Source organism: Nicotiana tomentosiformis, chromosome 3 (assembly GCF_000390325.3).
Source record: "Nicotiana tomentosiformis chromosome 3, ASM39032v3, whole genome shotgun sequence".
Lineage (NCBI taxonomy): Eukaryota > Viridiplantae > Streptophyta > Magnoliopsida > Solanales > Solanaceae > Nicotiana > Nicotiana tomentosiformis.
The window spans coordinates 39,879,984-39,952,072 of record NC_090814.1 but is presented as its reverse complement, the minus strand read 5'-3'; the positions used below and the strand labels follow the sequence as shown (position 1 = coordinate 39,952,072).

General features: G+C 40.7%; 1 long non-coding RNA gene across 2 annotated transcripts; it reads left to right on the top strand.

Annotated features, from left to right (window-relative positions):
- The first annotated feature begins 27,989 nt into the window (after positions 1-27,989).
- On the top strand, positions 27,990-33,786 carry LOC108943513 (uncharacterized). Of its 2 annotated transcripts, XR_011414683.1 has the most exons (3): positions 28,068-29,916; positions 32,565-32,633; positions 33,499-33,786. It is a non-coding gene; the product is annotated as an uncharacterized lncRNA (long non-coding RNA). The 2 variants fall into 2 exon arrangements; XR_011414682.1 differs by lacking the exon at positions 32,565-32,633 and having other exon boundaries at positions 27,990-29,916.
- The last annotated feature ends 38,303 nt before the right edge of the window (positions 33,787-72,089 follow it).

Below are 72,089 nucleotides of genomic sequence, written 5' to 3'. Positions count from 1 at the left end.
GCATGTGAGGCCACAATTGGTATTTTGTTGTGTTATGTTACGTCGTTGGATTATGTATATGTTGTTAGGATATGTTTCTGGGGTTCTCTGGCAGGTGGATAGGCCTAGTTACAAGGGAGACTCTGGAGAAAGTTTTGGAAATTTGGGGAGTTAGACGAATTTTTAAACTACTGGTGTGTGTGAATTAACAATTTAGTTACATTGAATGCTAATGACGGAATTTGACCCTCATTCGAGGATGAATGATCCTAAGTGGGGGAGAATGTAAGGCTCCGTAAAATTTCTCAAAGGAAAAATAATGTTTCGTGGTGCCGAACTGGGCTTTGAGGATTGTATAAATTCTTCGCGGCTCGCAAGCTCGCTGTAGCTCAGACTTTTTGGGTTGAACAATGCAATAGAAAGTAAAGGAAACAAAATTTGGGCAGAAGAAATGCACTTCTACGGCCCACTATGCGGCCGCAGAATCACTCTGCGGACCGCATAATGGTCGCAGAGTGAGACAGTCTTTTGGGCCATTTTTGATGTCATTTTCGTGGCCCATTATGCGACCGCAAACCCATTTTGCAGGCCGCACTCTAATCGCATATTCCACTTTGAGATTTTTCGGAGGGAGATTCTACGGTGCATTATGCGACCGTAGAACAGGTCTCCGGGCCGCATAATGATCGCAGACCGATTCAGATTTGCCCAGTTCTGGAGGGCAATTATGCGGCCTATTCTGCGGACCGCATACCCTGTTTCGGAGCTTTATTTTTGCGTTTTTATAACCCGACCCTACTTTGATTAAATAGACGCAATAGACCATTTTTTAGCTAAAACCTGATATTTTGAGAGTGTGAGAGTGCCCTAGAGTGGGAGAGTGATCTTCAACAATTTGTTTTTCAATTCTTGCTAGAATCTTTGAAGATTAACAAGTACAACTCACTAGGCTTTCATCCTAGAGGTAAGAGTTTACACCCTAGCCCTTAATTTCGAAATTTATCTAAAAATGGGTAATTAGCAAGACAATTCTTGGGTATGGGAGTTGTATATTTTGCATGCATGTGTTATCAAAGGGTGTAGGAAGATTGTGAGCTAAAAATGATAAAGAGTGGGTTGTGGGATGATGGAATCCTCCATAAAAGGACCTTAAAACCTTAATGCACACCTAGTGTTTGATAAAATGCTCAAATGAGCTAGAACCATGATCATCCTCCTAATTTTTGGTTCAATTTGTGATATTTCTAAAATAGATTGAAGTTGCTAAGAATTATGGAACATTTTAGAGTTTAAGGAAGCTAAATTGAGGTATGTTGGCTAAACTCTTCTTTAAGAATTGGAACCCCAATATCCTTGTAAGTTCCAAGATATTTATTACAAGTTGAGTATTCCGAATAAGTTTTGTGACAAAGATGTATGTTTAATTTGTGTTTCAAATGCTCTCATGATATTGTATTATAAATTGAGGATGTGTTCTAAACTATGGATTGTGTATCTATGTGTTATGATTCCAAGTCATGATTTATGTGGAAAACTATTATGCCAAATTATTTAGAGATTGTGATTGGGGTTACACCTCCACCCACATATATTGGGGTGAGGCGGCAGGACCGCTTTGTGTATGATTTTGGTATTGTTGTTTCACCACCACCCATATATATATATATATATATTGTGGTGAGGCGGCATGGCCGCTTTGTGTAGGTATTGGTGTCGTTGATGCATTTCCACCCGCATATATTAGGGTGAGGCGGCAGGGCCTCTTTGTGTATGATTCTGGTATTGTTGTTGTACCACTACCCACATATATATATTGGAGGGAGGCGGCATGGCTGCTTTGTGTAGGTATTGGTATCGTTGATGCATTTCCACCTGCATATATTGGGGTGAGGCGGCGGGGACGCTTTGTGTGAAAATGGGTATTGTGTTTACACCTCCACCCGCGTACATTGGGGTGAGGCGACAGGGCCGCTTGAGTAGAGATTTTCTATTGTGCTTACACCTACACCTGCATACACTGGGGTGAGACGGCAGGGCCGCATTGTGTGAAAATGGTTACAGAGGATCTCATCTTAAATTCTATAAATGTTAATGACAGCTCTTGATAAGCTTGTTTTGGTTTAACCGGCTATCTATGCTATTCTACTATCGCCCTGGTTCATCATGTTCATATTGTATTTCCGAGTTCTTAAATTGGTGTTTGGTTTTCATACTAGTACTATTCGACATGTACTAACGTCCCTTTTGCCGGGGGCACTGCATCTTTAATGGATGCAGGTGGTTCCACAGTGGAGGATATTGACCAGTGATAGCGGTGCTCATTCTTCCCAGCTGACTTGGTGAGCCCCATCTCATTTCAGGGTTGTGCAACTTTTATTTTGTATATGTTATCGTGTTTTGAGGTATAGCCGGAGCCTTGTTAAAGGCACTATCATTGTACTCTTTGGTATTTTAGAGGCTCTGTAGACTAAGTGTGGGTTGTGTATGGGCGTTGGGAATGTTAAACTAGTTGTGTTGTGATTAAATCACTTGTTCCCCTTTGAACCATGAAGGTGTGCGTATGTGTGTTTTGAGACTTATTAATGGAGTAACTGATGGTAATGAATTTGTATTGTAGACATGATCACCTTATTGTATAATTAATGAAAATATGTATTATCCTTATTCATGGATTAGTTTGGCTAGAAGGAAATATAATAAGGCTTGCTCGGCCGGGTTCACTCGGTTGAGCGCCGGTCGCGCTCCACGAGTTTGGGGCGTGACAAACTTGATATCACAGCCTAAGGTTTTAAAGTGTCCTAGGATGTCTCGGAGCCATGTCTAGTAGAGTCCTTCTTATCGGTGTGTTGTCGACCACATCTATAATTAGGATGCTACTTCGGCATTTAGGAATAATACCCTTCTTCATGTTCTCGATCATGCGATAAAGCTGATTGTAAGATTGTTCCTCCTTTAACTCGTGCGTTGCTCTAATTTTTAGTACATGGCACCTAAGAAGAAGGCAAGAACTGGCCAAAGAGCCAATGTCACCCCGGGAGTGGCAGTTGATCCTATATTTGATGATGCGGGTGAGCACCCGAGGGGTGAGGATATTCCCCCAGTTACTACGTTGCCTGATTCTACCATAATTGAACAGACCATACCTGTCCCTACACCTATTGAAGGTGCAACGGTCCCTCCAACTCCTATTCTAGTTCCATCTCTAGCTCCAGCTTCCGATTCAGGGGTTTATGATGTTGATCTTAGGGGAGCCATACAGATGTTGGCACTGATAGTCGCTTCTTAGGCCCAAAGATCGAGTGTTGGGCCTACTTCTTCCAGTCATCCAGGGGAATCTGATAGTTCCAGGGTGATCAAGTTTCTTCTGTTAGATCTTCAAGTGTTTACGGGTACTAATCTCGAGGAGGACCCCCAGCACATTATTGATGAGATGCACAAGACTCTCTGGGTTATGCATGCTACATAGACGGAGGGAGTGGAGTTGGCATCCTACCGCCTGAAAGGGGTGGCCTATTCTTGGTTTAAGTTGTGGGAGGAATCCCGTGAGGAAGGAAGCCCTCCGGCAAGGTATGGTGAGTTCATAGTTGCCTTTATGGATCATTTCTTCCCTGCTAAAACTAAGGCAACCCGTGCCACTATGTTTGAAAGCCTAAAGCAGGGTAGTATGAATGTGTGGGAGTATCATATGGAGTTTGCGCGCCTGTCCAAGTATGCCATTCACATGTTGCCCACTATGGAGGCTAGAGTGCGTCGGTTTGTACAGGGTCTTAGCCCTTTGGTTATTAATGAGGCCTCTACAACTATCTTGAATTCCGATATGAACAATGGTAAGATGGTGGCATTTGCTCAAGCCATAGAGACCCGCAAATTGAAGAATAGAATGAAGCGTCAGAGTAGCAGCAAGGCCCGGTCCGCGGGCAACTTTGGTGGTTCTTCCGGTGGTGGTGGTAGGTCGGCATTCAAGGGAGGGTCATCAAGACCATCTCAATTATTCGCTTAGTCTTCGATGAGTGCACAGCCATCTAGACCTAGTCAGGGCAACAGGGGACCTTACCAGCAGGGTCTTCTCGACAGAAGGTTTCAGCAGTGGAGGCTCCCATGCCCTAAGTATGGGAAGATGCACTTTGGGGCATGCTTCATGGACCTACCTATATGCTATGGGTGCGGTGTGAGGGGTCACATTCAGAGGGATTTCCGCTCGTCCTGCCAAAATATGGGCAGAGGTACAGTGCAACCAGCTAATTCTGAAGCTACTACATCCATAGCACCTCCACCTCGAGGCACCCCAGCACCCGCAGGGCGTGGTGCAGCTAGGGGTGGTGCACAAAATTCGGGAGGACCTAGAAGATTTTATGCTATGCGGAGGGGGAGGCGTCGAGGTTAAGAGGCTTCTCCAGATGTTGTCACAATTATATTGTCCGTCCAATCCCATGATGTATATGCTCTTATTGATCCCGATTCCACTTTGTCATATGTCACTCGTTATGTTGCTATGGAATTTGGGATAGAACCGAAATAGCTTCATGAGCCGTTCCCTGTATCTACTCCAATTTGTGAGTCTATTTTGGCTGCGCGGGTTTATAGGGATTGTGTTGTCATGTTGCGTGGTCCGAACACCATGGCCGATCTTATTGAATTGAGAATGGTCGATTTTGATGTGATAATGGGGATGGATTGTCTTTATTCATGTTTTGCCAAGCTTGATTGCCGAACCAGGACTGTTAGATCGAATTTCCAAACGAGCCAGTTATTGAGTGGTAGGGTGATGATGTAGTGCAGAAGGGTAGGTTTATTTATAACCTTAAAGCCACAAAAATGATCAACAAGGGGGTATTTACCATTTGGTCCGGGTTACGAACACCGATGCTGAATTGCAGGGTGCTAGGTACTTCTCCAAGATCGATTTAAGATCCGGATATCACCAATTGAAGATCAGGGAGCAGGATGTTCTGAAAACAACTTTTAGAACCCGATATGGGCACTTTGAACTTTTGGTAATGTCTTTTGGGCTAACAAATGCCCCAGCAGCTTTCATGGATCTTATGAATCGAGTCTTCAAGCCTTTTCTTGCCTCCTTAGTGATAGTGTTTATTGATGATATCCTTGTATATTCACGCAATCGAGAGGACCATGCCGATCACCTCAGGGAAGTGTTGTAGACTCTGTATCAGCACCGGTTGTATGCAAAATTTTTGAAATGTGAATTTTGGCTCGAATTTGTTACATTCTTGGGTCATGTAGTCTCTAGTGAAGGAATTATGGTTGATCCTCAAAAGGTTGCGGCTGTGAGGAATTGGCCAAGGCCTACAACTCCAACAGAGATTCGTAGTTTCTTAGGCTTAGCTGGGTATTACAAAAAAATTTGGAGGGGTTTTCTACCCTTGCCTATCCATTGACTAAATTGACTCAGAAGGCAGTTAAGTTCCAATGGTCAGATGCTTGTGAAAGGAGTTTTCAGGAGTTGAAATCGAGATTGACTACGACACCAATGTTGATCTTACCAGAGGGTGCAGATGGATTTATGGTATATTGTGATGCTTCAAGAATTGTGCTTGGGTGTGTATTAATGCAACAGGGCAAGGTGATAGCTTATGCTTCTAGGCAACTCAATAATCATGAAAAGAATTATCCAACACATGACTTAGAACTTGCAGTGGTGATATTTGCGTTGATGATTTGGTGTCATTACCTTTATAGGGTCCATGTGGATATATTCACGGACCATAAGAGCCTTCAATATATTTTCAAATAGAAGGAGCTGGATCTGAGGCAGATAAGATGACTTGAGTTACTCAAAGATTACGATATCGATATCTTGGATCACCCAGGAAAGGCTAATGTTGTGGCGGATTCTCTTAGCCGAAAATCTACGGGAAGTTTGGCTCACTTGGAGGCATATCAAAGGCCATTGGCCAAGGAAGTTCACCGATTGGCTAGTTTGGGAGTTCGTCTTGCGGACTCTAGTGAAGGAGGGGTAATTGTGCAAAATAGGACTGAATCATCGCTTGTTGTGGAAGTCAAAGAGAAGCAATACAACGATCCGTTTTTGGTGCAATTGAAGGAGGGGATTCGTAAACATAAGACTATGGCTTTTTTCTCTCGGCTAGGATGATGGCACACTAAGGTACCAAGGGCGTCTATGTATTTCAAATGTAGATGGTATCCGGGAGAGAATCATGACCGAGGCTCACACTTCTAAGTATTTCATGCACCCGCGCTCTACCAAAATGTATCATGATCTTAATAAAGTCTATTGGTGGAATGATACGAAGAGAAATGTAGCAGACTTTGTGGCGAGATATCCAAATTGTCAGCAAGTGAAGGCCAAACTCCAGCGGCCCGATGGGTTGGCCGGAGTGGTAGGATTACCTCGCACTCCGCGCAAGTTTGACTCAATTTGGGTGATCGTGGATCGACTCACTAAATCATCACATTTTTTGTCAGTTAAGGCTACCGACACAGCGGAACAGTATGCTCAGTTGTATATCAAAGAAATAGTCAGGTTGCATGGTACTCCAGTTTCCATCAGATCTGATCGGGGAGCACAATTCATTACTAATTTTTGGAAGAAATTTCAGTAAGGTTTGGGTACTCAGGTGAATCTTAGTACATCCTTTCACTCGAAGACTGACGGGCAGGAAGAGCGGACTATTCATACGCTCGAGGATATGTTGCGTGCTTGTGTTTGTGACTTCAAGGGTAGCTGGGATGATCATCTTCCACTCATAGAATTTGATTACAACAATAGCTATCATGCTAGCATTCAGATGGCATTGTTCGATACTTTATATGGAACGAGATGTAGATCTCCCATTGGGTGGTTCGAGATTGGGGAAGCAGAGTTGATAGGGAGAGACCTCGTGCATCAGCTATGGAAAAAGTTAAGATCATTAAGGAGTGGTTGAAGACTACTAAGAGTTGTCAGAAGTCCTATTCGGATGTTCGTCGTAGGGATTTGAAGTTCAAAGAAGATGATTGGGTATTCTTGAAAATTTTCCCCATGAAAGGTGTAATGCGATTTGGTAAGAAAGAGAAATTTAGTCCGAGGTATGTCAGACCATACAGAATCTTTCCCCATGAAAGGTGTAATGCGATTTGGTAAGAAAGAGAAATTTAGTCCGAGGTATGTCAGACCATACAGAATCATTCAGAGGATCGGTGAGGTGGCGTACAAGCTTGAGCTACCACCTGAGATGTCATTAGTGCACCCGGTATTTCATGTGTCTATGTTGAAGAAAGTATTTGGAGATCCGACACTCATTATTACTCATTGTTCAGCAAGTGAAGGCCGAACACCAACGGCCCGGTGGGTTGGCGCAGAACATAGAAATTCTAATGTGGAAGGGGGAAATGATTAATATGGACTTTGTGGTAGGATTACCTCGCACTCCGCGCAAGTTTGACTCAATTTGGGTGATTGTGGATCAACTCACAAAATCAGCACACTTTTTGCGGTTAAGTCTACCGACATAGCGGAACAGTATGCTCAGTTGTATATCAAAGAAATAGTCAGGTTGCATGGTACTCCGGTTTCCATCATATCTGATCGGGGAGCACAATTCACTGCTAATTTTTGGAAGAAATTTCAGCAAGGTTTGGGTACTCAGGTGAATCTTAGTACGACCTTTCACCCGCAGACTGATGGGCAGGCAGAGAGGACTATTCAGACGCTTGAGGATATGTTGCGTGCTTGTGTTCTTGACTTCAAGGGTATCTGGGATGATCCTCTTCCAATCATAGAATTTTCTTACAATAACATCTATCATGCTAGCATTCAGATGGCATCGTTCGAGGCTTTATATGGAAGGAGATGTAGATCTCCCATTGGGTGGTTCGAGATTGGGGAAGTAGAGTTTATAGGGCTAGACCTCGTGCATCACGCTATGGAAAAAGTTAAGATCAATAGAAGCGGTTGAAGACTGCTCAGAGTCGTTATAAGACCTATTCGAATGTTCGTCGTAGGGATTTGTCGTTCAAAGAAGATGATTGGGTATTCTTGAAAATTTTCCCCATGAAAGGTGTAATGCGATTTGGTAAGAAAGGGAAATTGAGTCCGATGTATGTCAGACTATACAAAATCATTCAGAGAATCGGTGAGGCGGCGTACAAGCTTGAGCTACAACCTGAGATATCATTAGTGCATCCGGTGTTTCATGTGTCTATGTTGAAGAAAGTAGTTAGAGATCCGAAACTCATTGTTCCGGTTGAGACTATTGAGGTTAATGAGGAATTGACGTATGAAGAGATTCCAGTTTCTATTGTTGATCGGCAAGTCCGAAAGTTAAGAAATAAAGAAATTGCCTCCATGAAAGTGCTATGGTGAAACCAACAGGTTGAAGAGTGTACTTGGGAGGCCGAGGAAGAAATGAAGAAAAAGTATCCTTATTTGTTTGAATAGCCATGTATTTATAAAGTTGTGTTGTATGAAAATTCTAAGTGTTACCTTCTATGAATTATGCATCATTTGTACAAATTCACGTTAAGGGTGTTCCTTTCTGGTAATATATTGCATGTGAGGACACAATTGGTATTTTTTTGTGTTATGTTACGTCGTTGGATTATGTATATGTTGTTAGGATATGTTTCTGGGGTTCTCTGGCAGGTGGATAGGCCTAGTTACAAGGGAAACTCTGGCGAAAGTTTTGGAAATTTGGGGAGTTAGCCAAATTTTTAAACTACTAGTTTGTGTGATTTACAATTGAGTTACATTGAATGCTAATGACGGAATTTGACCCTCATTCGAGGACGAATGATCCTAAGTGGGGGAGAATGTAAGGCCCCGTAAAATGTTGCAAAGGAAAAATAATGTTTCGTGATGCCGAACTGGGATTACGTGTTTAAGGATTGTATAAATTCTTCGCGGCTCGGACTTTTTGGGTTGAATAATGCACGGGAAAGTAAAGAAAAAATAATTTGGGTAGAAGAAATGCACTTCTACGGCCCACTATGCGGCCGCAGAATCACTCTGCGGACCGCATAATGGTCGCAGAGTGAGACAGTCTTTTGGGCCATTTTTTATGTCATTTTCGCGGCCCATTATATGACCGCAAAACTATTTCGTGGAACGCACTCTGATCGCATATCCAGCTTTGAGATTTTTCTGAGGAAGGTTTTGCGGTGCATTATGCGACCGCATACCAATTTTGTGGTGCATTATGCGACCGCATAATAGGTCTGCAGTGCGCATAATGACCGCAGACTGAGTCAGATTTGCCCAGTTCTGGAGGGCAATTATGCGGCCTATTCATTTTTGGGTTTTTATAACCCAACCCTACTTCGATTAAATAGACGCAACAGACCATTTTTGAGCTAAAACCTGATATTTTGAGAGTGAGAGAGTGCCCTAGAGTGGGAGAGTGATCTTCAACAATTTGTTCTTCAATTCTTGCTCGAATATTTGAAGATTAACAAGGAACACTCACTAGGTCTTCATCCTAGAGGTAAGATTTTATACCCTAGGCCTTAATTTCGAAATTTATCTAAAAATGGGGTTACATCTCTAGGATTGCAAAGACAATTCTTGGGTATGGGAGTTGTTTATTTTGCATGCATGTGTTATCAAAGGGTGTAGGAAGATTGTGAACTAAAAATGGTAAAGGGTGGGTTGTGGGATGATGGAATCCTCCATAAAAGGACCTTGAAACATTAATGCACACCTAGTGTTTGATAAAATGCTCAAATGAGCTAGAACCATGATCATCCTCCTAATTTTTGGTTCAATTTGTTATATTTCTAAAATAGATTGAAGTTGTTAAGAATTCCGAAATATTTTAGAGTTTAAGGAAGCTAAATTGAGGTATGTTGGATAAACTCTTCTTTAAGAATTGGAACCCCAATATCCTTGTAAGTTCCAAGATATTTATTACAAGTTGAGTATTCCGAATAAGTTTTTTGACAAAGATGTATGTTTAATTTGTGTTTCAAATGCTCTCATGATATTGTATTATAAATTGAGGATGTGTTCCAAATTATTGATTGTGTATCGACTTGTAATGTCTCCAAGTCGTGATTTATGTGGAAAACTATTATGACAAATTGTGTAGAGATTGTGATTGGGGTTACACCTCCACCCGCATATATTGGGGTGAGGCGGCAGGGCCTCTTTGTGTAAGATTTTGGTATTGTTGTTGCACCACCACCCACATATTTATATTGGGGTGAGGCGGCATAGCCGTTTTGTGTAGGTATTGGTATCGTTGATGCATTTCCACCCGCATATATTGGGATGAGGCAGCAGGGCCGCTTTGTGTATGATTCTGGTATTGTTGTTGCACCACCACTCACATATATATATTGGGGTGAGGAGGCATGGCCACTTTGTGTAGGTATTGGTATCGTTGATGCATTTACACCCGCATATATTGGGGTGAGGCAGCGGGGCCACTTTGTGCAAAAATGGGTATTGTGTTTACACCTCCTCCCGCGTACATTGGGGTGAGGCGGCAGGGCCGCTTGAGTAGAGATTTGGTATTGTGCTTACACCTCCATCTGCATACTTTGGGATGAAGCGGAGGGGCCTCTTTGTGTGAAAATTGTTACAGAGGATCTCATCTTAAATTCTATAAATGTTAATGACAGCTCTTGATAAGCGTGTTTTGGTTTAACCTGTGACAACATCTGGAGATGCCTCTGAATTCTGGCGACCCCTCATAGCATAGAAAAGTCTGGATCCTCCCAAACTCTGTGCTCCACCCCTAGCTGCACCACGCCCTGCGGGTATTGGAGTGCCTCGAGTTGGAGGAGGTGCTACGGATGTAGTAGCTGTAGAACTGGCTGGCTGTGCCATGCCCCTGCCCGTACCCTGGCGGGACGAACGACAATCCCTCTAAATGTGACCCCTCAATCCGCATCTGTAGCATATGGGTAAGTCCATGTAGCATATTCCTAGGTGCATCTTTCCACACCTAGGGCATGGGGGCTTACTCTGCTGCTGGAATCTACCACCATGATGACCCTGCTGATTGGATCCCCTGTTGCCTTGACTGGGCCTGAAACGGCTCCACTGCTACTACTGACTAGGCCCTGATGGCGGTGCACTAGTCGAAGACTGAGCAAAGGACTATGATGGACCTGACGACCCTCCTCTAAATGTTGACTTGCCACCACCTGAAGAACCACCAAAGTTGCCCGTAGACCGGGCCTTATTACTACCCTCCCACTCCATTCTATTCCTTAATTTACAGGTCTTTGTGGATTGAGCGAATGCCACCATCTTTCCATAGTTCATATCAGAATTCAAGGCTGCTGTAGCGGCCTCATTAATTACCAAGGGACTAAGGCCCTGTACAAATCGGCGAACTCTAGCCTCCATAGTGGGCAGCATGTAAATAGCATATTTAGACAGGTACGCGAATCTCATATGATAATCCCACACACTCAGGCTACCTTGCCTCAAGTTCTCAAACTCAGTAGCATGGGCTGCCTTAGTCTCAGCAGGCAAGAAATGATCAATGAAGGCATCGACAAACTCACTCCACCTCGCCGGAGAGCTCCCTTCTTCACAGGACTACTCCTATAGTTCAAACCAAGAATATGCCACCTCTTTCAGACGGTAGGAGGCCAATTCTACTTCCTCTGTTTCAGTAGCATGCATAACTCTAAGAGTCTTATGTATCTCATCAATAAAATCCTGGGGATCTTCCTCTGGGTTAGTACTCGTGAACACTGAAGGATCCAACTGGAGAAACATGTTCACCCTTGAACCAGTAGAATCCCCTGGCTGACTGGAAGAAGTGGGTGCATTATTTGACCTCTGGGTCTGGGAAGCCACTATTTGAGCCAACATCTCTATTGCTTTCCTAAGATCAACATCAGAAACACCAGAATCGGAAGCTGGAACTGGAGGTGGAACTGGTATATCAGTTGGAGGAACTGTTGCCTCTTCAGAAGGTGTAGGGATAGGTGCGGTCTGATCAGTTATAGTAGAGTCAGGCAATGTAGTAACTGGAGGAATATTCTCACTCCTTAGGTGCTCACCCGCATCATCAATTATACGATCAACTGTCACTCCTGGGGTGACATTGGCTCTTTGGCCAGTTCTTGCCTTCTTCTTATGTGCCATGTACTGAAAAATAGAGCAACTCATGAGTTAAAGGAGGAACAATCTTACAACAAGCTTTATCACACGATCAAGAACATGAAAGAAGGGTATTATTCCTAAATTCCCATGTAGCATCCTAATTATAGATGTGGTCGACAACACACCGATAATAAGGACTCTACTAGACACGGCTCCGAGACATCCTAGGACACTTTAAAACCTTAGGCTCTGATACCAAGTTTGTCAAGCCCCAAAACCGAGGAGCACGACCGGCACTCAACCGAGTGAACCCGACCGAGCAAGCCTGTTAGATTCTTTCTACCCAAACTCATTCATGAATAAAGAGAATATATGTTTTTCTTAATTAAACAATAAAGTAGTCATGCCTGCAATTACCAATTTCTTACCATAAGTTTCACCATTTTTAAAGTCTCAAATGGACAAGTAATACAACCACAACATAGCATAGTTTGTCTTTCCCATCACCAATACACAACCCACACTATGTCTACGGAGCCTCTATAGATAAAGAAGTGTACAATGATAATGCCGGCAACAAGGCCCCAGCTATACCTCAAACAGAATACACAAAGTACAAAAGATTCATGACCCCAGAATGAAGTGGGGCTCACCAAGTCAGCTGGGAAGAAGGTGCACTGCTATCACTGACCAGTATCGCCTGCTGTTTCCATGAGCATCCATTGAAAGATGTAGCGCCCCCGGCAAAAGGGACGATAGTACTGTCGAATAGCACTAGTATATATAACCAAACACCCTCTCAATAGAATGACAAATAATACAAATAAGATTATCATAATATCAATGAAAGCATTAATTAACATCAAACCTCAATTTAGGATCAAGACAGTGTTCGAATTAATTTCCATATCTCACATTAGGAGATTGTTAGTATCGATACACCATTGTCCACAATACCAGTACCATTATTCACCATACTAATACCACTATTCACAATACCATTATTCACAAAACCATTACCACCGCACTCTTAGCACGGAGTCCGATCACGACCTGATCGTCTAGGCTATCTCAGTAGAGACATCAACTACAATTTCTCTCAATTATAATACCACCGTCTTTAACACGGAGTCCTATCACGACCCGATCGGCTAGGCTATCCATTAGGGACATCGACCACAATCACAATTTTAATTACAATTTCCAGCACAATCACCACCATGTGTGCGGCATGGTGTCCGATCACGACCCGACTGGCTAGGCCGTCTTATTTGAGACATCAACCTTTTTATATCAATCATCGCATTTCATAATACTTTCACATCTTTTCATTTCATTGGCACTAGCGGCCATAATTATAAGATCATTCTTGGCACGTTGGCCATATTTAGTATTTCATGCTCACATTATCAATTTCAAATATCATCCTCATCATCAACAATAAACACAATTCAAATCAAAGTGTGTAGTATACATGTGAGCAATTTAGAGTCTAATGCACATAGAGATATTTCACAAAATTGGGCATAATAGCCTTCATTTGAACTTGACTTAAAGTCGAAAAATTATTAATGCACATCCCATACTTTAACACATCCTCAATTGGTAACATAACATGAATAGAGCATTTGGGATGCTTGTTGAACATATATCTTTCAACCCAATCTTACTCGGAATAGCCAATTTCATAATGAATCACTCGGGACTTGCATAATTTACATGAATATCGTGGGATTCAATTCTAAGAGAAGAGTTTAGCCAACATACCTCACTTAAGCTTCCTTACACTCTAAATGTTCTAGAATTCTTAGCAACTTCAATCTATTGTAGAAATATAACAAATTGAATCAAAATTAGGAAGATGATCATGGTTCGAGCTCATTTGAGCATTTTATCAAACACTAGGTGTGCACAAGGTTTCAAGGTCTTTTTATGGAGGATTCCATCATCCCACAACCCAATCTTTACCATGCTTAGTTCAACAATCTTCCTACACCCCTTGATATCACATGCATGTAAAATAATCAACTCTCATGCCCAAAAATTATCTTGCTAATTACCCATTTTCAGATGATTTCAAAATTAGAGTTTAGGGTGTAGAATCTTACCTCTAGGATAAAGACCTAGTGAGCTTCCCTTCTTAATCTTCCAAAACATGAGCAAGAATTGAAGAAAAATTATTGAAGAACACCTTCTCACTCTAGGGCACTCTCTCTCACTCTAAAATGTCAGATTATATCTCAAAAATGGCCCAAAACATGTATTTAACGAAGTAGGGTCGGGTTTTAAAAACCCAAAAATGAAGCTCTAGAACAGGTTCTGCGGTCGCATATGCGACTGCATAATGGTTATGCGGACCACATATCGGTCGCATAATTGCTGTCCAAAATGACCAAAAAAATTTGCCTGAGTCTGCGGTCCGCATAATTGTTCTGCGGTCGTATAGTGCACCGCATAACAGTTATGCAGTCGCATAGTCGACCGTATAATTTCTTCCAACTGACCCCATAACTGCCTCACTCTGCGACCATTATGCAGTCTGCAAAGTGATTCTACGGTCGCATAATGGTCCGCAGAAATGCACTTTTCTATCAAAAAATTTCCTTTACTTTCCGGTGCATTGTTCAACCCAGAATACTCAACACGTAAAACCAATTCGGCACCACGAAACATTACTTTCTTTTGCAAAATTTTACGGGGCTTTACACTTAAGTACTTCAAAATTTTCCGGGGTGTTACAGTCAATTAGATTTGCGTGCAAAATTTGAGGTCATTCGAAGTTGATTTGATATGGTTCGGCATGAGTTTTGGAAGTTGAAAGTTCATCAGTCCATCAGTCCATCGGGCTTGAATGGAGGTGCGATTCTTGGCTTTGATGTTGTTTTATATGATTTGAGGCCTCGAGTATGTTCGGGTAATGTTTTATGATTAGTTGGTATGTTTGGAAGGGGTCCTGGGGGCCTCGGGGGTCTTTCGGATGGAATTCGGACAATTTGGGGACTTAATCTTATTGCTGAAGCTTTTGGTGCTTTCGCATCTGTGGTGGCATTGGCTGCAGAGGCGAAGCCGCAGATGCAGCCTTTGTTTCACAAGTGTGAGGTTGGCCTGGCCAGGGGAAGTCCGCAGATACGCACAGGATTTTGCAAAACAAATGCGCTTCTGTGGGGAGGGGTTCGCAGAAGCGGAGTTTGGGTGAAGCAGTAAGGATCGTTAATGCAGAAGTATACCCTAGGTGCGGGCGTGCAGGTGCGGGAGTATGACTGCAGAAGCGGGTTTGATGATATTAAGTTGTTTTGGACTAGATTCGAGTCGCTTGGAGGCCGATTCGTTGTCACGACCCAAAATCCAACTAGTCGTGATGGAACCTAACCAAACCCCCTTGGTAAGCCAAATAACAGTTACACAATTATATAATAATGATAAGACTCAAAAATTAAAATAACTGAATTTATACAACACCCTAAGAACTGGTAGTACAAGTCATGATCCACTAAGACTTTAGATTTACAAGGCTAGTATGAAATAATATTTACAAAATCTGATTGAAATATAAATAAACAGAACTCAAATCTAAACTACCAAGAACAAGTGGTTGCTATGTCCGGAAATCATGTACGCTTCCAATGCCGGCTCCCACCATATGAAACAACGTCGACTCCAAGATCTGCACGCAAGGTGCAGAAGTGTAGTATGAGTACAACCGACCCCATGTACACAATAAGTATCATAACTAACATTGGCAATGTATTAGAAGAAAATATTATAAATGATACGCGCTATCACCTGTGCAGTTCATAAGTTCAACAAGTATAGAACATATATATGATCAAATCAGGAAATCTCATGTAAAATCACCTTGATGCTCACAATTCATTATTTTAAAGTGTTATGTTCAATCAACAATCTAGCGTATAAGGAAGATATGCAAGAAAATCAGGTAAACAGTCAAGGAAATTCCAAGAAAAGATGAAATGCAATAACCAAATATCAGCTTGTTGCGGCGCGCAACCCGATCTAAATAACAATGAGCCAATAAGGCCTGTTGCGGCGTGCAACCCGAACTAATTAATAGTAAGCAGCTCTCCCAGAGCTCACATCAACCAGAAACTCGTCGGTTTCTCACAATCCGCATGTACACCATCAAGAGAGAAACATGAAAGGGAGAACCTAGGGGGATGGATCCGTATCCACACACTACACCGATAACTCACGTGCTGCACGAAAAACTCACTTGCTGTACGGACAATTCGCGTGCTAATAATATCAATTCACACAGACAACTCATGTGCTGTAATATCAATATCTGGATCCACATGGATAACTCACATGCTACACGGACAACTCACGTGCTAATAATATCATTCCGCACGAAAAACGCATGTGCAAATATCACAATCTGCCCGGCGTGGTCACAAGCACAATATCATAATCCTCCCGGCGTGGTCACATGAATAACAACAGAATTCGCCCGGCATGGTCACAGGCATAACAAAACAATCCGTCCGACGTGGTCACAGGCATAACAACACAATCTGCCCGGCGTCGTCACAGGCATAACAACACAATCTGCCCTACGTGGTCACAGGCATAACAAAACTATCCGCCCGGTGTGGTCACGGGCATAACAACACAATTTACCCGGCGTGGTCACAGACATAACAACACAATTCGTCCGGTGTGGTCACATGCATCTAATCCAAATCATATCACACAGAAGCAAGTATACAAGATCACATGTATATGATGAATAAATATCAGATTTCATGCTCTTTGACTTGTATAATAATATGCTAAAGTGTAGGCATGTGTAAAGTGTGCTATCATAGCTCAAATCAGAAATCTCATCGCATAATTAGTAATTACCAAGTTTATTCAGGGAATTAGGCTCTTCGTAACCTCAAATAGTTTACAACAATGTTACAAATATGAGAAACATCATAGCTTACAGCTTAAAAGTCAATTCTAAGCATATCATAGCCTAACCACTACCCCGAGCATGGATAAATACCCTGGTGCTCGCACATGGGCTCAAACCCCACACATATGTGCACCTATAGCCCGTAGCTATCACAAATAATTCAGGCAACTAGTGCCTCAACCAAGTTTAGATGAGATACTTACCTCAAGTAAATCAAATCAAATACCGAGCAAACCAACTGATACCCTAGAAATGCCAAACCACACAAATCAACCTCCGAGCACCTAGATACTAGCCAAAAGCAACTCAAAAACATCTAATAATGCCTTAGGAAACAAACCCAAGCGATAAAGGTCGAATCTTTAAATAAATACTCAAAGTCAACCAAAAAGTCAACTCGAGCCCTTATCTCGGAACCCAACAAAACTTACAAATTCCAACAACCCACTCGAATACGAGTTTAACCATATAAGTTTAATCCAAATCCGACCTCAATTTCATGTTCAAAACCCCAAAATTAATTTTCTTAAGTTCAAGTAAAAAAAAACCCCAATTTCTTCTCTTCAAATTCTTTATTTAGGTATAATAATCCATGGAAAAATAAAATATATATTCAAAACAAAGATAAAATTACTTACCCTCATGATTAGGGTGTTTATCTACTCCAAAATCGCCCTACTTTTGCTCCAAGAACTCAAAAAGTGGAGAAAATGAACTCAAAATCCCTAAATAAGATATTTTAATGCATTGCCAGTGGTCCTTCTTTACTTTCACGGTCTCCAACCTCGCGATCGCAATTCAAAAAAATTCCAGCTCAGTTTTTACCCTTCATGGTCGCGGCCATGTCCCCGTGATTGCGATGGACAAATTCCGACAAGCTTGCCCAACTCTTCCAGACAACCTCTAGTATAATGGTCATAACGTTTTTTACAAAACTCCAAATGACAAACGGTCTGATTTTGTGAAAACTAAACATAAAGGACAAAAACTTTCTTTTTTGGATCATCTCCAAATTCCTTATAGATTGCAAGATATAAGCTTCCAAAGTCAGTCCTGTGACAGTAGACATTCCTCTAAGCGATCGTGAGAATAGCTTCCGCGATCGCGATTCACAACGCCCAAACAACAATTTTCTCTTCACGAGCACGACCCAAAGTTCGCGATCGCAATGCACACCCCTATGGCCAAAAACTTGCAACTAAAAAGGACCTAGAAATGGTCTGAAACTCACCTATGACCCTCAGGACCCCGTCTGAACATACCAACAAGTCCCAAAACATATTACGGACCTACTCGAGGCCTTAAATCACACATAATAACATTAAAACCATGAATCGTCGATAAAGAGCAATCTCTTAAGTTCATAAACTTCAAACTTTGAACCAACAGTCTGATTCAAGCCTAACCAATTAGGAATGAATCCAAATTTTGCTTACAAGTTCCAAATGACATATCGAACCTATTCCAACTCCCGAAACAACAATCCGAACCCAATAACATCGAAGTCAACTCCCGGTCAAACTGATGAACTTTTCAAAGCTTCAAATTGCCAATTTTCGCCAAATAGTACCAAAACCTTCTAGGAACATCCAAATGCAAATCCGGGCATACGCCCAAGTCCAAAATCACCATCCGGGCCTAATAGAACCATCAAAGCTCCGATCCGAGGTAAATACACAAAAGTCAAACTTGGTAAACTCTTCCAACTTAAAGCTCCTAAAATGAGAATCATTCTTCCAAATCAATTCTGAATCACCTGAAAATCAAAACTGACGATACACGCAAGTTATAATAAATCATACGAAGCTACTCCTGCCCTCAAACCATCGAACGGAATGCGAATGCTCAAAATGACTGATCGGGTCGTTATATTCTCCCCCACTTAAACATACGTTCATCCTTGAACGTGCCAAGAGTCGTTCCAAAGCCATCAAATCACTATGTAACCATACCATGCACATACCCGGGGGTGATCCCATGTCACCCCACTCCATATAAGATTGTCAACTCAACATAACCGAAGATTCTTCCTTCAACTTTATTCCATAAACCTTTAAACCCAATTTCCAACATCCGAAATTCATTACAAGACCTGAATCTCCCATCTACACGCTGTATAAGTCTAAACAAGCTGTACCAAGCCATAACCATAACCAAAGATGTAATCACATGATATACCACATAACTCAAATACTCATAGCGATAACTTCTGACTACAAAAGTGTCCCAAAAACAAACCCAGTAAAGGTAACAAACCTCGTATCAACTAAAACCTTGTTCCAAACCTTCGTACACTGCCAATGGTGAATGAAACATGCAGAAACTCATAACAACTCATCAGATCAATAAGTCATGGAGCTCACTCTCGTCCGACAAAAACCATAGCCAGATTATAAATCGATTAGTGACATTAACCTTCCAAATATACCATAATCAAATCTAATAGCACCCATTCCAGGTCCAATGACCTCATCCCATCAATTATAGTTGCTCTACTGACATGCTACACTAGTACAGCCTAAAGCCACAAATCGTGCAATCAGTGCACCAATAAGCAACAACCCAAATGTACTCAAATATGGAAAATGACTCAAATGGGCGAATCATCCCGCAAGCTCAACAGGTACCACCATGAGCACAATGATGTAAACCCATCACATAAGGAGAATCAAGACACAAGAAATCAACCCAAAGTATCATAACCCAGCATAACTCCACCTGCAATGCGTGACCCAATTAAAACATTGGTCCACATGAAATACCTCGAGTCATAATGTTCAAAATCAACAACCATACACAAATCAACATCAAATACACAAAGTGCATGATCATAACCATGGAGAAACAAATAACACAATATACCACAACCCGGAAAGACCATAACCAAGGCGTAATCAACCATTCAACGACACAAGAACCATCTCACTCAATTTTTGCCACAAGACCCAGACAGAACGCATCATGTGTGCAAATACCTAACTGATCACAACCCATCGTAGCATAGAAGAGTAACACATAAAACATATCATAATGAGAACAAACTCAACTCTAACCAAATGACACACCCCTAAACAATAGTAGTGCTGAGTCAACAAACCCGACCCGGTATAGAATACACATCCTCATTTGGCCTACAAATGGGCCCCCGAATCAACTCCGAAAATCCTCAAATAGATAAATAACCCTCCAAAAGTACACAATAACCTAACCATAACACATACTCCCAACTGGATAACTTTGGCCATATATGCAAAGTCTGCGACCAAGAAACAATCTGCCTCTGAGACTCCCGATCTCCAAATCACGAGAATACAAAAAATAATCTCCACATCTGATCTTGACTCGATCACTCAAATGACGACACACCTCTCATGCACAATCATCTTATGATAATTACTTCCATAATCCTTCCATGCCACATAGAAGGATCTGAGCATCAGCAGTCGATCAACCAAGCGAGTACCGCAATACCAATGAAACATTCGTAAGTCAAAACATAGTGTGCCTTTTGAAATGCACTCACCTACGGTGATATCAAATAGTACCAGCATTTTTCTAAACATTGAAATTGTGAGGTCTAAAACTAATGACCTTCTTTTCGAATCTGAACCGCAAACTTATACATGAAAATCTAAATCCCACATGATGTACCGCATCTGTCATACCACCATAGAAAAATATGATAACCCCTTTATCGTCTCTGATTTATTAGCAGAATTCATACATAATTAGATAGAAACTTTCCACTAGATCCCATCCATGAGAAAATCATAATACACAACATACTCCTCATGCCGGTAGAAAATATCCATCTCAAGTCATGGCATAAATCAATAATAACACTTTGAAATATATTTGCACATAACCAAGCCTTCAACACTGAATTCCTCTAACTCAACCAACTCACCCAGGTCGCCAATAGTCAAGAATATTGCCATGAAATACCGGTAAAGCCTCACCAGATCATAAGAACCAAAAGAACCGACCATTCCCATTACCATAACGATCTAAACCACTACCAAGCTGATCTATTTAATCAGATTCCTTCCGATCTGCCTTCAAGTTAACATTTCTCCTTGCCAGAACACCACGATCCTCAACCAAAGGTCACCACAAGAGATCCTGGCATAAAACCACATCGTCCTAAAGTCCATAAGCTACCGTATTCCCTTTTAAGCACTCAAAATACCACATCCGAGATACCCACTCTGAAGAGACCTTATGTGAATTTAAAGTTGTTCCTTTTACCTTTCTGATAATGAAATGTAGAATCCATAATGATATAGAAATACCACGAGTCTGCACACTATCCAATGCAAATCTCAGATCTTAGTCATATACAAATTCGGGGTAAATCCTCAAATGCCACGTATGAATCTTGAACTCATTAGAATCATTCTTGAGAGTCATACACCCTATTCTAATCTCAAATGCACCGCCCAAATGAGCCGAACGACTTGTGCCCTATTAGCACACCAACACCCAAAGAAATAACCCTACCTTAACGCAACCGAGTTACTCCCTTTTCTTAGTACTTTACATTCATCACGAAGAGCAACCTAAACCATTCCAAGACTTTCGTATATCCCTAAGGTGTAATAAATCATGCATCCAGAAATTTCCTTACTCAAGTCACCCTCAAAATCAACCTCTTCAATTCATAACCGATCCACGAGCATGTATTAGGCCAAAACTAATTTAACACATAACCATGCAATCCATTTATCGATAGCATACTCCCCCACTTTGGCTCAAAGCCATAGATCACAACATCCGGTAATCCACAATACCCTTTCCCTTACTACTATAATTCTGCACTGCAATTAAATGAAATCCTTCATGAACTCATGTATCACAAATCAAAAAATACCTCAAATCTTCTGCTAAATGCACATTCAATCTTGTGATAGTCAAGTCAACTTCCTCAAGCGATCCAAACTCAAGTTGTAACATATGTAACCCATTGTTAGAAAGAAACTCCCCACCCAAACATCATAAGTATCACACAACCTCAGAACGTTCTACAGGAGATGACCCACCTACTTAGCCTCAAACTACAATCAATCTATGCCCTTTCACGGTAACAACTACTACAAAATCACTTAATCTTCCCAAGTCTGAACTCGTCAACAAGACATACGAATCTATTTCGTCCCATAACTAAACAACATGAAAGATCCCTCAACATGCTCATAACTAGAGACAGTGCAACACATCGAGACAGAAATCAAGCACCCAATAGTCCTTTTTGCACTTCGAGCAACCCTTCCCGTCTCATCAAAGCCGTTTGAACACATCCCACAGTCACATCATACTCATTATATAGCTATCCAACCACTCTGCGAGCCATAAATCCCACTCCCAGGGACACTACCGGACATATAAGTCCGAAAGCACATGCTCATGCAACTGAAACCACCGAGCCCAAGCTACGGTCAAAACCCAGCCTCAAGTCCTCCAGAATGGCCTATCACGAAAACACAAAAAACACATCTCGCACCCCATCCATGGAATGACAAGCCATAGATGCACAGCTGATACCGAGTGCTAACATAACACACGAGTTGATAGAATGAAATCAAAGATATACGCTTCAAGCTGAATCAATACCGCACGATAAAGAAGGAAATAAGGGAAGTTTATCCTAGATGCCATGTAGCCTCTCGAAGAGAGGTATGGACGTCATCATACCGATTCCCAAGACTCTACTGGATACTTGCTCATGACTCGTAGAACCTATGAACCTATAGTTGTGATACCAACTTGACGACCCAAAATCCGACTAGTCGTGATGATACCTAACACAACCCGGTAGGTAAGCCAAATAACAGTAACATAATTTAAAGATAATGATAAGAGTCAAAAAGTAAAATAACTGAATTTATACAACTCCCCAAGGATTGATAGTACAAGTCATGAGCCACTAAGACTTTAGATTTACAAGACTAGTATGAAATAATATTTACAACATCTAATTGAAATATAGATAAACAAAACTCAAATTTAAACTACCAAGAACAAGTGGTAGCTATGTCCAGAAATAAGGTACGCTTCCAATGCCGGCTCCCGCCATATACAGCAACATCAGCCCAAGATCTACACGTAAGGTGCAGAAGTATAGTATGAGTACAACCGACCCCATGTACTCAATAAATATCATAACTAACCTCGGCGAGGTATTTGAAGCAAAAATTATAAGTGATACTCGCTATCACCTGTACAATTCATAATTTCAACAAGTGTGGAATAGATATATGATTAAATCGGGAAATCTTAGGTAAAACCACATTGATGCTCACAATTCTTTTTTTTAAAGTGTTTTGTTCAGTCAACTATCCAACGTATAAGGAAGATATGCAAGTAAATCAGGTAAACAATCAAGAACATTGCAAGTAAAAATGAAATGCAATCACCAAATATCAACCCGTTGCGGCACGCAACCCAATCTAAATAACGATGAGCCAATAAGGCATGTTACGGTGTGCAACCCGATCCAAATATTAGTAACCAGCTCTCCCAAGACTTACATCAACCAGAAACCCACCAGTTTCTCACAATTCGTGTGTACACCATCAAGAGAGAAACATGAGAGGGTGGCCTTAAAGGGATGCCTCCATATCCACATGCAGCACGGTCAACTCACATGCTAATAATATCAATCTGCACGGAAAACCCACGTGTTGCATGGATAATTCACACGCTATAATATCAATATATGGATCCGTACGGACAACTCACATGCTAATAATATCAATCCGCACGGACAACTCACGTGAAAAAATCACAATCCGCCCAGCGTGGTCACATGAACAATATCATAATCCTCCCGGCGTTCATAGGAATAACACCACAATCAGCACGGCGTGGTCAAAGGCATAACAAAACAATCTTCCCAGTGTGGTCACAGGCATAACAACACAATCCGCCCGACGTGGTCACAAGTATAACAAAACAATCCGAACGACTTGGTCACATACACAACAAAACAAGTCGTCCGGCGTGGTCACAGGCATAACAGCACAATCCGCCCAGCAGGGTCACAAGCATAACATCACAATCCGCCCGCCGTGGTCACAAGGATCCAGTCCAAATCATATCACACAGAAGCAAGTATATAAGAACATATGTATATAATGAATAAATATCAGATTTCATGCACTGGACTTGTATAATAACATGATAAAGTGTAGGCATGTGCAAAGTGTGATATCATAGCTCAAATCGGAAATTTTATCACAAAATAAGCAATTACCAAGTTTATTCAGGGAATTATCCTCTTCGTAACCTCAAACATGGCTCAAATAGTTCAATGTTACAAATATGAAAAAAATCATAGCTTAAAGCTTATCAGTCAATTCTAGGCATATCATAGCCTAACCACTACCCTGAGAATGGATAAATACCCTGGTGCTCGTGCATGGGCTCAAACCCCACATATATGCGCACCCATAGACCGTAGCTATCACAAATAATTCAGGCAACTAGTGCCTTAACAATGTTTATATAAGATACTTACCTCACGCAAGTCAAATCAAATACTGAGCAAACCAACCGATACTCTAGAAATTCCAAACCACGCAAATCAACCTTTGAATGGCTCGAAACTAGCCAAAAGCAACTCAAAACATCAAATAATGCCTTAAGAAACAAACCCAGGCGATAAAGGTCGAACCTTTAATCAAATACTCAAAGTCAACAAAAAAGTTAACCCGGGCCCGCATATCAAAACCCGACAAAACTCACAACTTCTGATAACTCATTCAAATACAACTAACCATATATGTTTCATCCAAATCCGACCTCAATTTCTTGTTCAAAACCCCCAAAAATTCATTCGGTTAAGTTCAAGTCAAAAAAACCCCAATTTCTTCTCTTTAAATCCTTGATTTAGGTGTAATAATCAATGAAAAAACAAAATATATAATCAAACAAAGATAAAATTACTTACCCTCATGAATTGGTTGTTTATCTCCTCCAAAATCGCATTACTTGTTCTCCAAGAACTCAAAAAGTGGAGAAAATGAACTCAAAATCTTGAAATTGGATGTTTTAATGCGCTGCCCATGGTCCTTCATCGTGATCGTGGTCTCTAACCTTGCAATCGTGCTTCAAACAAGTTCCAGCTAATTTTTTACCCTTCGCGATCGCGGCGATGTCCCCGAGATCGCGATGAACAAATTCCAACAAGCTTGCCCAACTCTTCTACATAGCCTCCAGTATAGTGGTCATAGGATTTTTTACAAAACTCGAAATGATAAACGGTTTTAGTTTATGAAAATTAAACACAAAGGACTACAACTTTCATTTTTGGATCATTCAATATTCCTTATAGATTGCAAGATATAAGCTTCCAAAGTTAGTCTTGTGACATCAGAAATTCCTCTACGCGATCGCAAGAATGGCTTCCGTGATCGCGATTCACAACGCCCAAACAACAATTTGCTCTTGCGAACGCGACCCAATATCCGCGATCATGATGCACATCCCTGTGGAAAAAATTCAGAAACTAAAAAGGGCTTAGAGATGGTCCGAAACCACCCCGAAACTCACCCAAGCCCTTTCGGGACCCCGTTCGAACATACTAACAAGTTTCAAAACATATTACGGACCTACTCGAGGCCTCAAATCACACATAATGACATCAAGACCACGAATCATTGATCAATATCAATCATCGTTCGAACCTAGTCCAACTCCCGGAACAACAATCCGAACCCGATAATGTCGAAGTCAACTCCTGGTCAAACCTATGAACTTTCCAAAGCTTCAAATTGTCAATTTTTGCCAAATAGTACCGAAACCTTTTAGGAACACCTAAATGAAAATCTAGGCATACGCCCAAGTCCAAAATCACCATCCGGACCTAACGTAACCATCAAAACTCCGATCCGGGATCAAATACACAAAAGTCAAGCTTGGTCAACTCTTCCAACTTAAAGCTTCTAAAATGAGAATCATTCTCCCTAATCAATTCTGAATCACCCAAAAACCACAACCGACGATAAATACAAGTCATAATAAATCATACAAAGCTACTCATGCCCTCGAACCATCGAACAAAATACAAATGCTCAAAACGTCGGTCGGGTCGATACATTCGCGTAGGAATAGTTTTCTAGAGTATTGAATTGCGTGTTTTGAGGTAAGTAACATATCTAAACTAGGATTTGAGGGTAATTAATCCTGGGAACTATGTTATATGAGATGTGTTGGGGTGACTCACATGCTAGGTGACGGGTGTGCATGTGTGCACTAGAGTATTCATGATCCGAGTAGACTTTAGACTATTATCAGACTTGTTTTACTTTCGTGCTTTAATATATCTGTGTTTTCTAAACCTATATGATTATTTGAGTTTTGATTCATGTTAGAAATCATGTCTAGGCTATGTTCTATTTGTTTAAGACATGATAGGGATATTCTTGCTATTTCTTAGCTATTTGCCTTAATTGTACACATACTCTCAATTATGATGCTATATCCGTGAATGATATCTACGTCTCAGTACTTTCTCATTTGATTTTTTACACATTGTTGATGCCTCATATGTGTAGCACTGTTGAATTGAGTATTATGAGTTGTGGTTAACTGAGACTTGAGAGGTTGATGATTGAGCTTGGGCCATAGAGCCGATGTGGTATTGATTTGAGGTGACTCATACGCCAGGCTTATATTGAGCTAGGTGTATCTTTGATTTGGGACGAAGCGTGCACTAGGCCCACTATTGGTCTATGTGATTTTGATTAGCGCTTGGGCCAGAATTCGCCCCTCCGAAGTCTGATATGTTCAGTGAGCGCATGCACATTGATATATATATACACGTGCTTTGGTAAGGGGCATTTATGCCAGGCACCCGTATAGTGCTGAGTGTAGTTGTCTGTGATGGTGAGGGGCCTTGTGTCAGGCACCGTGAGCGTGCTAAGTGTGGTTATTTTTTATGATTTCACTGTGATAATATAGAGTTGACATGTACATTTGACATGTAGGCATAGAAATGTACTTTCCTTATGCTAGCTGGTAAATAAAATATTTTATCCGTGTTGAGCTTTAACTGCTATACTTGGAAAGCATGTCTAAATTCCTGTAATGTGGGAGAGCTAAACATGATATCGTTGAGTTATTTATTTATATTGTTTCCTTTATATCCTGAGTTGTTACTAGTTATTGATAATGGTCACTGACTGTTTCTTCTAAGCTCGTCACTACTTTTAGCCCAAGGTTAGCTTTATTACTTATTTAGTACATGGGGTCGGTTGTACTCATACTATACTCTATACTTTGTGTGCATATCCAGTTACTTCCGGAGGCGGTGATTGCTAGAGTTGTGTTGGTACCAGCTTTTGGGAGACTACGAGGTAGCTGCTATGTCATCCGAAGACCTTGAAGTTCTCTTTCATTTACTTCTATTGTTACTGTTCTATTGTTCAGACAATTGTATAGAGGATTTGGTCTTGTATTTTGACATTCAGTATTGCTCATGTATTCGTTGACACTAGATCATTGGGATGGTTGTACTGGTATTACTATTGTTTCATAGTTATTTCATGATATTTCTGTTGTTGAGTTTATTAAATGCCATTTTATCAAATTTGTTGTTATCACCAAATTGTTGGCTTACCTAGCAAGTAGAGTTAAGGGACGTAGCGGCTCCGATGGGAGTTGGGTCGTGACAGATATGGACATGCTGGGATATAATTCAGTGGTTCATTTGTGGAATGAAGTAGATTCTTATATCTTGTTAAGGAGTGCCGACTCGGGAAGTCTAATGGATTGCATAATGGTGGTGACCGTGGTGAGATCATATGAAGATGTCAATTTTGGGTCAAGCGGGTGGATTATCTCCTACGAGAAGGTTTGAGGTTGTATGATTCTTAGGAGGCTTCTATAAAGAGTTTTCCTTCTAGCCAGTTGAAACAACTCGACCGATCATTTTGAGCTTTATCATTTTTTGGCGGTTTGAGACCTTGAGTAGCTTCACATGATGTATTATGACTATTTTTGACTTTCGAGAAGGTTGCGATTGATTTGGAAGAGTAATTCTCAATTTGGAAGCTTGAAAGAGTCACTACTAGAAATTGGGCCTATGAGAACAGTTTGTTTGCAACAGTTAATATAACTTGTTGCTATAGATGGTCTTTTGCAACGGTTATAACCTTTGCAGTAGGATATGGATCCTATTGGGACATTTTCGTTACTAAACCGTTGTAGTAGTGTTAGAACCGTTCCAATAGTTTTTTTTATTGTTACGGTTTTCAAAACTGTCGTAATAGGTCTATTTGTGGGGATGGTTATAAAAAATAAAATCTATTGGGACGGTTCAGATTCCCTCCTTAATTTTTCCCTTTTATTTTTTGTTCAATCCTAAACTTTTGTGTGAGTTCTTTTTCCTTTTTAATCGCTAATATTTTTAAGCCCCAAGAAAGATAAAGTAGTTCTCTGAGAACTTTTGTTGCCAATCAATCCAAATCGATAGTTGAATCCAAAACATACCACATTGATATACACTCCTAAAAAAGAATCCATCATTTTGAAGTAACCGTGTGGAGGTCTAATTTGCCTATGGAGGTGGTAGATCTGGACTTCTAAAGAACACACCTTTTTCTTCTACAGTTAGGTCCCATCTTGCCGGTGAAGGTCGCCGATCTGAGCTCCCTAAGAACTTATTGTTTTCTTTCATAACTAGGTCTATTATCAAGCAAAGCCAAACCCATTTCACCTTTATTTACTTTCGGTTTAGTGATTTTCATATTTACTGCAGTTTTCTTTTGGGAGTTTTGGGGGTTTTAATTTGTTCAATTTTATCTCATCTAAGCAGTGATTAGACTTACTGGGTTATCTTTGCCTATTGTGTACCAAATTTATTATGTGGGTAAAATAATTTTGAAATACCTAGTTTTTTTGTGAGTGAGTTGTTTGCTTGGTTGTACGCTAAAATTATGCTTACTCAATATGCCATGCACATCTACTGTTCGACGAAATGCCGTCCCATTAGCAGTAGTTACTCAAATTCTATTTTTTTCTTGAATGTATCTCAATTTGCAAATATTCATATGTATGCCTTAATGCAATCTAGATGCTCTGTTCTCTTTATACGTTAATCTATTATGGAGAAGAGATATTGACGAATATTTAGCTTTAGTGACCTTAAATTCTGGGAGTGATTTGTTTCATTCATGGTTAAAGAAATAAGACATCATCAATTCTAGTTCATTGGAGAGTTGTACTATTTTTAGTCTTTGAATTATCTAATTTGTGCCTATATCATATCTTCATTAGAAAAAAGCAAAAGAGTAGTTTTTTGTTGGAAATGGAATATGTCATTAGTGGTCTAGAAATAGAAATTAGAATTGCATATTGCATATACTATTGAAGGTTTAAAAATTTGTCAAAATTGAAGTTTGCTTTGACTATTTTTTAAACTTTGCAAGATTGAAAATCTTACACTTATTATGAGTATATGACAGAGAGAAAAGACGAGGCATTTTTGTCTAGTGGGGTAATGTCTAATGGTTCTAACTTTATTTTTCTCAGATTTGAACATGGAGGCTTGAAATAGTCCTTTTTATCTGTTGGTAGGATCATTTCTTTTGCATCAGACAGAAAACTAATACTTCACTTATTTCGTACTAGGGGTACTGCTAAGAGTTAGATTGGATTAACTCCAAATAAACTTGGTTATGGATACTATCCAATTATTCAGACATTTAACTTCCTAAACAAATTTAGTACTACTTTGTAACTTGGTAACTCTTTTCTGAAGATTAATAATCCAAATTCCACAAAAAGTATGGTAAATTGAAAGTCTTGGTTCCTAACTTGTAATTGTTTTTATATTTTTGTGTACAACATCATAAGCAGCAGTGGAAACAGAAGCTATAGAATTTGTGCTAAGGCTTTTGGATATCAAAAGGGCACAACCAATAGTGCAAGAATTTGCAGCTAAGGGTATTTTGTACCTGATGGCCATTTGCACCGTTTTGGATTCAAGACTATCTCGAAGGTACTATACTGCTAACTCCTTGATTTTTTAAATTCTTTGTCTCTCTCATTGTCCTTTCTTTCGTTGAATTTGTAATTTTTAGTTTCTACTTAAAGTTCAATACTTCTCTTGATTTAATTAATAGATAAATGCTCAAGATCGCTAAGAAAATATTAGTTCTTGAAGAACTAGCTGACTATTTGGTTATAACACAAATGGAATATGTATGTCAATGTGGATCTTAATGTGTTGTTCTCGTTGTGAAGTAAAGGAAATTTATGGTTGCTTGTGTCATTTTCTGTGAACTTTTAGTTGTTCACTAAAAAGTTCAAAACTTTATTCTTTCAGAAACCAATATGCTATATTTTTTTTAGTAATAATAATATAGTATTGAGGTGTAACTTAGCTAAGCTTGAATATTAACTTTGGTGATTTGACTATGTTATATAGGATATTCATGGGTTGGGTAATAGTGATAATAGTTGGATGATTATTTTATTTAGTTTAACTATGTTATTTCATTTAGTTTTCATTATTTTATCATTATTTTAGTTTTCTGGTTGATACATATACATTTGGGATGAGTCTTCAGGAGATGATTACCGGTGAAACATCCTTTTACTATTTTCACTAATAGTGTATCGTAGTTTCTTAGTTATTACTTTATTTGTCACTTCTAACTGTGACATTTTGGAAACGTGTTACTAAAAATAGTGACAAATTGGAAGTGTGTACACACATGCTTATCATCCCATGTGTAAGTGTGTTTTGAGTTGTATGGATCTTCATATCGTAGAACTTTGTTGCTTCTCCCAAGAAACTTGGTTGAACTTAAACTTTGTTTTACTTTTGCTAAGGTTTTTGTTCTTTTCATGGTAGAAGAATCACAAAATTTTAGAGAACAATTGGTTGATTTTTCCATTCAATTGCAATTATGTAGTACTTTCAGACTCATATATATGAAGAATGAAGATCAACAAAGGAAGAGATTGAGTTGCAATTTAACTTGCTGTCAAATCTTCTTCTTTTTTTTGAACTTTTTCTTCTTTTAGAATTTTGAAGTCAAAAAGGAATTCACTAGAGCTTTTTTCCTATTCATAATGTGATTTTGTACATGGTATGATCTCAATCTTCATATTCTTTTGACACTAACCAACTCCTAAAGTATAACTATCAAAGTTGCATACCATGTGCTCAATGTGCTTTCAGCCTTATTTAACGATCCGACCGATCATTTTGAGAGTACTAGCCCCGAACCCCTATTTATTGCTCCCTCTATATTCATTTTTTGGTTTTGTGACATACCGGGAGAATTTGTTTTAGGTTTCAGAGTGAAATGGGACACATAGTCACTAAAATGGAAGTTTAAGTCGTAGGAATTGACCGTAGTTGGATTTGTATGAAGACGACTCTGAAATGGAGTTTCGACTATTCCAATAGCTCTGTAGGGTGATTTTGGTCTTAGGAGTGTGTTCAGATTTTGAATTGGAGGTCCGTAGGTAATATTTGCGTCAATTGGCGAAAGTTGGAAAATTTGACCGGGAGTGGACTTTTTGATATCGGGGTTGGATTCCGATTCCAGAAGTTAGAGTAGGTACATAATATCAATTATCGCTTGTGTGCAAAATTTGAGGTCAATCGGACTTGATTTGATAGGTTTCAGCGTCGGATGTAGAAGTTTGAAGTTTTAAAGTTCATTAGGCTTGAATCGATGTGCAATTCGTAGTTTTAGCGTTGTTTGATGTGATCTCAAGGCTCGTCTTAGTCCGTATGATATTTTAGGACTTGTTAGTACGTTTGATTAAGGTCCCGGGGTCCTCGGGTGGATTCCGTATGGTTAACGGATCAAATTTGAACTTAAGAAAAAAGCTGGGATATTCTGCCTTCTGGTGCAATCGCACCTGCGGAACTATTCTCGTAGGTGCGCAACCGCAGGTGCGGTTGGCAAGGCACAGAAGCGGATTTGGGGCTTGGCCTGGGGCTGTGTCGCAGGTGCGTGAAGGCTTCCGCATCTGCGAGCCCGCAGGTGCGAGCAAGGCTCCGCAGATATGGAGTGAAGGAAGGGTAGCCAGTGTCGCAGAAGCGAATAAGTGACTGCAAAAGCGTGTCCGCAGAAGCGGACCTCTCATCGCAGAAGCGAAGCAAACCGCATAAGCATTTGTGTTTTCCGCACAAGCGGTGCCACAGGTGTGACTTAGTGGACCGCAGAAGTGGAACCCCTGGGCAGTGTTTAAAACCAAAGGGTTTCGTGATTTTTATCATTTTGGACATTTTGAGCTCGGGTTTTGGCGATCTTTGAGAGCATTGTCGAGGGATTTCTTGAGGTAAGTCTCTTGTACTTATTTTTGATCAATAACCTTGTTTTCCCATTGATTTTCCCACCTAGATTGTGTGTGTTTAAGGTAGAATTTGGGAGTTGGAGGCTAGGGATTTGGAGAGTTACATTTGGGGTTTTGAATAGCGACTTGGTGTCGGATTTTGGTAACTTTGGTATGGGTGAACTCGATATCGAATGGGTATTCGTATTTTGTGACTTTTACCCGATTCCGAGACATGGGCTCGGGTCGACCTTTTGGGGCGGTTTTTCGATTCTTTGCTAAAGTCGTAGACTTATGATTTAAAGTAATTTCTTGTAGTTGTATTCATGTTATGTAATTGCTTTTGGCTAGATTTGGGCTATTCTGAGTCGGAAAATCGAGGGAAAGACATCCTTATCGATTGATTGGGCGAGAATTGAGGTAAGTGACTTGTCTAACTTTGTGTGGGGAAAATCCCTTTACGATTTGGTGCTGTTGTAACAATTTGTGATGTGTGAGCGCCGTGTACGCGAGATGACTAGTGCGTACACGGGCTAATTGTGGAAATTTGGATACATGCCGAGTTGTCTTCTTTTAAATTCCTTAACTAAAGTTGCCTTAGCATATGTAGTGATCATGTTTAGCCTAGTATCGCATGTCTACGTGCCTTAACTCTTACTTACAACTTGTACAATATGCTTAGTTGAATTACCTGCTTCCATTGATTTGAATTAAATCTTTAACTGTAAGATTTCTTGAAAAATTCGTTATTCCTTCGATTATCTGTTGCATATTTACTTGGGGACTACGAGGCGGTTCCTCAGGAGATCCTCCTGTACTGCATATTTACTTTGGTACTACGAGGCGGTTCCTCGGGATATTCCCCTCTACTGCATATTTATTTTGCGACTACGAGGCGTTTACTCGGGAGATCTCCCTGTCTTGCATATTTACTTTGGGACTACGAGGCGGTACCTTGGGAGATCCCCCCTGTCTTGCATATTTATTTTGGGACTACGAGGCGGTACCTCGGGAGATTCCCCTGTCTTGCATATTTACATTTGGGACTACTAGGCGGTACCTCGGGAGCGCCCCAGTTGTTTACCTCTAATTGCTAAGTTGTTATTTTCTAAAGTCTCTCGTCGTTTAAATTTTCAGTCATTTCAAATATTATTGCCTTATTTTTCTTTTAAAACCAGTAGGGCCTTGACCTGACCTCGTCACTACTCTACCGAGGTTAGGTTTGGCACTTACTGGGTATCGTTGTGGCGTACTCATACTACACTCTGCACATCTTTTTGTGCAGATCGAGGTTCTTCCTACCAAGCCAAATACTAGTGAGCTGGACTGTACGTGGAGACTTCAAGGTATATCTGCCAGCGTCCGCAGACCTCGGAGTCCCCCTCTATCCTTATTATGTTATTTCCCTTATTCTCTTTAGACTTGATGTATAGAGACACTTAGTATTTTCTCTTAGAAGCTTGTGACTTATTTCTACCGGGTTTTGGGAGTTGTAATTATTGATTTGTAGTCTTATATTTATATATCATGTGTTGAGATTGGAGTTCGGTTTATTATTCATTTATTCCGCAAAGTGTTAAGCTTACCTAGTCTTAGGTGACTATGTTCCATCACGACATCCTACGGAGGGAAAATGGGGTTATGACACCTTCCACGGTAACTTATCATTCCCCTATCTTGTATTGGAGTACAAAAAGTTTTATTTTTTGTACAAACTAGAGCTTACAACAAATTATGCAAATGACAAAATGCAAAAGTTAATGGCTAAAGATGTTATATTTCCTGGTATGTCAAATAAATTGTGTTGGGGAAACTTGGTTTGCTCCGAGAGAAAATCAACAAAATGATAGTATTTACTAGTGTCGATTGAATTAAATGAAATGAAAGGAAAAGTGCATTGTACATATACATTTTTTTCCTATTTCCTCAAACTACAAAAGAAGCTTTATCTACCCAACTTTTATTGAGAATTTTCCTAATGGCAATAAAGAGCACAAATGTATTCCACAAAATATTTTAGAAGTTTTTCATGACTGAAAAAGGAAGTTTCAGATGTATTTTGGAGTTGGTTTCACATGTTTATTGACTGGTTTTAAAGGAGATTTATGGTGGAGAAGGAGAAGTTGTTTATGGAGTCGATTTAAGGGAGTTTTGGCTGCGTTTTGGAGCTGTTTTGGGGTTAATTCCAGTTGGGGTTCGCGATGGTTTTCAACTGAGTTCTCGGCTGGATTTTTCCATGTTTTTGGGCTGGTTTGGGAAGGACTTTGGAAGTGAAGATTGGTGTTAATAGAGGTGGTTTTTTGCGGCTGTTTTGCTGTGTTTTTAGCAGCTTTATAGTTGCATTTTAATGGAGGTTTTTGCTGTTCTTTTTATAATTTCTAAGTTGTTTTTGGGTGGTTTAAGTGAGATTTACATGGCTAAAGTTGTTACAGGTTTATCAGGAAGAAAAGCCTGAAGATTGGTGTTAATAAAGGTGATTTTTGTATCTATTTTGCTGCATTTTTAGCAGTTTTTTCAGCTGCATTTTAGTGGAGCATTTTGCTGATTTGTTTATGGAGTTTCTAATCTATTTTTGGGTGAGTTAAGGGAGTTTTACATGGCTAAAGTTGTGGCTGCTTTATAGGAAATAAATGGTATTTTTGCTTGGGGAAAAAGAAGTAGTTGCGGCTGTTAAGAAGAAGGATCTGCTCGATTTGCCTCCTTTTGTTGCTGCTACTCTTTTCTTTTCGTTCTCAGACACTCTTTCATTTTTTTTGTTTTTTTTTCTATTCATGTAGATATGCTTTTTTGAGAGAAGCAGGATGTTTTGAACCCTCTTCAAATACTTCAAATTCTATACAAAAATTGGAGGAGAAGATACAAAGAATGGAGGAAAGAATTGTGGAATAAAAGGCAACTATCCATCAAGAAGTTGTTGTAGATGTGCTTGCACGACTTCAGCGTTCAGGAATTGATATTGATGCTAACATTATTCTAGCGGCATTGGGGGATAATTCATCAGTAGAAACTTCATCTGCACAGCAAACAACTTTGCAACCAATCTGTCGTCCATCTACTGGTAGCAACAAAGAAGGCCAACTCATTTCGGGTATTAACTCATTGACAATTTAATAGTTTTTGTGAGATCTACTGTCTTAGGTTGGTACTTCATGTGCTGCACTTAATTATTTAAATGAGGTTGCGACTGGAGTGACTGTTACTTGCGCAGGTTGAATAATTGAGTTGTGATGTTGTTTTGTGATGTAATAGTGTTCAAAGATCATTGGTTGAGAGACTAGTTATGTTAAAGATTTTGAGTTTGACCATGGTTAATATCGGGTCAAAACGACATCTTTTCGGTATTTTGATTGCGCGAGCAGGTTCGTTGCGTGGTGTTTGATTGAAATGCATATATGATTTGTGGCCGGGAGGTTTCAAATGAGTTCCGAGCCTTTGAATAAGTTTGAATTAGGTATATGGACTTGTTAGTATGATTGGATGGGGGCTCGGAGGATTCGGGTGTATTTCCGTATGGTTTCAGACCATTTGGGAGTTATTTAGCACTACTGGTACTAGTGCATCGCACATGCAAAGGATTGTGCGCAGGTGAAACAAGCCTACGCAACAATAATCACAACAACCTCCCAAGACTAGGTAATACAGAGTCACGAACTCTAAATGAATACATAGAAATAACTCAAAATATAATATTGTTCGGATAATGATTTAACAGTACAATAAAAAGGGAAAAGGACTCTAAGGGACTGCGACGAGCAAGCAGCTCTACCTTGAATCCTCGCAATTAAAAATCTACTCTACCTGAGTCTGATATCTCCAATACCTAGATCTGCACAAAAATATGCAGAAGTGTAGTATAAGTACACCATGGTCGGTACCCAATAAGTATCAAAACTAACCTCGGTAGAGTAGTGACAAGGTACAAGTCAAGACACCTACTAGTTTTAAAACCTATGCAGTTTATAAGTATAAAGCTAATAAAGGAAGCAAGAATCAATAAATGGCAACAAGGGATAAACATGTGATAAAAATAGTAAAGTAATTAGAACACTGTTAAATACCAATGACGCCAATTAAGGAAAAACAACGATAGCCGAATACTTAAACCGTTCTAAGACAAGTTTCACAACAGAATTACTCCGAGATGCCTCATCTCATAAACACAAGTCATGAGTCTCAAACCACAGATCATATGCTCACGGCACCTTGTGCCCACATTATTAATCACAACCGCACGGAAAATTCACGTGCCAATATCTCAATCTGCCCGTCATGGTCACAGAATCAATATCACATTCTGCTCGGCGTTGTCACAGGCGCAATATCACAATCCGCCTGGCGTGGTCACATGCTCAATATCACAATATGCATGGCGTGGTCACATGCTCAATATCACAATGAAAGCAGATAATACAAGAGTAAATGGACATGATCAATAGATGTCAAGTTTCATACTCCTGAACCGGTGTAAACGGCATGCTACGGTGTATGCTTGTGCGACTGTACTAATACAATCTAAGTCAAAAAGTAATATCAAAGACATCGAGTAGCTTGTTGAATAATACACCCGAATCACTCTGATAGCCACCCGTATCACTCCGCTCTGACAATAATACAATAGCCACCCGTATCGCTCCGCACAATCATCAACAGTGAGATGCCACCCTTATGCTCTGAATAACAACAATCAATCCACACAACAAATTCACATATGCTAATATCAGAACAACACGATATATCAACTCGTATCACAAGTGCCTATAGGCCACAACCTCTTAACAACAGCAATACCAATTTCACCACATCACATAGCCCACGGCTCAAACACGCATGTACAAAATCTCAATGACAACAAATGGACGGGGAAAGTAACTCAACAATGAACAACACCCCATTAAAGAACAACTTCAACTAAAACAGATTAATGATTTTGAATAACTTCAACTTCAATTAATGTAACGACCCAATCGGTCATTTTGAGCAATTGTATTCCGTTCAGTTATTTGAAGTCTTGAGTAGCTTGATATGAGGTATAATGACTTGTGTGAATCATTGGTTTTGGTTTGCAGGTGTTTCAAAATTAGTTGGAAGAATGAATATCATGTTTAAAACATTAAGTTGGAAGAGTTGACCAACTTTGACTTTTGAGTATTTGATCCCGGATCGGAGTTTTAATGGTTCAGCTAGGTCTGGATGGTGATCTTAGACTTGGGCGTATGTCCGGATTTGTATTTGGATATTTCTAGAAGGTTTCAGCACTTATTGGCGAAAGTTGGAAATTTGAAGGTTTGAAATATTCATGAGTTGACCGGGAGTTGACTTTGATGATATCAGGTTCGGATTATGGTTTCGGGAATTGGAATAGCTTCGTTATTTCATTTGGGATTTGTGTGCAAAATTTGACTTCATTTCAGTTTTATATGATATGTTTTGGCAGGGCTTTTGGAAGTTGAAAGTTCAAAGTGCAAAGTTCAAAGTTCAAAGTTCAAAGGTTCATTTAAGTTTGATTTGAGGTGCGATTCATGGATTTGGTGTTGTTATGCGAGATTCGAGGCCTCGAGTAGGTCCGTGTTATATTATGGGACATGTTTGTATGTTCGGACGGGGTCCCGAGTGGTTTGGTGAGTTTCAGATCGCTTTCGGACCATTTTCTGTCTTTTTGAATTGTTGGTTTTACTGATGTCTGCAGTGAATCGTATTCATGTGGGAGCTATCGCGACCGCGAATAAGAAATTGGACTAGGCTATTTTACCTCTTCGTGTTTGTGATTGTTGAGTCGTGTTCGCGGTTTATGTGGGACTTGAGCTACGCGTTCGCATTTGGGGTGGTCGCGTTCGCGATGGGGAGCTAGGAGCTCGCGCACTCTTCTTCCCATCTGCGAGACGTGGTCCGCGTTCACGCTGTGTGGCATTTCTAGGCATTAGGTTCGCGAAGGGTTCGCTTGGTCAGTGCTTATAAGTACTCTATTTCGAAGGTTTCGACCATTTTTTCATATTTGGATCTATGGAGCTCGGATTGAAGCAATTTTGAGTCAAATTTTACCATATGAATTAGGGTAAATGCTCTCTACTCGGGTTTGACTATATTTCATGAATTTCTCTTCATTTTTGGCAATTGGTTGATGATTTCAAAAGAGAAATTGGGAGTTTTTGTCTAATGTTTTATAAAGTGAATTTTTGAGTTTTGAACATCGATTCATAGTCGGATTTGAGTGAAACTAGTATGGTTGGACTCGTAATTGAATGTGTTGTCATATTTTGTGAGTTTTGTCAGGTTTCATGGTGCGGGCCCGGGTTTGACTATTTAGTTGACTTTGGGCTTTTGATTAAAGATTCGACCTTTATCGATTGGATTTGTTTCCTTTGCCATTATTTGATGTCCTTGAGTTTCTTTTGGATCATTTTTATCCGTTCAGAGGTCGGTATGCATGGGATGGCATTTCCAGAGTATTATTTGACTTGCTCAATATTGGATTCGGCTTGTTCGAGGTAAGTAACACTTCTAAACTTGGTGCTGAGGGTATGAAACCCTGAATATACGTGTTGTGTGTTTGGTGTTGAGGTGACACACATGTTAGGTGACGGGTGTATGGGTGTGCACCGTGTGAATTATGACTCGATTGAGTCTGTACTATTGTGTAGTGACCTAATCTTGCTTCTATACATGAAATTTCTACATGCTAGAGTAATTGAGCTGTGATCCATGTTAGAAACCATGTCTAGGCTATATGCTTATCCTGTTGGTACCCACTGAGGTCATTTATGCTATTGAGTTATTTTCTTAAATTGCAATTACATACTCAGTCATACTCATTCGTTTTATATCATATCTTAGTCTCTATTATCATTTGTCTCACTTCCTATTATCATTGTTTGGGTTGATTGGCATGAGATTTGTGAGGCCGAGAGACTGGAGAGGATGATGAGTGGGTGATGCCGAGGGCCTGATTATGAGTGATATTTATGGGACCGGGCTGCCCGACGCAACAGGCTTTATTGATTCATTCCATGATTGGCTCATATTAGCACTTGGGCTGGATCCGACCCTCCGGAGTCTGACATACCACCAGTGAGCGCAGGTACCTACTGAGCGCGAGTGCCGAGTGTGAGTGTCGAGCGCGAGTGCTGAGTGATTGGGAGGATTGAGTGACAGGGAGGACTGAGTGATTGAGCGTGCTGAGTGAGTTTGACTTCTCCGAGAGCATGAGCACATGAGTTTATCACTGTGGTGCATTGCACTTGACATGTATACTTCGCACGTAGGCATAAAGATGCATTTCCTCATGTTGTACGGTATTGTGACATTCATGACTTCACATGCACATTGACATGTAGGCATAGAGATGTGTTTTCCTCATGCCATTTGATAATGAAACATCCTATCTGTTGTTGAAAGTTTTTGGGAAAAAGCACAGTTTTCTGATATACTCACATATTTGTTATTTTGGTGAAATATTTGGGTTTTACTGTTATACCTGAAAAACATGCCGGTTTTTCGTAACTGTGAACAAATTGAGCATCATATCTTTGAGTTATTACTTGTACTGCTTTTATAATATTGTTATGAGTTTTTCTTATCTGTTGGTATTGGACTATGACCGTTGTCCAAGCTCGTCTCTACTTTCATCCTAAGGTTAGGTTTGTTACTTATTGAGTACATGAGGTTGGTTGTACTCATACTTCACTTCCGTACTCATACTTCACTTTTTCGGTCCGGTCTGCGACCGCAGACCCGGCTTCGTAGAGTTTAAGTTTGGAAAATTTGACTCGATCCCATTTTCATAAAAACAACTTGTGGGTTACTTTGTCTGGTCCTAACTGATATTTAGAGATGGGGGAGTGGTCTAGAGTGAGAGGGGAAATTCCTAAGGTTATTGTTCATTGACTCTTGCTCAAAGTTGAATAATTCACAAGAAAAACTCGCTAGGTCTTCATCCTAGAGGTAAGATTCTACTCCCTAGCCCTTAATTCCGGGATTTAATTGGAAATAGGTAATGAAATAAGCAATTCTTGGGTATGGGAGTTGTTCATTATGCATGCATGTACCATCAAGGGTAGTGGAAATATTACTGAGCTCATTTGGGTAAACCTTGGGTAGTGGGATGAAGGGATCCACCATAGGAGGGTCTTGAAACCTTAATGCACACCTAGTGTTTGATAAAATGCTCAAATGAGTTGGAACCATAAACTCCTTCCCAATGAAATTAATGATATATAAAAGATAATGAAATGAATTGTCAATCCTTTAAATAAATAAACACCCTGGAAATATCGTTAGTCACCGAGGAAGGGTAGGTTGAAATAACCTAACCCTGAAACTATATGTGCCGGTGTAGGAGTGAATTGTGATTGTACCCCTTTATTGGGATGAGATTGATGTGCTGAGAATATTCCCCTTTATTGGGATGAGATGATTGCTAGAAAAGGGTGATGTTGATCCATATGACATCGTGGTGAGACGGCCTAGCCGGTCGGGTCGTGATCGGATGCCATGTCGCACGTATGGTGGTGATTGTGCTAGATTATGATTGAAACAATGATTGAGACTGAGATAATGATTGTGATTATGGTTGATGTCTTTTGGTGAGACAACCTAGCCGATCGGGCCGTGATCGGACTCTGTGCTAAAATCCCGGTGGTATATCGGTGCTAAGATCTCCCAATCTAAAATATGGAAATTTACTTGAAAACTTTTCTTGCTCCTAACTTGATGTTTTGGTATTGTTTGAGGCTCAAATTGACTTTATGATTGTCCTTCCTTGTGTTATCATTCGTTCTATTGAGATGGTTTTTAGTCATTCATACTAGTACTATTCCATATGTACTAACGTCCCTTTTGCCAGGGGCACTGCATCTTGAATGGATGTAGGTGATTCCACAGCAGGCGGCTTTGATCATTGACAGCGGTACACCCTCTTCCCAACTGACTTGGTGAGCCCTACTTCATATCGGGGCCGTATATCTTTTGTTCCTTGTGTATTATATTTTGAGGTATAGCCGGGGCCTTGTTGCCAACACTATCACCGTACTCTTTTGTATCTATTAGAGGCTCCGTAGAGATAGTGTGGCTGGTATGTTGGTGTTGGGGAAGTCAAACTAGTAATGTTGTATTTGTATCACACGTTCCACTTTAAACTATGAAAGTGTATGTATTTTGAACTTTATAAATGATGTAACTGATGATAAGGAATCGGTGTTGTTCACATGATCCTCCCCATTATCTAATTAATGAAATGGATCTTTCCTTTATTCATGAGTGAGTTAGGGTAGAAGATATTGTACAGGCTTGCTCGGCCGGGTTATCTCGATTGAGTTCCAGTCGCGCTCCCCGAGGTCGGGGCGTGACAATTTCAAACAGATAATGTATTTATTTCATACCAACTTTGTAAATTTTAAATCTTAGAAGCTCATGATTTGTACCACCAATCATTGGGGATTCATTGAATAAAACTTCAATTGTATTATCATTATTTCTCTTAGTAGATCTCATTTGAATTAGATTATTATTAAATTGGCTTACTGTAACGACCCGGCAGGTCGTTTCGAGAGTTATAGCCACGTTTTTTCCATTTCTTCTTTCTTTTGTGCTTTTCAGCTATATTATAATATATCGGGTTAGTTGGTTCGGGTCCGAAGTGGTTTCGGAGTGAATTGAGACACTTAGTCTCTAAAGTAGAAACTTAAGTTGGAAAAGTTAACCGGACATTGACTTATGCGTCAAAGATCTCGGATTTGAATTTCGATGGTTTTGTTAGCTCCGTTAGGTGATTTTGGACTTAGGATCACGTTCGGAATAAGATTTGGAGGCCCGTGGTAGAATTAGGCTTGAATTGGCGAAAGTTAGAATTTTGGCAAATTTGGTCGGTAGTGAAAATTTTGATATCGGGGTCGAAATGGAATTCCGGAAGTTGGAATAGGTTTGTGGTATTATTTTTTACTTGAGTATAAAATTTGAGGTCATTCGGACGTGGTTTAGCGGGTTTCGGCATCGTTGGTGGAATTCAGAAGTTTAGAAGTCCTTAAGCTTGAATCCGAGTGTAATTTGGTGTTTTGATATTGTTTTGAGTGATTTGATGATTTGTCTAAGTTCGTATGATGTTATGGGATGTGTTGGTATATTTGGTCGAGGTCCCGAGGGCCTCGGGGTGGTTCCGGGTGGTTAACGGGAGGTTTTGAATTTGGAAATGCAACTGAACTGTTGTTGCTGATGTTTTGCCGCACCTGCGGAGAGGGAGCCGCAGATGCGAGGGCACAAAAGCACTTGGGGAAGTCACAGGTGCGGGCAAGGCTAAGGTGGGCTGGAACCGCAGGTGCGAGAAGGCTGTCGCATCTGCGAGCCCGTAGGTGCTAGACCTGGGGCGCATATGCGGAAGGGAGGAATTTGGCTGGCTTCGCAGAAGCGGAGGGAGATGCACAGGTGAGCTTCCGTTGGTGCGAAACTTGGCCGCAGATGCGGAACCTGGGATCTTAAGTGAGTTTCGCACTTGTGATGGAAATTCCGCAGGTGCGGTGTCGCATAAGCGGAAAAATGGGACCGCAGGTGCGGTTTCGCTGGGCAGAATGTATAAATTGAGGACTTCGTGATTTTTGCTCATTTCCACCATTTTTAACTCGGACTTTGGAGCTTTTGGGGTGATTTTTGAAGGGGATTCAAGGGTTTCACAGAGGTAAGTTGCTTGAGCACTAATACTCCTAGATATGGTACTTTCCCGTTGATTTCTCATCTAATTAGTAGGGTTTTGAAGTGAAAATTGGGGGTTAGGGCTTGAGATTTTGGAGAGTGTAATTTGAGGATTTGAGCGACCAAATGATATCGGATTTTGATGAATTTTGTATGGTTAGACTTGTGAGTGAATGGGCTTTCGGGTTTTGTGTCTGTTGTCGGATTTCGAGACATGGGCCCGGGGGTCGGATTTGAGTCAATTTCGGGTTTTGAGTCTAATTTAGTAGTTTTCTTGTGGAATTGATTTCCTTAGCATATATTAATGGTATTGTACTGCTTGTGGCTAGATTCGGGACGCTCGGAGGCCGATTTGAGAGCCAAGGGCATTGCGGAGTAGAGATTTGCTCGGATTGAGGTAAGTAACGGTTGTAAATCTAGTCCTGCGGGTATGAAACCCCGGATTTTTGTGTCATGTGACTATTTGGAGGTGACTCACATGCTAGGTGACGGGCGTGTGGGCATGCACCATTGGGGATTTGTGACTTGGTCCGTTCCATAGCAACTGTAAAGTTGAACAACCTGTTGTAGCTATATGCTCTTTATGTGCTTTAGAAAGATTTACTGTAAATCATGCTAGATACCATGTCTAGGCCTTATGCCAGTATTGTTTAGACCCTTAGAGGTCATTTCTTGCTGTCCTCTCACTGCTTTAGTTGATATCTCGTACTCAGTCATGTTCGTGCATTCTTACATCATAGCTCAGTCTCTGTTATTCTATTTGTTGCATCATGTTAATGTTGTTTGGGCTGATTTCTTTTATTTCTGAGAGCCCGAGAGACTGAAGAAGTTTATGACTGAGTGAGGCCAAGGGCGTGTTTGTGAGGTATTGTACCTTAGCACGTGAGTTGTCCAAGCAAATTCTGATATGATATTATAGCACGTGAGTTGTCGGCCCAGCACGTGAGTTGTCCGTGCAGATTATAGAGCTTGAACTGTAGGAGCCCCTCCGGAGTCTCTACACACACCCCAGTGAGCACATGTACCTACTGAGTGCGAGCCCCGAGTGCTGAGTGATGAGTGATTGGGAGGCATGAGTTATTGGGAGGCATGAGTGATTGTGAGGCTGGAGTGATTGGGTGGTCTGAGTGATGTTTTGCCCGAGTGGCAGTATATGATTTCATCCGATGTGCTCATAGCTGCTTTGAGTCCTTGTTTGAGAACTGTTGAAAGATATTTTTATTGGTTTTACCTGAACTGGATTTAAACAAGCCGATTTGACTTAAACACTGGTTTTTAAAGCATGTTGTACTTTACAGAATTGTTGTGATATGAACTATACTTGCATCTAGCTCGTCACTACTTCTCAGCCTTTATTTACTGCTGTTACTTACCGAGTTGGTGTACTCATGTTACTCCCTACACCTTGTGTGCAGATCTAGGCATTTCTGGTCACGGTAGCGGTTGTTGATATATTCAGTAGCGGATCATCGGAGATAGCAAGGTAGCTGCCTGGCGATCGCTTCCCTGTTTTTCTCCTTCCTTATCTTCCCCTTAGTTGTATTGGTTTTTTTCCTGGACTATGCTAGTCTTGATGTTATCAGATAGTTTGTAGTAGTTGCTCATGACTTAGTGACACCCCGATGTCGGGCTATCTTTTCCGTATTTTATTTTTATTTTGGTTTGAACTCTTTAATGAAGATTCTAGTAAATTAAAGCTTTGACTTATCTTTTAAATGAAATATCGATGTGTTTTGGAAATGTGTCGGCTTGCCTAGTACCACGATAGGCGCCATCACGACGGGTTAGGTTTTGAGTCGTGATAAATTGGTATCAGAGCTTAGGTTACATAGGTCTCACGAGTCATTAGCGGGTTTAGTAGAGTCTTGCGGATCATTATGGAGACGTCTGTACTTATCTTCGAGAGGCTGTAGAACCTTTAGGAAAAATTCCACCTTCTTGAATTCTTGTCGTGCGAATCTGTTGATTCTAGTAACTAAACATCTGTTGTTTTATTCTCTCACAGATGCTGAGGACTCGTACTACCGGACATGATGGACAGTCACCGGTACCACCAACCAGGGCCGCGAGAGGCCGAGGTCGCGGTAGGGGAAGAGGTGCAGCCCGCACAACAGCTGGAGCAGTACCTGCAGAGCCATCAGTTGCCCCAGATCAGGATCAGATCCCAGTTGTTGATGCACCAGATCAGGCACCATCTGTGCCTATTGTGATTCCAGGCCTTCAGGAGGCCCTAGCTTAGATTCTGACAGTGTGTACCAGCCTTGCTCTGGCGGTATCTATCTCAACGGCCGCAACCAATTCTTAGGCCGGGAGAGGCACTCAGACTCCCGCCGCTCACACACCCGAGCAGGTTATTCAGGGACTCCAGACACCGGGGGCACCACCAACCCAGCTGGTTGCAGTTGCTCAGGACTATGTGGTTCCTGCTATGCCTGAGGATGATCAGCGTAGGTTGGAGAGGTTTGGGAGACTCCAGCCCTCCACCTTTCAGTGGCACAGAGAGAGAGGATGCTCAGGACTTTTTAAACAGGTGTCAGAGGATACTCCGTACATCTGGTATTAAGGAGACTTGTGGGGTCTCATTCACTACTTTTCAATTTTCTGGGGCTGCACTCAAGTGGTGAGAGACTTACGAGAGGCGTAGGCCTGTTGACGCAACACCCCTTACTTGGAAGTAGTTCTTTGTGGTCTTTTTGGAGAAGTTCATGCCTCAGTCCCGTAGAGAGGAGCTGTGCAGACAGTTTAAGCAGCTTCGTCACGGTGATATGTCTGTGATGCAGCATGAGATGTGATTCTCAGAGTTGGCCCGTCATGATATCTGGTTGGTTACCACAGACAGGGAGAGGATTAGGAGGTTTATAGATGGCCTCACTTATCAGTTGCGATTGTTTATGACCAGAGAGAGAGTGTCTGGTGCTACTTTTGATGAGGTTGTCGACATTGCTTGGCAGATTGAGATGGTTCGCAGTCAGGAGAGGGTTGAGAGGGAGGCTAAGAAGCCTTGTGGACAGGGTGGATTTAGTGGTACTCCTTCTAGGGGTCAGTTCCAGCATGGTAGAGGTTGTCCATTCAGGCATGCTCAATCAGCCTACCCAATTCACTGTGGTGCATCATCTGGCCATGGTTCTCATCAGCATTAGGGCCACTCATCACTCAGTGCCCTTCTGGTCCAGAGTTCATCCCGTGCTCCATCAGTTCAGGGCTCCTCTATGCCAGGTTCTTCTACCAGTTATCCCAGTGCTAGGGGCTCCCTTCAGTCCCCGCCACCAGCACCAGGGAGTTGTTTTGAGTGTGGGGAGTTTGGGCATATGTGGAGGCAGTTTCCTCATCGTCATGGAGGTCTATCTCAGCAGAGGAGTCAGCCTTTGACTTCAGCACCAGTTACTTCACCACCTGCCCAGTCAGCTCGGGGTGGAGGTTAGTCAGCTAGGGGTCGCCCTAGAAGGGGAGGCAGATCAGGGGGTGGCCAGGCCCGTTTCTATGCCCTCCCTACCAGACCAGATGCTATTGCTTCAGATGCTGTGATTACAAGTATTGTATCAGTTTATAATAGAGATGCCTCAGTATCATTTGACATTGGTTCCACTTATTCATATGTTTTCTCGTATTTTGCCCATTTTCTGGATATGCCTCGTGAGTCTTTAGTTTTGTCTATTCATGTATCTACTCCTGTGGGTGTTACTATTGTTGTGGACCACATCTATCGGTCATGTGTGGTGACTATTGGAGTCTGGAGACCCAAGTAGACCTTTTGCTGCTCAATATGGTTGACTTTTATGTGATATTGGGTATGGATTGGTTATCTCCATGTCATGCTATTCTAGATTGTCACGCTAAGGCTGTGACATTAGCGATACCGGTTCTATAGATTATGTACCTAGTAGCATATTGCTGAGAAATTTGGCGTTTGTGAGGGATGTTAGTACCAGTGGTACGTGATTTTTTGGATGTGTTTCCTGCAGACCTGTCGGGCATGCCGCCTGACAGGGATATTGACTTCGGTATTGATTTGGTGCCGGGCACTCAGCCCATTTCTATTCCACTGTATCGTATGGCACCGGCGGAGTTGAAGGAGTTGAAGTAACAGCTTCAGGAACTCCTTGATAAGGGGTTTATTCGACCTAGTGTGTCACCTTGGGGTGCACCGGTTCTATTTGTAAAGAAGAAGGATGGTTCCATGAGGATGTGCATTGATTACAGGTAGTTGAACAAGGTCACAGTCAAGAAAAAGTATCCTTTGCCTCGTATTGATGATTTATTTGACCAACTTCAGGGAGCGACGGTGTTCTCCAAGATTGATTTGTGGTCCGGGTATCACCAGCTAAAGATTCAGGATTCGGATATTCTTAAGACAGCTTTTAGGACCCGATATGGCCATTATGAGTTCTTAGTGATGTATTTTGGGCTGACTAATGCCCCAGCAGTGTTCATGCATTTGATGAACAGTGTATCCCAGCCCTATTTAGACTCATTCATTATTATATTCATTGATGTTATCCTGGTGTACTCTCGTAGCTAGGAGAAGCATGCTCAGCATCTGAGGATGGTATTACAGAGATTGAGGGAGGAGAAGCTTTATGCAAAGTTCTCCAAGTGTGAGTTTTGGCTCAGTTCAGAAGCATTCTTGGGGCACGTGGTGTCCAGTGAGGGTATTCAAGTGGATCCGAAGAAGATAGAGGCGGTGCAGAGTTGGCCTAGACCGTCCTAAGCCACAGAGATTAGGAGCTTCCTTAGTTTGGCAAGCTATTACCGTCGCTTTATGGAGGGTTTTTCATCTATTGCATCGCCCTTGACCAAATTGACCCAGAAGGGTGCTCTATTCAGGTGGCCGGATGAGTGCGAGGAGAGCTTTCAGAAGCTCAAGACTGCTTTGACCACAACTCTAGTGTTAGTTTGGCCATTAGCTTTAGGTTCTTACACTGTGTATTGTGATGCCTGGAGGGTAGGTATTGGATATGTTCTGATGCAGGAGGGTAGGGTGATTGCCTATGCCTCATGCCAATTGAAGACCCATGAGAAGAACTATCCTGTCCATGATCTTGAGTTAGCAACCATTGTTCACGCCTTGAAGATTTGGTGTCATTATTTGTATGGGGTTCATTGTGAGATCTATACTGATCACCGAAGTTTGCCGTATCTGTTAAAGCAGAAGGATCTTAACTTGCATCAGTGGAGATGGTTGGAGCTTCTTAAGGACTACGATATCACCATTTTGTACCATCCGGGGAAGGCCAATGCGGTGACCGATTCTTTGAGTCGCCGGGCAGAGAGTTTGGGGAGTTTAGCATATATCCCAGCAGCAGAGAGACCCTTGGCATTGGATGTTCAGGCCTTAGCGGGCCATCTTGTTAGATTGGATATTTCAGAGCCGAGTCGGGCTTTGGCTTGTGTGGTCTCCAGGTCTTCTCTTTATGACCGTATCAGGGAGCGTCAGTATGATGACTCCCACTAGCTCGTTCTTCATGGTAGGGTTCAACAAGGTGATGCTAGAGATGTGACTATTGGTGATGATGGTGTGTTGAGGATGCAGGGCTGGATATGTGTGCCCAACGTGGATGGGCTTCGGGAATTGAATCTTGAGGAGGCCCACAACTCGCGGTACTCCATCCATCCGGATGTACCAGGATTTAAGACAACACTATTGGTGGAGGCGGATGAAGAAGGATATAGTTGGGTTTGTGGCTCGGTGTCTCAACTGTCAGCAGGTTAAGTATGAATATCAGAGACCGGGTGGCTTACTTCAGAGGTTAGAGATCCCAGAGTGGAAGTGGGAGTGAATCACCGTGGACTTCGTAGTTGGGCTCCCACAAACTTCGATAAAGTTTGATGCTATTTGGGTGATTGTATATCGGCTGACCAAGTCCGTGCACTTCATTCCAGTTGGTACTACTTACTCTTCAGAACGGTTGGCGGAGATTTACATCCGAGAGATTATTCTCCTGCATGGTGTCCCAGTTTCTATTATTTCAAATAGGGGCACTCAGTTTACATTGCAGTTGTGGAGGGCCGTGCAGCGAGAGTTGGGTACTCAGGTTGAGTTGAACACAACTTTTCACCCTCAGACGGACGGGCAGTCCGAGCGCACTATTCAGATATTGGAGGACATGTTGCGCGCTTGTGTCATTGACTTCGGGGGTTCATGGGATCAGTTTCTGCCGCTCGCAGAGTTTGCATATAACAACAATTATCAGTTGAGCATTCAGATGGCTCCGTACGAGGCTTTATATGGGAGGAGGTGTAGATCTCCAGTAGGATGGTCTGAGCCGGTTGAGGCTACGCTCTTGGTTATAGACTTGGTCTAGGATGCATTAGATAAGGTGAAATTGATTCAGGAGCGGCTTCACATGGCGCAGTCTAGGTAGAAGAGCTACGCGGACAGGAAGGTCTATGATGTGTCTTTTATGGTTGGGGAGAAGGTTTTCCTGAAGCTATCACCCATGAAGGGTGTTATAAGGTTTGGGAAGAGGGGCAAGTTGAGCCCCTGGTTTATTTGGCCTTTTGAGGTGCTTTAGAGGATAGGGGAGATGGCTTATAAGCTTGCCTTGCCACCCAGCTTGTCGAGTGTGCATCCAGTGTTTCATGTTTCCATACTCCGGAAGTATGTTGGCGATCCGTCCCATGTTTTGGACTTCAGCACGGTTCAGTTGGAGGGTGATATGACTTATGATGTGGAGCCGGTGGCCATTTTGGATCGGCAGGTTCGAAAGTTGAGGTCAAAGGACATAGCGTCAGTGAAGATGCAGTTGAGAGGTCAGCCTATGGAGGAGGCTACCTGGGAGACCGAGCGGTAGATGCAGAGCAGGTATCCACACCTATTTGAGACTCCGGGTATGTTTCTAGACCTGTTCGAGGACAAAACAATTTCAAACAGATAATGTATTTATTTCATACCAACTTTGTAAATTTTAAATCTTAGAAGCTCATGATTTGTACCACCAATCATTGGGGATTCATTGAATAAAACTTCAATTGTATTATCATTATTTCTCTTAGTAGATCTCATTTGAATTAGATTATTATTAAATTGGCTTACTGTAACGACCCGGCAGGTCGTTTCGAGAGTTATAGCCTTGTTTTACCCATTTCTACTTCCTTTTGTGCTTTTCAGCTCTATTATGATATATCAGGTTAGTTGGTTCTAGTCCGAAGTGGTTTCGAAGTGAATTGAGGCACTTAGTCTCTAAAGTAGAAGCTTAAGTTGAAAAAGTCAACCGGACGTTGACTTATGTGTAAAAGATCTCAGATTTGAATTTTGATGGTTCTGTTAGTTTTGTTAGGTGATTTTGGACTTGGGAGTGCGTTCAGAAAGAGATTTGGAGGCCCGTGGTAGAATTAGGCTTGAATTGGCGAAAGTTAGAATTTTGGCGATTTTGGTCGGTAGTGAAATTTTGATTTCGGGGTCAGAATGGAATTCCGTAAGTTGGAATAGGTTCGTGGTGTTATTTTTGACTTGCGTGTAAAATTTGAGGTCATTCGGTAGTGGTTTAGTGGGTTTCGGCATCGTTGGTGGCATTCAGAAGTTTAGAAGTCCTTAGGCTTGAATCCGAGTGTAATTTGGTGTCTTGATGTTGTTTTGAGTGATTTGATGATTTATCTAAGTTTGTATGATGTTATGGGATGTGTTGGTATGTTTGGTCGAGTCCCGAGGGCCTCGGGGTGGTTCCGGGTGGTTAACGGGAGGTTTGGAATTTGGAAATGCAACTAAACTACTGCTGCTGGTGTTTTGCCGCACCTGCGGAGAGGGAGCCACAGGTGTGAGGGAGCAGAAGCGCTTGGGGAAGTCGCAAGTGCAGACAAGACTAAGGTGGGCTGGAACCGCAGGTGCGAGAAGGTTGTCGTATCTGCGAGCCCGTAGGTGCAAGTCCTGGGGTGCAGATGCGGAAGGGAGGAATTTGGCTGGCTTCGCAGAATCGGAGGGAGATGCATAAGTGAGCTTCCGCAGGTGCGAAACTTGGCCGCAGATGCGGAACCTGGGATCTTAAGTGAGTTCCGCACCTACAATGGAAATTCTGCAGGTGAGGCGTCGCAGACGCGGAAAAATGGGACCGCAGGTGCGGTTTCGCTGGGCAGAATGTATAGATTGAGGACTTCATGATTTTTGCTCATTTCCACCATTTTTAACTCGGACTTTGGATCTTTTGGGGTGATTTTTGAAGGGGGATTCAAGGGTTTTCACAGAGGTAAGTTGCTTGAGCACTAATACTCCTAGTTATGGTACTTTTCCGCTTATTTCTCATCTAATTAGTGGGGTTCCGAAGTGAAAATTGGGGGTTAGGGCTTGGGATTTTGGAGAGTGTAATTTGAGGAGTTGATGGATCAAATGATGTTGGATTTTGATAAATTTTATATGGTTAGACTCTTGAGTGAATGGGCTTTCGGGTTTTGTAACGTTTGTCAAATTTCGAGATGTGGGTTCGGGGTCAGATTTGAGTTGATTTCAGGTTTTGAGTCTAATTTAGTAGTTTTCTTGTGTAATTGATTCCCTTAGCATATATTAATAATATTGTACTACTTGTAGCTAGATTCGAGAGGCAAGGGCATTGCGGAGTAGATATTTTCTTGGATTGAGGTAAGTAACGGTTGTAAATCTTGTCTTGAGGGTATGAAACCTCGAATTTTTGTGTCATGTGACTATTTAGAGGTGACGCACATGCTAGGTGACGGCGTGTGGGCGTGCACTATTGGGGATTTGTGACTTGGTCCATCCTGTAGCAACTGTAAAGTTGAACAACCTGTTGTAGCTATATGCTCTTTATGTGCTTTAGAAAGATTTACTATAAATCGTGCTAGATACCATGTCTAGGCCTTATGCCAGTATTGTTTGGACCCTTAGAGATCGTTTCTTGCTGTCCTCTCAATGCTTTAGTTGATATCCCGTACTCAGTCATGTTGATGCATTCTTACATCATAGCTCAGTCTCTGTTATTCTATTTGTTGCATCATGTTAATGTCATTTGGGCTGATTTCTTTGATTTCTGAGAGCCCGAGAGACTGGAGAGGTTTATGACTGAGTGAGGCCGTGGGCCTATTTGTGAGGTATTGTACCTTAGCACGTGAGTTGTCCGTGTGGATTCTGATATGATATTATAGCACGTGAGTTGTCCGTGCAGATTATAGCTCTTGGGCTGTAGGAGACCCTCCAGAGTCTGTACATACCCCCAGTGAGCGCAGGTACCTACTGAGTGCGAGTGCTGAGTGATTGGGAGGCATGAGTGATTGGGAGGCATGAGCGATTGGGAGGCATGAGTGATTGTGAGGTTGGAGTGATTGGGAGGACTGAGTGATATTTTGCCCGCTGGGCGGTATATGATTTCATCTGATGTGATCATAGCTGCTTTGAGTCCTTGTTTGAGAACTGTTGAAAGATATTTTTATTGGTTTTACCTGAACTGGATTTAAACAAGCCGATTTGACATAAACACTGGTTTTTAAAGCAAGTTGTACTTTACGGAATTTTTGTGATATGAACTATACTTGCATCTAGCTCGTCATTACTTCTCAGCCTTTATTTACTGTTGTTACTTACTGAGTTGGTGTACTCACATTACTCCCTGCACCTTTTGTGCAAATCCAGGCATTTCTGGTCACGGTGGCGGTTGTTGAAATATTCAGTAGCGGATCATCGAAGATAGCAAGATAGCTGCCTGGCGATCGCAGCCCTCTTTTTCTCCTTCCTTATCTTCCCCTTAGTTGTATTGGTTTGCTAGTCTTGATGTTATCAGACAGTTTGTAGTAGTTGCTCATGACTTAGTGACACCCGATGTCGGGCTATTGTTTCCGTATTTTATTTTTATTTTGGTTTGAACTCTTTAATGAAGATTCTAGTAAAGTAAAGCTTTGATTTATCTTTTAATGAAATATCGATGTGTTTTGGAAATGTGTCGGCTTGCCTAGTACCACGATAGGTGCCATCACGACGGGTTAGGTTTTGGGTCGTGACACTTACCTAGAGGGTTGGATTAGGTGCCATCACGACTAGTTGGATTTTGGGTCGTGACAAGTTGGTATCAGAGCTCTAGGTTCATAGGTTCTACGAGACATAAGCAAGTGTCTAGTAGAGTCTTGCGGATCGGTATGATGACATCCATACCTATCTTCGAGAGGCTATAGGGCATTTAAGATAAACTTCCCATCTTTCTTTTCTTATTATGCGACATTGATTCAGCTTGAAGCGTATCTCTTTGAATTCCTTCCATTCACTCATATGCGTATGTGAGCACTTGGTATCAGCTGTGCATAAATGACTTATGATTCTATGGATGAGGTGCGAGATGTGTCTTATGTGTTTTCGTGACGGGCCAGTCTAGAGGACTTGAGGTCGAGTTTGACAGCAGCTTAGGCTCGGTAGTTTCAGTTGTGTGAGCATGTGCTTTTGGACTTCTATGTTCAGTGGTGTCCCTATGAGTGGGGCTGGTGGCTCGGTGAGCGGTTAGATGGCTATATGATGAGTAGGATGTGACTGCGGGATGTGTTCAGATTGTTTGAATGTGACAGGAAAACTTTGCTTGAGATGTGAAAAGGACTATTGGATGCTCGATTTATGTGGATGTGTCATACAATATTGAGTTATGAAGGTTTTTGAGAGATTCTTTTATTTTATTTCATTTGTGGAATGAAGTAGATTTTCATGTCTTGTTGATGAGTTCAGACTCATGAAGATTAAGTGATTGCATAGTAGTTGTGGTTGTGGAAGGGTATAGAGATGCCAGTTTGAAGGCTAAGCAGGTGGGTTATCTCTTGCGGGTTAATCTACGGATGTGTGATCCTTATGATGTTGTGTAGAGGGTTTTATTTTCTACCAGTGGGTTATATGTGCTGTGATTTGAGTTTGGATTGGTTGAGAAAGTTGATCTGGCTATCACGAGGATGCATGCGGGCTTAGCGGATGGTTTGAAGAATTTTTATAGGTTGTGTTGCAGGAGCTTGTGAAGGATTTAGTTGAATCTCACTGTGGGATTACGGCCATAATAGAGTAGGGGCATTGTGAGTTGTCGGATGTTTTATTCTATGGATTTGACTCAAGTGGGGAGTCTGCTATTGATGATTTGATTGCATCATTACGTGTTGTATTGGTTTCGGTTTGAGGCATACTTATGGATCGGTTATGACTTGCAGAGGTTGGTTTTGAGGATGACTTGAGTAAGGAATTTTTGGATGCATGATGTATTACACCGTATGGATATATGGGAGTCTTGTAAATGGTCGAAGGTTTTTATACGTGATGGATGTAATATACCAAGAAAAGGATTCACTCGATTGCTTAGAGGTGTGGATTACTTCTTGGGGTGTTGTCGTGCTAATGGGGCATAGGTCATTCGACCCGTTTGGTCAGTGCAATCGAGATTGAGCAGAGTCGATGACTCTCGATAAGATGGATTCAAGATTTATATATGGCAATTACGAATTTTCTAGACTTGTATATGGCTAGATTTTGAGATTTGTATTGGATGGTGTCGGGACTTGCGATATTTATATATCATTATGGATTCTACATTTCAGTATCAGGAAGGTAAAGGAAACGACTTTAGATTCACAGAATGTCTCTTCTGAGTGGGTGTCTCGTTGGTGGTACTTTTGGGGTGCTTAAGAGGGAATACAACGGCTTATGGGCCTTAGGGCAGTGTGGTTTTATGCTAGGATATCTGGTGGTGAGCTTTGGGTAAGGATCATGGTGTTTGGGCAAAGAGGAGTGTCAATATGAGGGTAATTCAGAAGGAACTCGGAGAAATAGGACAACTTGGTAGTAGGTTGGATCAGCACGGTAATGGATATGATCGATTCTTTGGGTACTTATGATATGGTGAGTCTCTACAGGCATTTTGTGAAATACTCTTATGTTTGACGATCTTCATGGCTTGGTGGAGTTAGAGAGATTCAGTTCTGATGGTTTGGTTATGTGCGAATGGGTTTCGAAGAGTTCTCGATGGTTCTACCACGGTTTGAGATGGAAATTTCCTACCAGCGTGAGGAGCATGTTGCATATTGTGATTTTCTCCTGGATGCGATCAAATAGAAGGTTTCTGACTGATCGAGTATGTATTCTGCTAGTGACTTAGAGTTGATTATGAAATTGTCATGCTTTTCATGCGATGGTATGATAGATGCGGTGTGTTATGTAGGATTGAGATTTGCATGTGCAAGGTCACGGTTCAGTTTTGAAGGGAAGGTCATGAATTCTTAGACAACATTGGCGGTTTCAGATGACTAGATGAATGCTATTACTACTTGGTATCGCCTGAGAAGGGTGCACATTTTAGAAGGCGCACTGTGTTTTGACTTACGAATGCTTCATTAGTATTGCGGTACTCACCTGGTTGATCGACTGCTGATGTTTAGATTTTGCTATGTGGCATGGAGGAATTATAGAAGTATTTCTCGTGGGGATGATTAAGTATGAGAGATGTGTTAGTCATTCGAGTGGTAGAGTTAGGATCACCTATGGTGATTCATGTGTTCTATGGATTTGGAGACTGGGAGTTCTCAGAAGCTTATTATTTTGGGGTTGCGGACTGTGAAGATGTGGACAAAGTTTTCCAGATGATAGTACATGATATGGTTAGGTCACTGTGGACTTTTGGAGGGCCATTTATCCATTTGGGGATGAAAGAAGTTGTTTTGGGGGCCCATTAGTAGGCCCAATGAGGATGTGCATTCTACACCGAGTGGGAGTTGTTGACTCAGAATTGTTAGTGTTGAGGGGTGAGTCATTCGGTTAGAGTTGAGCTTGTTCGTGTTCTGATATGTTCTATGTGTTACTCTTCTATGCTACGAGGGATGGTGATTCGTTATTTACATGCACACATAGTGCGGTTCTGTTTGGGGCTTATAGCGAAATTTAAGCGAGATGGTTATTGGGGTGTTGAATGGTCGATTGCGCCTTGGTTATGGTTTTTCCAGGCTGTGGATATCGTGTTATTTGCTTCTCAATGGTTATGGTCATACGCTTAGTGTACTTGATTTCGAATTGCGTAGTTTTTGGATTTTGAGCATTGTGGCTTGAGGTATTTCATATGGACTGGTGTTTGGATGGGTCACTCATTTTAGTGGGGCTATGTTGGGATATGATACTTTGTGTTAGATTCGTGTGTCTTGGTCCTACAATGTGTGATGGGTTCATAGCATTGCGTTGTGGTGGTACTTGTTGAGCTTGCGGGATAGATCTCTCATTTGAGTCATTTTCCATGATTGAGTACATTTGAATTGTTGCTTATTGGTGCACGAATTGCACGATTTGTGGCTTTAGGTTGTATTGGTGTGACATGTCAATAGAGTAGTTGTGTTTGATTAGATAGGGTCATTGGACCTAGAATGGATACTATCGGATTTGATTGCGGTGTGTTTGGAAGAATAATATCGGAAGTCAACTTAGGATTTGGCTTTGGTTCTTGTCAGACGAGAGAGAGAGAGAGAGAGAGCTCCATGACTTGTGAATATGGTGAGTGGTTATGAGTTTCTGCGTGTTTTCTTCATCATCGGCAGTGTACGACGGTTTTGAACGAGATTTTATTTGATATGAGGTTTACTACGGGTATCGAGTTTATCTTGAGCAGCTACTGTGATCCAGAATTTGCTGCTATGAGTATGCGAGTTATTTGGTATATCATGTGCTTACGCCTTGGGTTATTGTTATGGCTTGATACAGATTGTTCAGACTCATATAGTGTGTAGGTGCGGGATTCGGGTCTTGTATGGAATTCCGAATGTTAGAAATTGAGTTCTAAGGCTTATGAGTTAAGGTTGAACTAAGAATCTTCAGTTATGTTGTGTTGTTAGACTTATATGGGGTTGGGGTGATGTGGGATCACCTCCGGGAATGTGCATGTAAGGTTACACGTCGATTTGATGGATTTGGAACGACTATGGGCATGTTCGAGGACGAACGTATGTTTAAGTGGGGGGGAGGGGAATGTAACGACCCGATCGGTCGCTTTGAGAAATTGCATTCCGTTCAGCTATCTGAAGTCTTGAGTAGCTTCATATGAGGTATCATGACTTGCGTGAATTTCATGTTTGAAACCCGATTAGTTTTCAGGCGTTTCGAAATTAGTTTGGAATAATGAATTTCATGTTTGAAACTTTAAGTTGAAAGAGTTGACCAAGTTTGACTTTTGAGTATTTGACCCCGGATCGGAGTTTTGATGGTTCCGTTAGATCCGGATGGTGATTTTGGACTTGGGCGTATGCCCGGATTTGCATTTGGATATTTCTAGAAGGTTTCGACACTTATTGGCAAAAGTTGGAAATTTGAAGGTTTGGAATATTCATGAGTTGATGGGGAGTTGACTTTGATGATATCGGGTTTGGATTGTGGTTCCTGGAATTGGAATAGATTCGTTATGTCATTTGGGACTTGTGTGCAAAATTTGAGTTCATTCAGGGTTGATTTGATATGTTTCGGCACGAGTTTTTGAAGTTCAAAGTTCAAAGTTTCATTTAAGTTTGATTTGAGGTGTGATTCGTAGTTTTGGTGTTGTTATGCGTGATTTGAGGACTCGAATAGGTCTGTGTTATTTTATGAGACTTGTTGGTATGTTCGAACCATTTTCTCTCATTTTGTATTGCTGGTTTTACTGATGTCTGCAGTGAATCGCGTTTACGCGGGAGTCATCGCGATCGCGAATAAGATATTGAACTGGGCTGATTTACCTCTTCACATTCGCTAGTGTTGAGCCGCGTTCGCAGTGTATGTGGGACTTGAGCTTCGCGTTCACGTTTGGGGTGGCCGCGTTCGCGATGGTGAGCTGGGAGCTGGAGCACTCTTCTTCGCGTCCACGAGACGTGGGCCATGTTCGCGTTGTGTGGCATCTATGGGCATAGCATTCATATGGGAAGCATCGCGAGCGCGTAAGGCATTTTGGTGGCAGTTTATTTTATTCATCGCGAACGTGATGGTTTGTCCGCGTTCGCGAAGGGTTCGCCTAGGCAGTGCTTATAAGTACTCTATTTCGAAGGTTTCAGCCATTTTTGCATATTTGTAGCTATGGAGCTCAGATTGAAGCGATATTTTAGGCGATTTTCACCACATGGATTGGGGTAAGTGTTCTCTACTGGGTTTTGACTATATTTCATAAATATATCTTCATTTTTCGCAATTGGTTGATGATTTCAAAAGAGAAATTGGGTGTTTTTCTCTAAAATTTCATAAAGTGAATTTTTGAGTTTGGAACATCGATTCGGAGTCGGATTTAAGTGAAACTAGTATAGTTGGACTCGTAATTGAATTGTTTGTAGGATTTTTTGAGTTTTGTCGGGTTCCGAGGTGCGGGCCCAGGTTTGACTTTTTGGTTGATTTTGGCCTTTTGATTAAATATTCGACCTTTATCGATTGGATTTGTTTCCTTTGGCATTATTCGATGTCCTTGGGTTTCTTTTGGCTAGTTTTGATCCATTCGGAGGTCGGTACGTGCGGGATGACATTTCTAGAGTATTGTTTGGCTTTCTTGGTATTGGATTCGGCTTGTTCGAGGTAACAAACACTTCTAAAGTTAGTGCTGAGGGTATGAACCCCTGAATATACGTGTTGTGTGTTTGGTGTTGAGGTGACGCACATGCTACGTGACGGGCGTGTGGGCGTGCATCGTGTGAATTATGACTCGATTGAGTCTGTGGTACCGTGTAGTGACCTAATCTTGTTTCTATCCATAAAATTTCTACGTGCTAGAGTAATTGAGCTGTGATCCATGTTAGAAACCATATCTAGGCTATACGTTTATCTTGTTGGTAATCAATGAGAACATTTCTGCTATTGAGTTATTTGCTTAAATTGCAATTACATACGCAGTCATACTCATTCATTTCATATCATATCTCAGTATCTGTTATCATTTGTCTCACATTATATTATCATTGTTTGGGCTCACTGGCATGAGATTTGTGAGGCCGAGAGACTGGAGAGGATGATGACTGAGTGATGCCGAGGGCCTAATTTTGAGTGATATTTATGGGACCGGGCTGCACGTAGCAGCAGGCTTTATTGATTCATGCCATGATTGGCTCATATTAGCACTAGGGAAGGATCCACCCCTCCGGAGTCTGACATACCACCAGTGAGCGCAGGTACCTACTGAGTTCGAGTGCCGAGTGTGAGTGTCGAGCGCGAGTGCCGAGTGCGAGTGCCGAGTGATTGGGAGGATTGAGTGACTGGGAGGATTGAGTGATTGAGCGTGGTGAGTGAGGTTGCCTGCTCTGAGATCATGAGCACATGAGTTTATCACTGTGGTGCATTGCACTTGACATGCATACTTCGCACGTAAGCATAAAGATGCATTTCCTCATGTTGTACGGTATTGTTATATTCATGACTTCACATGCACATTGACATGTAGGCATATAGATGTGTTTTCCTCATGCCATCTGATAATGAAACATCCAATCTGTTGTTGAAAGTTTTTGGGAAAAAGCACAGTTTTCTGATATACTCACATATTGGTGATTTCGGTGAAAGATTTGGGTTTTACTGTTATACCTGAAAAGCATGCCGTTTTTTGGTAACTGTGAACGAGCTGAGCATCATATCTTTGAGTTATTACTTGTACTGCTTTTATCATATTGTTATGAGTTATTCTTGGCTGTTGGTGCTGGACTATGACGGTTGTCCAAGCTCGTCACTGCTTTCAACCTAAGGTTAGGTTTGTTACTTATTGAGTACATGGGGTTGGTTGTACTCATACTACACTTCTGCACCTTGCGTGCAGATTTTAGATTTGATGTTGCTGTGTATGGCGGGAGCTGGCGTTGAAGATGTACTTGTGTTCCGGTTATAACTGCCTCTTTTTCTCGGTAGCTTTAGATTTATAAATATTTTATGTATATTTCGAACAAATAATGTATTTATTTCATACCAGCTTCGTAAACTTTAAATCTTAGAAGCTCATAATTTTTACCTCCAGTCCTTCGGGATTCTTTATATAAAAGTTCAGTTGTATTATCATTATTTCTCTTAGTAGATCTCATTTGAATTAGATTATTGTTAAATTGGCTTACCTAGCGGGTTGGGTTAGGTGCCATCACGACTAGTTGAGTTTTGGGTCGTGGCAATTAATTGCTTAATAATAAACTCAATAATGAAGGTATTTCTAGTGTATGACATAAGCTAACAATGAAAGAGATGACATGAACTAGCAACTATGTCTAAATGCATGAGAATAACCCGGCAATGAAAGGATATCATGTAACAACAATTTCAATTAAGAATAACTCAACAATAAAGGAAGTCCCATAATAATAAAAGAGGTAACAACTTCAAATAAAGCATATAAGAGTAAACTTGACAAGTAAAAGATATAACATGTGCTAACAACTCCAAATAAAGCATATGAGAGAAAACTTGATAAATAAATAACATAACATGTGCCAACGACTTCAAATATATTCATGAAAGAAGCCTAAGAGTCTAAACCGATTAATATCCACATATGAGTCCAAGTACGCGCTAATCACCTTGCGTACATATCTTTCATATAATTCAAATAATACAATAAATCCCAAATCCTAAGGAGTAGTCCCCCCCCCCCCCCCACAAAGTTAGGCAAGATACTTACCTCAAAGAAGCTAAATGAATACTCTAATAAGACCTTCCCGTGAAAGAACCTCCAAACGGCTTGAATCTAGCCAAAATAATTTAATATCATAAATAAAAGCCATAGGAAACAATACTCGCGGGTGATCCCACGTCACCCCAATCCATATAAGCCCGTCAACACCATCTCAACTGAAGATTATTCCTTCCACCCACACCGATAAGCCTTAGAACCAAATTTTTCAACATCCGATCATTTCCCAAAGGTCTGATTCCCACATAAACACACGGTATCAACTTCAACCAGCTGGAACAGCTCATGCATACACCCACAAGGTATAACAACGTGACATAACACATCATCCATATGCCCAAATCAACAACACTGACTGCAATGCAACAAACTAGAATCTTGTTCCAAACCTTCACTACACTGACAGCGATGCAACAAACATGAATATCTCATAACCAGTCACCCAAATAAACAAGTCATACCCAACGCCACCTAGGCACATACCTCGCAATCTACCCTATAAGCACAACGTGAATATAACGGAATATGGAAAGAGAAACACATGAGAGAACTATCAAACAAGTCCGACAGGCACAACTCCCTATCAGTACCATACTATGAATTAATTCCACAAGGGAGAATCAAAACATATGAACTAATCACAAGGATCTCATCCTAGTATAACTCCACCGTGGCACGTAGCCCTGTTTAAACATAACAAACCACACGAAAATGCGAGGATCCCATCCTGAGCTCTAAATCATAAGTAGAATACACATCACACCGACCAAAACTTTCCACTAACTCAATTATGCGAAAATATATCACAACATGTAACGGACTAACCATATCGGTAGAGCAACTAAATCACAAATCGTAAGGAAACCATCCAGAAATCACATCAAAACCTATTGTAATGAGTAACAGAAAGTTTATTCTATCCTTATATCTCTCAATAGGGAACAAACTAAAATGATAGACATGGGCTACCACTATAGAACCTTTCAACAGAGGTAAACACATAAGCAAAGTACAAGAATCACGAAACTCACCCATTTATCAAACAAGATAGGAGGGCTCACTTTGATAAAGAGGACCGAATCAAAATACGATTGATGCTCCTCTATGACAAATTGGAACCATACTTGTAATGACTCCATCTGGTGCAGCGGCTTCATCCTTACCATGGAAAGCATATCAACAGGTCGGGCCTACCCCTCCTAGGGCGCCATCTAACCGCCTGTCCTCCACCTATAGCTGGCTGTGCAGGTGGAGTAGCAAATGGAAATGAGCCCATAGTCTGAGTGCTATGATGAAATCCACCTCTCCCGAATATAGGACAATATCTCATGATGTGCCTAGTATCACCACACTCATAACAACCCATCTGCGGGCGTGGCTGCTGGTACAGAGTCTATGCCGGATAACGGGATTAACCACTATAAGAACCTCGTGTTGTTGGTGCACTAAAAGATGACTGCCCCATATGAGTACCCTGAGGTACCTGACTAACTGGAGCACCACGAGTAGTCTGAAGTGCGGACTGGACTAGCCTACTACCCGAGCCTCCGCCGTGATGGGTCATAGCTGAAGAGTAGAATCCGTTGAATCCTCCAGAACCTCGAGACCTCTTGGCTCATTATCCTCCCCCTCCTCACCTTGAATACGCTCTAACCTCATGGAAATCTCCACAACCTGCTGAAATGGAGTATCGGTTCTCCAACTCCCGAGCCATGCTGAATCTAAAACCATAACTGAGCCTCTCAATAAATCTGCGGACTCGCTCTTTAACTGTAGGAACCAAAGTAGGTGCATGACATGATACCTCACTAAACCTGATGGCATACTCTGACACCATTATAGTTTCCTAATGCAGCAACTCGAACTCCGTGCGCCACGCATCCTTGACGATCTGGGGAACAAACTCTCTAAAAAATATCTCAGAAAACTGAGTCCAAGTGAGAGGCACTGCATCAGCTGGTCTACCTTCCTCATAAGCCCGCCACCTCTGATACGCTACTCATGACAACTAAAATATAGTAAAAGCAACTCTGCTTACCTCCACAATACCCATGCTGTGGAGAATATGGTGACACATCTCTCGTAACCCCTGCGCTTCCTCGGTAGTTGTTCAACTAAAAGTAGGTGGACCATACTTCTTAAACCTCTTCTTCTCCTCCACTGATGCCATATGCCTGACCTCAGGCTGAACTGGAATAACAGGATGTACCAGCACCACACCCGGAGTATGGTCAACATGAGCCTGCTGCTCTGGAGTACGGGCGACGGGAGTCTGAGCTCCTCCACTAATCTGTGAAGTAGCTAGTGCAACGGAGATCAATCCCGCATGAGGCAATGTACCAAACATGCTCAGGAACTGCGCTAAAGTCTCCTGAAGTCCGGGGGTAACAACAGGCACCTCCGGTGCCTGTCCCCAGACCAGGGTTACTGGTGGCTCCTCAACTGTTGCTCTGGCAGGTGATCTAGCTGTAGCACGTGCCCCTCCTCAGCCTCTACCTTGGCCCCGGTCTCTCGCGGCTCTAGTAGGGGGCATGGTGTTTGCTCGGCTGATCTGGTACCGCGTGTCCTCGCCATCTATGAGAGAATAGAGATACAAAGGCTCAAACTTCGAAATCAACATATCCGCATGACAGGAATGAAAGAAGTGGAATTTTCCTAATAGTTCTGTAGCCTCTCGAAGATAAGTATTTACCTCTCCGTACCAATCCACAAGACTCTACTAAAATTTTTTGTGACTCACAGAACCTGTGAACCTAGAGCTTTGATACCAACTTGTCACGACCCAAAGGCCTGCCTTAGGCATCGTGATGGCACCTAGTCTCTAAGTCTAGGTAAGCCGATGACATACAACAGTTAAACCAGTTATACAATGATATTAAAGTTTAATATAAATAACGGAATAAAGTTGTAACAAGCCTAAGCGGCAATAATCACAACAACCTCCCAAGACTGAGTAATATAGAGTCACAAACTCTAAATGAATACATAGGAATAACTCAAAATACAATATTGTTCGGATAACTATTTAATAGTACAATAAAAAGGGAAAAGGACTCGAAGGGGCTGCGACGACCAACCAGCTCTACCCTGAATCCTCGCGATCAAGAAGCTATTCTGCTTGAGTCCAATATCTCCAATACTTGGATCTGCACAAAAATGTACAGAAATGTAGTATGAGTACACCACGGTCGGTACCCAATAAGTATCAAGACTAACCTCGGTGGAGTAGTAACGAGGTACAAGTCAAGATACCTACTAGTTTTAAAACATGTGCAATTTATAAGTATAAAGCTAATAAAGGAAGCAAGCATTAATAAATGGAAACAAGGGATAAACATGTGATAAAAACAGTAAAGTTATCAGAACACCGTTAAATACCGATGAAACCAATTAGGAAAAGCAACAATAACCGAATACATAAATCGTTCTAACACAAGTTTCACAACAGAATTACTCCGAGATGCCTCATCTCATAAACAGAAGTTACGAGTCTCAAACCAAAAATCATATGCTCACGGCACCTTGTGCCCACATTATTAATCACAACCGCACGGACAACTCATGTGCCAATATCTCAATCCGCCCGTCAAGGTCACATGCTCAATATCACAATTCGTCCGGTGTGGTCACAGGCTCAATATCACAATCCGCTCAGCGTGGTCACAGTCTCAATATCACAATAAAAGCAGATAATACAAGAATACATGGACATGATCAATAGATGTAAAGTTTCATACTCTGAACCGGTGTAAACGACATGCTACAGTATGCTTGTGCGAGTGTACTAATATAGTCTAAGTCAACAAGTAATATCAACGACATTAAGTAGCTCATTGAAAGCAACATAACAAGTCACGTAAGGTGCATGACATACACAAGGAAAATCACACCATCACACGAATATCATCAACATAATGCCCCCAGCCCCTCACATATCATCCCTGACATAGCCACCCTTATCTCTCCGTATTGGCAATATCATAATAGCTACCCTTATCGCTTCGCCCAGACATTTAACATAATAGCCACCAGTATCACTCTGATAGCCACCCATATCACTCCGCCCTGACAATAATACAATAGCCACCCGTATCGCTCCACACAATCATCAACAGTGAGATGCCACCCTTATGCTCCGCGTAACAACAATCAATCCATAAAACAAATTAATATGTGCTAACATCACAACAACACGACATATCAACTCGTACCAAAAGTGCCCATAGGCCACAACCTCTTAACAACAACAATACCAATATCACCACATCACATAGCCCACAGCTCAAACACGACGTGTACAAAATCTCAATAACAACAAATGAATGGGGAAAGTAACTTAACAACAAACAACACCCAATTAAACAACAACTTCAACTAAAATAGACTAATAATTTTCAATAACTTCAACTTCAATTAATTGCTTAAGAATAAACTCAATAATTAAGGTATTTCCATAAAAGGGCAAACTTCGAATTCTAGTGTATGACATAAGCTAACAATGAAAGAGATGGCATGAACTAGCAACTACGTCTAAATGCATGAGAATGACTCAGCAACGAAAGAATATTATGTAACAATAATTTAAATTAAGAATAACTCAACAATAAAGGAAGTCACATAATAATAAAAGAGGTAACAACTTCAAATAAAGCATATAAGAGTATATTTGACAAGTAAAGGATATAACATGTGCTAACAACTCCAAATAAAGCATGTGAGAGAAAACTTGACAAATAAAAGATATAACATGTGCCAACAACTTCAAATAAATACCTTAAAGAAGCCTAAGAGTCTAAACCGGTCAATATCCATATATAAGTTCGAGTACGCACTCTTCACCTCGCGTACACGTCTTTCACATAATTTAAATAATACAATAAATCCTCAATCCTAAGGGGTTGCTCCCCCAAACAAAGATAGGCAAGATACATACCTCAAAGAAGCTAAATCAATAATCTAATAAGACCTTCCTGTGTGAAATAACTTTCAAATGGCTCGAATCTAGCGAAAATAACTTAATATTATAAATAAAAGCTATAGAAAATAATTTCGGATAATAAAGCTTAGATCTTTAATAAAAACTAAAAAGTCAACCTCAGGGCCTGTTCCTCGAAATCTGACAAAATCTATAAAATCCGAACACACATTCCGATACGAGTCCAACCATAAAAAAATGATCCAATTCTGACATCAAGTCAGCCTTCAAATAATCGTTTTACATTTTAGAAAATGTTTGCAAAAATTATCAATTTCTCCAATTCAAATCACTAATTAAATGATAAAAAACAGATGAAATAATGAAATATAACCAAATCTGGGTCAAGAATACTTACCCCAATACAAATGGTAAAAATCCCCTCCAACATTGCCCAAATCTGAGCTCTCTAACTCAAAAAACTAATAAAATAACAAAAGCCCTAGATATAGAGTACTTATAATTATGCCAAGGGATTCACACATCGCGATTGCGAAAATTCCCACGCGATCACGAAGAAGAAACTACTCTACCCCACAAAAGAACTACGCGAACGCGATATATCTAAACCCCCAGCTTACGCGGTCGCAAAAGGAACAATGCAAACTCGAAGAACAAGAAAACTTGGCCTTCCAGCATGGTCTCCCACTATGCGACCGCGGGCTCACTAACGCGATCATGTTGAGTCAACAGCCCACAGAATTGCGATCGCGGACCTTACTATGCAAACGCGAAGAAGGAATAGTGGCCAGTCACCAAACACCCTACGCGATCACGGCTTGGTCTTCGCGATCGCGAAGAAGGTTATCAGACACCAGCTATCAGCAACTCCAAAACAAAGAGAAACGGCTCGTAGCCCATTCGAAACACACCCAAGCTCCTTGGGACCCTATCCGAACATACCAACAAGTTTCATAATATAACGCGGACCTTCTCGAGGCCTCAAATTACATCAAACAATATCAAATCTACGAATCGCACCTCAATTTAAGCCTAATGGACTAATGAACTTTTAACTTCTATAACTCGCGCTGAATCATATCAAATCAACCCGGAATAATATCAAATTTTGCATGCTTGTCCCAAATGACACAACGAAGCTATACCAACTCCCAAAAGTAAAATCCGAATCCGATATCAATAAAATCAACTCCCGGTCAAACCTCTCAACCATCCAAACCTTCCACTTTCCAACTTTCGCCAAAATACATCAAATCAACCTACGGACCTCCAAATCCGGACATACGCCTAAGTCCAAAATAACCATACAAAGCTATTGAAATTATCAAAACACCATTCTAAAGTGATCTACACAAAAGTCAAACTCCGATCAACTCTTGCCACTTAAGCTTCTAAAATAAGAATCATTCTTCTAAAATAAGAATCATTCTTCTAAATCAATCCCGAATTATCCGAAAACCGAACCCGGCCACACATTCAAGTCATAATATATAATACGAAGAGACTCGAGACCTTAAGTCACCAAACAGGATGCTAATTCTCAAAACGACTAGCCGGGTCGTTACAACACAACTATTGAGATTCTTGGTAAGGGTTCAACTTATCTCAAGGGTAAGGTTGTTAGGCATCCCTCAAGATCCATAAAGTGTGGTGCCCTATAGGACTTGATTAATCAAACAAGGAATTATGTAAATAATGACTAATTATTATTTATAATAAATTATGAAAGTAATTGGAATGAAGAGTGATTACACATGAGTGTCACATGGTAAAAATAAGGATCTATGTATAGTAGAGTACATAGAAATGGTGTAAATAAAGTATATAAAAATTATATTTTGATGACTTGTAAAATATAAAGAATGTGTGTAGTAACAAGTAAAGTATTTATAAATTAACTAAATAAATTTAATTAAAAGAATAAACTTTAAAGAATTTGAATTATGTCCAAAGGTTAACTATTTTAAGTGAAAGGATAAATGTAAGAAAAGAGAAACTTACTCTAAAAATGATTGGCCAAAAGTGGAAAAAGAAGTATCTTTGAATAACCTTATTATATAATGAATAAAGGAAAAGAATTGATTTAATGAATAAAGAGTTGATTTAATGAAAAAATACGATATAAGAAAAATATATCAAAATATTTATGACGTAAGAAAATTATTGCATCAATTATTAAAGAAATATTTTTACTAGAGGAAAAAATTATAATACAATAATAATTAGAGACCATCTTGAGATACTAATTTTTTGGGTCAAGCCCAAATAAAAACAAAATCTAAGTATCTAAAAATATATAGTCTAATTATAATTTTTTACAAGTCATACCTGCTTGAGGTGAAATAATTAAATAATTTACAAATAGATTGGTTTGAAAAGCATTTTAATATAATTTTAAGAAGGATAAAATTTTAATGAAATACTTTTATTTTTTATGTATATGACTAATTTAATTAGTTAGGTATATACCGATCCTAAATAAATTAATCATGTTATAAAATGCGCTTAACAACCTAAGTATACACATACCAGCTTTGTGAATTATCTAACGCATGATATCGCATATCAACTTATTTATTAGCTAAATGCAATTCATCCTAAGAGTTTAGTAAATAAATAACATCAAAAAGCAAGTAAATAAATAAATACAACATCAATTTACGTTTCACTATACTTGTATGTACATCCAAGAAAGGGTAGTATTTGAAGCGGGAATTTCTGAGGGGATTTGTATTTTCTCTTCGCATTTGTACTTCAAAGTGCTTCCCGGCAAGGTACCTCGCAGAACAAAAAAAGCCAAATTTTAGTAAATAACACGACATAAAAAATATAAAGGAACTGAAAATATTTTGAAATCGTCTTTGAAAATTATTGAAAAGATGTCAAAGTATTTTTGAAAAAATGTCTTGCATAAAATATATTTTGAGATAATTTTGGAGGCTCGGATTGTATTTGATTTCCTTCTAGACATGAGAACGGAAAACGCCTTGGTTGCAACTACGATAGCCAACCGTATCCTCGTCAGAGGGTTTAAATCGTCACGTTTCTCGTCTTTTTCTTTTCCGATGATTATCGGCATCACCTCATTTATTTTCGGCCCCAGTTCGGAGGGTCAATCGGAGGATCATGTTCTCAATAATTCGGGATTATTTGCATCGGCCAATTAGTGTAGTATCATATTGTTTGAAAATTAGCAACACCTAAATGTGGATTGTTCAAAATCAGTAATACCCAACATAAGCAGTAGGGGTGTACATGGACCGAACTGGTTCGGATTTTATCAAAACCAAACCAAACCAATTATATCAATTTGGATTGGTTCGGTTTTGTCGGATTTTTCGGATTTTTTTGTTACATGAATATTATTTCAATCTTACATTATTAAAGTTATAGATAAAATTTTGATAAGTAAATATATGTTTACTAAAAATAAAAATAAAAATAACAAACATATGATCTATTAAAGTGATCTTATGAGAGAGTTTATTTTAGTAACACATAATAGTTTATTTTCTTAGTCGTCTACCAATAATTTTTAGTTGATGTACGCTTTTACGGTTAACCAAATTTAATAATTAAACATAAAAATCAATATGATACCAAAATAATGATATGTTCTATGTAATTTTAGATTAGCGAAATAGCACTTCAAATTCGAAAACATATAATAAATCTCGACATATGATTATGAAAGAACAAAAAGATGATTGACGTATTTCAATAACACATAATAAGAAAGTGATTCAATATTTTATTTAAAGTAAATAAAAATGAATGCACTTTATAATTCTATTAAATATTATATCTCACGAGAGGATCTCAAATATTTTTAGACATTTTTAAATAAAATTCTATATAAAGTCTTAAAATTATATATAAAAAATTATATATTTATATGTCGATTTGGTTCGGATTTTTTACTCAATACCAAACCTAATCTAATTTTTTAATCAGTTTGATTTGACTTTTTGATTTGATACGGTTTTCCGATTCGGTTTGTACACCTCTAATAAGCAGTATCAAACGTGGTTATGTTATCACAGTATCAACTATCAACCCCAATACTTCAAACAAAAATAGTGCCTAAAAGCACCACAAGGATGCAGCAGAATCAAAACTATTTTCAATAGAGAAGGCACGGAAAGAGAGGGGTAAAAGAACGTCTGAAAGTACCCTCAAAATGATGGCAAATTCAACAGAGAATAAGTCCAAGACTTAAGGCCAATAGCACTGTGTATACGGTTAAAGCTGGGCCCATCCGTTTTTATTATTTGACCAAAACCGAAAGTTTGCATCGAAAGACGACTCCGAAGTAGATTGGATCGAGGCACGAAGATAAGATACCGAGATCGGAATTCGAGGGACCTGCAAAGATCGAGGCCGACAGCAGTCGAGACCGAACGAGATAGGCATCGAGCAATACCGAAGATTGCGTAATAACGGAAAAGCGAGATATCCGTGACCGGTCGAAGATCATGGCGGAAAGCTCGGAACGGATCAAATCAAGAACGATTGTTTAGTTAATCATGGGATTTCCTTCTGTAATTAGAATTGTACCATATATAGAATTCATATACTATATAAAGGGAGGTTCTAACCATTTGTAAAACAACAGATAAAAAAGCAATACAATTTTCTTCCTCGCTCACACTCTTGTTCATCAGCCATTTGTGTTTTTATTGTCCTTGCATCAATCAGTTTCGAGGATACTCTAACTCAAGGGTTGAGTTCTACTCAAATACTGGTTTCATTTACCTTATTGTATAATTCTATCTCTAGTCTTCATATTTATCAATCGGTATTAAGTAAAATCGTGTGTCCTTAAATCTACATTATAAATTTAATTGTTATCCAATTTTGAGGGTAAACAGTTTGGCGCCCACCGAGGGGCTAAGGATAATAGTGATTGCTTAATACTGATTCCAATAACACATACTACTTTACGCTTGTTCTTGTAAGTGTTTTTGTTTTTAGAAAAAAGCATGTCAAACTCACAAACAACACCCATACATGGTGACAACGGTTTCAGATTTCACGGGGAAAATGACAATATAGTCGCCCCAGGAATCGAGGTGCCTCAGGCTGATCTCGAGGGAGTACCAATTGCAAACCCCATCGACGTTAGTTCACATATCGCCCTAAATACAAATTTGGGCGCTGATCCCGAAGGTAGCATACGCAGGGAAGGTCGATCTGGTGGTCGAAGTACGCAGGGCAGAGGAGATGGTGGAGTCAGCCTCCAATTGATATTTGAAATGTTACAGGCTCAACAAGCCGCTATAGCACAATTAAAAAATCAACATCGAGCGCTGAGTGGGGTAGAACCAGAAGTCGTCCACAGGACCAAGCCAGTGCCGGAAAGGTCGAATGCCAATGAATCAGGGACTGACCCCGTCATTATGAAAATATTCGAGGAGCTCACTAAACGAATTGAAATAGGAGAAAAGAAAATCGAGGCAAATGACATGAAATTAGAGACATATAACTCCCGGGTTGATCAAATACCGGGGGCACCACCAATTTTAAAAGGTATGGACTCAAAGAAGTTCGTGCAGAAGCCGTTCCCCCCGAGTGCGGCTCGGAAGCCCATTCCAAAGAAATTCCTCATGCCGGAAATCTCCAAGTACAATTACACCACTAATCCAAATGAGCATGTCACCTCCTATACATGTGCGATAAAAGGAAATGATTTAGAAGATGATGAGATCGAATCGGTTCTCCTAAAAAAGTTTGGAGAAACTCTATCGAAAGGGGCAATGATATGGTATCACAATCTGCCGCCTAATTCCATTGATTCCTTCGCCATGCTTGCAGACTCTTTCGTATAGGCATTCCCATCTTATCTTAGATGTCAATATCAAACTCTTATAATAAAAGAACCCATCTCATCAACCAAGCTTTAGATTCCTTTTTGCTCATAAGATAGCGAAGAGCCGCATGATCCGTGTGGACAATAACTTTAGCACCCATCAAGTACGGGCGAAACTTCTCAATAGCAAATGCAATAGCAAGGAGCTATTTCTCTGTAACGGTATAATTGACTTGGGCACTATTCATGGTCTTACTAGCATAGTAAACCGGATGAAAGATTTTGTTGATGTGTTGCGCCAAAAAGGCCCCAACCTATACATCACTTGCATCATACATGAGCTCGAACGACAAACTCCAATTTTACTGATGTAATGATAGGAATAGTTGTAAACTTGAGCTTCAATTGTTCAAAATCTCTCAGACGATCATCATCGAAATAAAACTTAGCATCATTCTCATGTAATTTGCACAAAGGGTTCACCACTTTAGAAAACAATTTGATAAATCGACGGTAGAATCCCACATGGCCCAAGAAACTCTACACACCCTTCACCGAGGTGGGGGATGGAAGCTTAGAAATAACCTCAATCTTCACCTTATCCACTTCAATACCATTCTTTGAAATCTTATGGCCAAGGACAATGCCTTCCTCAACCATGAAATGACATTTCTCCCAATTGAGTACCAAATTTGTTTCTTCACATCTAGCCAACACTTTATCTAAATTAAAAAGACAATCATCAAATGGATCCCCAACTACCGAAAAGTCATACATGAAGACCTCAAGCTAATCCTCCACCATGTCCGCAAAGATAGCCATCATACACCGTTGAAAAGTCACTGACGCATTGCATAACCCAAAAGACATCCACTTGAAAGCAAAAATACCTTATGGACATG